General features: G+C 46.3%; 8 protein-coding genes across 18 annotated transcripts; 1 reads left to right on the forward strand and 7 right to left on the reverse strand.

Annotated features, from left to right (window-relative positions):
• Positions 1-6,664: 6,664 nt before the first annotated feature.
• Positions 6,665-7,330, reverse strand: LOC9662019 (cold and drought-regulated protein CORA). The gene has a single exon (XM_002962835.1). The coding sequence runs from the start codon at positions 7,328-7,330 to the stop codon at positions 6,665-6,667; it is 666 nt and encodes a 221-aa protein (XP_002962881.1).
• A 1,118-nt stretch (positions 7,331-8,448) lies between these two features.
• LOC112340996 (pentatricopeptide repeat-containing protein At2g34400-like) lies at positions 8,449-10,636 on the forward strand. The gene is made up of 3 exons (XM_024660345.1): positions 8,449-8,486; positions 9,973-10,069; positions 10,223-10,636. Exons 1-3 carry the CDS (start codon positions 8,449-8,451, stop codon positions 10,634-10,636), a joined length of 549 nt encoding a protein of 182 aa, XP_024516113.1.
• Positions 10,637-15,837: 5,201 nt separating this feature from the next.
• On the reverse strand, positions 15,838-16,564 carry LOC9660936 (ctenidin-1). Its single transcript, XM_002962836.1, has one exon. It carries the CDS (start codon positions 16,562-16,564, stop codon positions 15,929-15,931), a length of 636 nt encoding a protein of 211 aa, XP_002962882.1. The 3' UTR covers positions 15,838-15,928.
• Positions 16,565-16,601: 37 nt separating this feature from the next.
• LOC9662021 (probable serine/threonine-protein kinase SIS8) lies at positions 16,602-20,310 on the reverse strand. Of its 2 annotated transcripts, XM_024659613.1 has the most exons (14): positions 20,183-20,310; positions 19,591-20,116; positions 19,081-19,518; positions 18,927-19,030; positions 18,338-18,876; positions 18,240-18,280; positions 18,107-18,175; positions 17,954-18,054; positions 17,826-17,904; positions 17,676-17,774; positions 17,556-17,624; positions 17,443-17,492; positions 17,215-17,391; positions 16,602-17,162 (listed from the first exon to the last, which is right to left on the reverse strand). In XM_024659613.1, exons 2-14 carry the CDS (start codon positions 20,062-20,064, stop codon positions 16,922-16,924), a joined length of 2,481 nt encoding a protein of 826 aa, XP_024515381.1. In that variant the 5' UTR covers positions 20,065-20,116; positions 20,183-20,310; the 3' UTR covers positions 16,602-16,921. The 2 variants fall into 2 exon arrangements, with proteins under 2 accessions (XP_024515381.1, XP_002962883.2); XM_002962837.2 differs by having other exon boundaries at positions 19,591-20,310.
• A 1,154-nt stretch (positions 20,311-21,464) lies between these two features.
• On the reverse strand, positions 21,465-24,285 carry LOC112341004 (pentatricopeptide repeat-containing protein At4g02750-like). The gene is made up of 3 exons (XM_024660357.1): positions 24,207-24,285; positions 23,758-24,034; positions 21,465-23,469 (listed from the first exon to the last, which is right to left on the reverse strand). Exons 1-3 carry the CDS (start codon positions 24,283-24,285, stop codon positions 21,465-21,467), a joined length of 2,361 nt encoding a protein of 786 aa, XP_024516125.1.
• A 373-nt stretch (positions 24,286-24,658) lies between these two features.
• LOC9662023 (protease Do-like 7) lies at positions 24,659-29,387 on the reverse strand. The gene is made up of 24 exons (XM_002962839.2): positions 29,045-29,387; positions 28,922-28,992; positions 28,728-28,862; positions 28,598-28,656; positions 28,509-28,545; positions 28,327-28,452; positions 28,180-28,269; positions 28,058-28,123; positions 27,949-28,005; positions 27,830-27,895; positions 27,671-27,778; positions 27,542-27,622; positions 27,442-27,491; positions 27,226-27,391; positions 26,729-27,166; positions 26,493-26,675; positions 26,344-26,449; positions 26,122-26,289; positions 25,994-26,073; positions 25,717-25,944; positions 25,456-25,665; positions 25,248-25,405; positions 25,072-25,183; positions 24,659-25,013 (listed from the first exon to the last, which is right to left on the reverse strand). Exons 1-24 carry the CDS (start codon positions 29,265-29,267, stop codon positions 24,822-24,824), a joined length of 3,210 nt encoding a protein of 1,069 aa, XP_002962885.1. The 5' UTR covers positions 29,268-29,387; the 3' UTR covers positions 24,659-24,821.
• A 3,878-nt stretch (positions 29,388-33,265) lies between these two features.
• Positions 33,266-36,324, reverse strand: LOC9662024 (protein WVD2-like 4). Of its 2 annotated transcripts, none has more exons than XM_024688734.1 (10): positions 36,079-36,324; positions 35,436-35,724; positions 35,014-35,358; positions 34,909-34,970; positions 34,794-34,850; positions 34,655-34,742; positions 34,533-34,604; positions 34,370-34,480; positions 33,624-34,315; positions 33,266-33,559 (listed from the first exon to the last, which is right to left on the reverse strand). In XM_024688734.1, exons 2-9 carry the CDS (start codon positions 35,664-35,666, stop codon positions 33,668-33,670), a joined length of 1,614 nt encoding a protein of 537 aa, XP_024544502.1. In that variant the 5' UTR covers positions 35,667-35,724; positions 36,079-36,324; the 3' UTR covers positions 33,266-33,559; positions 33,624-33,667. The 2 variants fall into 2 exon arrangements, with proteins under 2 accessions (XP_024544502.1, XP_002962886.2); XM_002962840.2 differs by having other exon boundaries at positions 33,266-33,562.
• A 541-nt stretch (positions 36,325-36,865) lies between these two features.
• LOC112351220 (pentatricopeptide repeat-containing protein At1g11290, chloroplastic-like) lies at positions 36,866-39,488 on the reverse strand. 9 transcript variants are annotated; one of them, XM_024688717.1, is made up of 5 exons: positions 37,620-39,488; positions 37,498-37,565; positions 37,379-37,450; positions 37,135-37,302; positions 36,866-37,073 (listed from the first exon to the last, which is right to left on the reverse strand). In XM_024688717.1, exon 1 carries the CDS (start codon positions 39,478-39,480, stop codon positions 37,714-37,716), a length of 1,767 nt encoding a protein of 588 aa, XP_024544485.1. In that variant the 5' UTR covers positions 39,481-39,488; the 3' UTR covers positions 36,866-37,073; positions 37,135-37,302; positions 37,379-37,450; positions 37,498-37,565; positions 37,620-37,713. The 9 variants fall into 9 exon arrangements, with proteins under 9 accessions (XP_024544485.1, XP_024544492.1, XP_024544472.1 ...); XM_024688724.1 differs by having other exon boundaries at positions 36,866-37,224; positions 37,282-37,302; positions 37,379-37,565; XM_024688704.1 differs by having other exon boundaries at positions 36,883-37,302; positions 37,379-37,415.
• Between the last annotated feature and the right edge of the window lie 28,738 nt (positions 39,489-68,226).

Raw genomic sequence — 68,226 nt, forward strand, 5'->3', positions numbered from 1 at the left:
GCATGAGACTTTCGCAGCCATATTCAGCCATGGTTCAAGTTCAGTAGTCATTAGCTCTATTTGGCTGATTTCGGGGAAAGTTGGTGAAACAATGAAAGTACCAACTGTGCTCCCAAACCCAACCTCTGCAAAGGAGCTGTAGATAGCCATGTTAAGGTTGTAAGATGAGTGCACCCAATGGTTTTGAACGAACTAACACAAAAGAACCAAAAAATGATTAGGGCCATTCCATGCCATTTCCTATAACACTTTACTGACTGTCTGTTCTTGAGCTTGGATGATCGTGTCTTGAACACAGTCATTCAAGATAGTGTCAGAATCATGCATACATAATCCTTCACCACCACTAACTCCCCCTACGCCTTAGGAGCAGTAGATATCCCTAACAGCCTCCGTAGTAGATCTAGCTACAACACTATTAATAACCTCCTTAGTAGGTTCATCTACCTTGCCACAAGTAGCCTCAGTAGCCAAATGCATAGTTTCCCCACCACTACCAACATTAGACACAAGTACCCTACCACCAGTAGCCGCAACCTTAGGAACACTAGTACCAATAGCCTCAATAACATTAGCATCAAGATCGATTTGAGCATCCATTTTAACGTCCACTTCATTGTTATGCTTTTCATTGCCTCCTTATCACGATTAGTAGGAACTTCATTAGATACTTTTCCACTCAATTGGCCAAGCTCACAGTGATCAAGGTGGCTGCCTTTTCCTGGAGACCAGGACCATTGAGGCTAGCCTCGATGCTTCCTTTAAAATAAAAAGTAAAATAATATAACATCTAACTTGTAATGTAAAGCAAATCTATGGCATTTTAAGTTCAAGTCCTTTGTTGAAAGTTTTAACTAATCAAGCTTGATTTTTATCTACTTTCACAAGAAAAGTTTGTAAGTAAAAGATATGAAAAATAGATTGTAAACTACAAGAAATGCAAAGAAAAAAAAACAACTCACTAGGAGAGGTTGGTTCGCACGAGAACTAACCTCACCCTACCTCTTGAAAAAAAAGAAAAACATGACAAAAATATAGAGAGGTCAATTCATACAAGAACCAACATCTTCCACTCTCTCATTTTCACAAAAAATGCCCCATCAAGTTATTAAAATCAAGAAAAAACCTTGAAGATGTTGGTTTGCACAAGAACCAACATTTCTATCTCTCCCTGTTTTTTAAAATATAGAGATCTCACTCGCAAAAATATGAAATAAACCAAGAAAGCTCTTATCTAGGAAAAACAAAGGTGGGGAGACGTCGATTCATGCACAAATTGATCTTTCCCACCCCTTTATCAAGGAAAAAAAATCAAAACAACAAAGAAGAAATGGGTAGAAAACTAAAAAAAATGAAATAGAATGTTAGGAGATGTCAGTTTGCACAAGAACCAACATCTCCATCCCTCAAGAGAAAACAAAAGTCAAGAAAAGAAAAAACCTCTAATGGAAGAAAGAAGGTGAGGAGATGTTAATTTGCATGCAAACTGGCCTTCTCAAAGAAGCATACTTTGATTGAGGAGTGTCTTGAAGTGCATTACAAGGTTGAAATGCTTTTCTCTCGCCCTTCCCTGCTCAAACACACTTTTCTCTCGCAAGCTGTAAAACCCTAAAAATCAACGGTCGCGATCAATAATTGCGATCAATAGTCACAATTAATAATCATGATTTTCATTCTCTTTGATGGTGATTAATAGACACAATCATTCATTGCTTTAGATATTAAGATATGTGTAATTGATTGTGAGAGGAATAATACTATTCAAATGAATGGCATTATGAGCGGAAGGCACCAGTCAATCACAAAAGTTGTAACATTAATTGCTTGTTTTCCCTCTTATCTCCATACTCTCTTCCTTTCAAGAGAGTTTCATTCTTTTTTGAGAAGTGAGAGAGAGTCAAGTTCAAAGAGGTTGGTTTATGTGTAATTTGGATCAATTAGTCTGAAAGAATAGAATTTAGTGGGATCTTGATAGATGTACAAGTCAGAAGATTTTAGTTATAGAATCTCCAAAGCAAGGAGAGGAGAGCACAACTAACTATGCATGAAGTGAAGGATGAAATTATTATTCTCTCCAGTGATGAAAATGAAGAAGATGAACTTCTCGACATAGCTTCCCAGACAAGGAGGTGTGTTCTTTCTAGATTAATTTTTGAAGTGGTGAATTTCGATCATTACGGCTAGAATTGAAAGAGTTTGAGTACATCAGAGGTGAGGAGCTTCTGTCTTCCTATAATGGGAATATATTCTTTGAATTTCCACCAGTTAGTTCATCAAGTAGGAAGAGGGGCATAGAAATGTGTTTTGATCCACATAATTAATGCAAAGTAAAGATAACCCACTTCTCCCATTTCCCAGGATCCATATCCATAATTTATTGTGGTGGACAACTTGAGTGTGTAATTGAGAAATGCATTTTTTATCATGGCAAGAACATATGTTTCTTTAAAGGCTTAATGATCAATCCCCCTAGGCATGATGAGGTTGCTACAGAGTTTAAATGTCACAAATACAATCCAACACCTATGTGTTAAGTATGTTGCAATACAAGGTTGTATTATTTTCTTTTACGGGATGGATGTTTAGATAGAGTAGCAGTGTATGTTAAACACCACCAACACACAATAAAGGAAGGAATTCACCGTGATTCTTTTCACAATTTAAAAGCTGCTATTACTATAGAGGCTAGAAAGAAAAGTGCCATAACTCTAAAGTGTGTTCAACAGTCTGTACTAAAGGACTATGTGGTGGATGTTGCTATAATCAAATAGAAAAAAGAGTTCACAGAGAATAGCTTGAAGGACCTACTTTGAAATATAGCATGACAAATTTAAACAGGTATAAGATTAATACTTAACTCTACTTTATCACTAATAACACTCTTTTTTTTGGCAAAACAAAGAACTGAATATAGGAAGGGCAAAATGGAAAGCTTTAATCTAGATTGAATGCGATTTTGGAGCTAAAAAAAAAATGTCCCTATAAGTTTATTCATGGGAGCTTGTTCGTTGGCTAAATGACTTTGAACAGTCAACAACCTTTTATCTTTAAGATGTCAACCATTGATCCTACTTCTAGTGTGGACTTTGTACAGCAAATGGATATGGATGGAGATGGGGACTTAGATAATTTTTGGATCCATTTTGACCATATGGAACAAGTTTCAAGCTACTATTTCAGAGAGCCCATATTTATGATCACAAGTAGTTTTTCATTTTTTAAGGATTTCATATCGGTTTACATTATAACCATTCCTTTTATAGGTTGCAATGCAACTTGGCTATAGTTATAGTTAAATTTAAGGTCCAAGATTTCTAAACTCAAACCATATTATGGACATATATGTCCGAGATTGTTAAACAACAAACTGGGAAGAAACCCAACTTTCGTAGATTCATAACAAATGCTACTGATGCTAATTGGTTGGCTATGCAACAAGTGTTTGGAGGTGATAAAAGTCAACCATTACAAAGTAAAGAGAAGAGTTGTTAGTTTCATTGGGCAAAGAGTGTTAATAAACATTGCCGATGCATTAAGTTTAACTTCCATCAAATTCAAGTAACTTTGTCGGAAATGGATGGATGCACCAACTAAATAGGAGCACGAGGTAAATGCAAAGGAGATGCAAATATGGTGGCACAAAGGAGACAAAGTGCCAATTGAACACCTTTTATAAATGGAATGTTAACTTGCATAGTGGGAAGTTCAAATGTTTCAATAGGGCCATTTTATTCTCCATGTAATCTTTCTCTTATTTTCTTTTTTATTACATTCAAATGTTGCATTTTTTCTAGGATCAACCACTTGATGACATTGCACTTATAGTAATAATTAATCTCTCTGAGAGCAAACATTGGAGTTGGAGAGCTTCCGAAGTAGGGAAAGTAAAAGTGTCCCTCTATGAAGCTATGCTCTTTGACCTCACTAAATCTTTTGAGCAGTCATCAAAAACTTTAGCTGCATAGAAAGCAAGGTTTGCTGGTACAGGTTTGAACTTAGACAAGCTTTGAAAGCAGGTTGGTAGAAGGACAACACTAGCAATAGGGTCAATGTTTAAGGCGGTGGAGGAAGTTGTTGAAACTCCTATGGAATCAAATTATGAACAATTTAGGGACATAAGAACAGCCCGTATGAAACATTAATAGACATTTGATAGGCCCAACATCACTCCTTCCAACACTCACTGTCTAGAGTTTAACTACTATTCTATTCCACGACACCAGAGAAGAATTAAAGAACATAAAGTGGAGAAGGTGCTAGTTGTTACACAAGTAAATCCAGTATCAAGGGTTGAAAAGGTTATTGCTTGTGACCTAGTTTTTCATATCAACTGGGCAATTCAAAGAGTTAGTGCCAAGAGCAATACATGTTACTCTGGAATGACTGGGAGTCAAGGTCAATGTCTTGCATTTGTGCACTCAAGTTCAAATTCTCCAGTAGTGCCATGTTTCTAGGGTTGTTGAGATCTAGGGGTAAAGGGCTGCTAGTCAAGTTGGATTTACTATTATGGGACTGATGTTACTTATACAAATTGGATCCACAACTCAATTATTTCAAAGCTAGATTTTGTGCTAGAGGGTGGCAAGTTGAGCAAAGCTGCAAGCTTTTGCACATAGAGGGTTTAGGTTCCAATTCATGGTCACCCTATTGCAAAACACCGATTGAAAGTTTGGAGAGAGCAAGTTTCAAGTTGAAGACTTCCTCAACTGTTGTTGTTGATGCTACTATACCACTAATATCAACACTAGATTGGCATACACAATTAGCTAAAAATAGGAAGGCTATATAGTATAGGTTTTCCATTTTGAAAGGTGCACAAGAGAAGATCAAGCTAGTAAAGGAATTAAAGTGCACAATCACAAAGACAAACTATATTAGCATTGTGGCTAAAGAGTTTGTTGTTGTAACTAAGTCATCAAAGGGTATGAGCTACACTATCAGAATTTGTGAAAATCCATCATGTACCTGTCTAGATTTTACACCAAAGGAGAATAGGGGAAAGGTATATTTAGCCTGCAAGCACATCTATTATATTTTTATGTAGAAACTAACCCAAGATTCTAAGATTGACCATTACATCCACCAAACAAGTATTATAATTGCAGAGCTTGAGAAATGTTTCTAGATTGCTTTTAGTTTTCGTATCTATATTTATAATTATATTTTATTAGTCAAATTTACTTGGAAATATAGATTAAATCAAAATTTGAAAGATGAAAAAATGTTGGTTCAAAATGAACCAATGTTTTTCTTGTGTTTGAAAAGTCATGAGTTCAACTCGGGAGCTCATGAGCTCAAAACCTACCCAGGCTTAGATATTACAATGGTGATCTGGAAGTAGGTGCTAATAAAATGTCCACTAGATCATTTTTATTCATTCATTTATATTTTTTTTATATGGTCTCAGAGCCCACCCAAGAAGCGTGAGACCAAGGGATTTTTATTTTTATTTACAGTATTTTTATTATTCACATCCACATTTACTACAGGTGTTGAGGTAAAATCATTATGTTGCTTTAGACCCTCCTAGACTTCTTGTGCAAGCTATGATCTACGCCATTGAAAAAGGTGTGGCTGGTCTTAGCCTTAAAATAAGGAAAGGAATACAACTAGCAAAAGGATTCTCATACTAGAGTCTTTCTAATTGGCTTGGCAAAACTTTGAAACTTTCAGGTACCAAAGCTATTGTGATAAACATTGTAATATATCAAAAGTCTCAGATTGATGATTGGGTCATATGGCACAAAGTGGATTTTTTTATAGAAATGTATGAGTTGTTATAATTACCCCTTCTAGTTATGATCTAATATTACTAAAAAACTTTGGCCAAGTTTTGGGACTTGTGTTTCGGGAAGGATGCTGTCACTATATTCAGGATGGGAGGAGTCCAATGATGGCATAGAAGGTAAGCAGTCAACAGGATTTTATTTGGAATTTATCCTATTAAAGAACACATTCTAATGTAGATGAAAGCACTTGTTTAAATTTCAAATTGCTTCACTACCAATTAAATACTAAAAAAAATTATATTATATAACTTTTCTTCATTACATTGGGGTCTAAGAATTTATAATTTCAAGTGCAAACAGTTCCAGGGAATTTGTGTGACCTGTCCTTAGTGATGTTTGCCACTGCTGCTGCTGTGTGGAAGCTTTGGTTCCATGACTTTGTGATCTTGTGACTGGGGCTCTTCGTGGTGATGCCCATGCCGAAACGCTGCTGCAGTGACAACATCATGATCCAGGCAAGCTAATGCAAGCATGAAAAGGACAAAGAGGTGCCGAAGCAAGCTCACAAGTGCCATTCTTGAACTGCGAATTGCTGAGCCTAGGTTGTGTATTTTATAGAGAAACACCACATAAGAAACGTCAAAAGAGGGGTGCTCATGTTATCAACAAACATGCCCCACAACTTTTGACATTTAAAAACAAGACAATCACCGAGTGGATAAACATAATGCGTGGAGTGTTTTGATGCCTTGTGTACAAAGCTGGGGGAGCAAAACACACTGTGGGAGATTATATTCCATGGAGAAATGTCAAAAGGCAGAGTGGGGTTCTCTTAAGTAGATTCTCACAAAAGCAGCACTATTTTGTTGACAAAAACTGTCATTATTTCCAGCATTAAATAATATTGAATCTGAGACTAGATGAGAAGCACGCTGTCAAGCGTGCTTCTCATCAGCCTTAACAGCGTCAGTAGCAACAGCATGGCCACCGTGACCACCGTGGCCACCATGCCCACCATGACCACCTCCTTGAGTCTCAATCGATTCAACACTACCAGCGTGGCTGTGGCCACCGTGGTGCCATCCAGATCCATACCCCTCCAGCTCCGCATCAGAATGTCCGTGACCACCGCCATACCCACCATGGTAGCCACCACCATAACCACCGTGTCCATATCCATATCCTTCCGGCTCAACCGAGTCATGACCACCACGGTAGCCACCATGGTAACCACCACCGTAACCACCGTTTCCATATCCATATCCATGTGGCTCAACTGAGTCACCGTGGCCATGACCATTGCCGTTGCCACGGTGACCATACCCACCATGGTCCCCATATCCTTGTGGCTCAGCTGCATTAGCGTGGCCACCATAGCCACCACGACCACCAGAGCCACCGTGGTAGCCTTCTGTGTCAGCATGGCCGTGGTGACCGCCACCACCATAGCGGGATCCTTCTGGCTCGGCAGAGTGACCGTGACCACCACCATACCCCTGTGGGTCTAGCGATTCATTCTCTTTCTCTGGGACAACTCTAGCAGAGAATGCGAGGTGGGAGGCACAAAGCAATGCTGCGAGAACTAGAGAGACGCTCTTCATTGTATCTTCTTTCTAGTTTTGGAAGCTAGCCCGAGAAAGGAGTGAAGAGCTTCGGTTATATAGAATATCGAGCATTGACAATGTCAAACATTGAGAATTTCATAACTCTTAGTGGAGGGAGAATCTTTGAAAATGCGAGGGGGCCGAATTATACCATCCCAAGAAGATCACGTCTTTGTTTCTTCTCATGAAATTCTTGTTAAAATCTTAACTTTAAAATTCTTTTCTTTCGTCTTGTTCTTGGAATCCAAAGGAATGCTGTCTAGAAAGCCTTTTTGTGCCATTGTCCTGACTGCATTGTCAAAAAAAAATAAAAATGGGAAGATGCATCAAGCTAGTCCATGATTGTTCATGCAAAAGCAAATTTACAGCTTTCATAAATGTTTCATGTGACATAAATTTGACTCATTGCATAATAAACATTCAGAAAATGCCGATTTTCTATCAACTGTGTAAAAAACATAGACATTTTTATAGTGCAGTTCTGAAAAATTCACTTAAAAATTCATATTTCTGGAGATTTTGAGCTTCTCCCTACAACGTTTTCACAATAACATTGGCCACCATTGATCGTGCAGAGAGACTGTTTAATGTTGTGTCAGCTAATTGACCTCAGTTGTCAGATTGAGAGGTGCTCACAAGACACACTCAGTGGTGCAAGGAGTGGAAATCTGGGTTATGCATAGCACTGCTGGTGGAATTGAGATTTTGCAGCACCAGGTTGCACTCCTTGTTCATGTGAGAATGTTTTTCTTTTTTTCTCACAGCTAGAAAAACCATGGGCTCCTAACATTTGCAAAAATAACAGGGACATGATCACCAATAACTTCATGAGAACAAGAAACAACTACATTTCCCTGAGAATCAGTGTGCCTATGCCCTGCCCTGGTGGCGAGGACAAACAGACAAAGAGATTGCACATGCCACTTCAGAGATCTTTCACAATGGCAACAGCACCTAGCCAGGCTCCCAATCACAGGATGTTATATGCCTGATGTGGCAGCCTAGGAGAGGCATTTTGAGGGGATGGATCACAGCAAGAATGTAGTGGCATGGAATTGTATCATTCTGGGATGTGTGTACAGGGGTGAGGATGAATTGGACACCTCTTCTCTGCCATGGGGCCTGTTGCTCTAAATCACATAATGTTCTTAAGGTGTGCACTAGCCTTGTGAAGAACAATTAGCTACTAATGAAACAAATAAGGAGTGAATCCTAAACTAACCTCCCAACTTTTAAGGCATTATAACTTTAACCATAACAACCCAAAGGTCATAAGTAAAGTCTATTAAAATGTTATCCTATTTGTTATCAGGTATACATATAAGATGATAGAAGCCAACAAGCTTTTAATGATTAATTTTAACTACTTGGTAACTCAAACAACCACATATATACTTCTTAACATTTGATTTTATCCTAAACCAAAAGAGGTGCCTCTTCACCAACATATACATCTTTAGTACCCTTGGATGCCTAACACTTAGCACATTATAACACTTAACTAAAATTTGTTTAATGAGTTTATCAATACAAGGAATCACTACATATCCCTTCTTCATTAAGATTCCATCTTATATCTCAAATGATGCAAATTTGTTACCCTTCAAATCTTTAGAGATGTCCCTTAACAAATCCTTCACGTGAATATTAATGATAAAAGAGTTGAAATTAACAAACTCCTTAATCTCATCCAAGAAGTTGCTAGATAGTTTCACGAATGAGATAAAATTTATTATTCTAGATAATGCATCAAACACTTTATTGTCACCTCTATACTTGTACCAGATTTTAATAGATAATTCTTGTAGGAATTCTTGCCAACAAGCAAAATGGCCTCAAAGATTCTTTTGACGACTAAAATATTAAAGAAATTGATGGTTTGAATCCATATGGAAGTCTGATCCATAAAAATAATGTCACCATTCCTTCATAGCAATAATCATAACATACAACTCTTTATCTTGAACAAACCAATTTTGTTGTATGGTTAGACTTGTGGCTCATAAACATGGCCAACTTGAAGTATTATGCCCCAATAGTAATGTCACTTATATCTGTTTCAACCATAAGAAGCTTAATCACCAACTCTAAAGCATTAGTCAATGAAGTATCATTATTGCCTATCTTTGCCTATAGATTCCACTGTAGTCACATTAACATTTGCTAACCCCTTTAGAACAATATTTGCCTCAATATCCAACTTTGTAACATCAAAAACAAGTGCCTTCCACTTTGTCCTTCTTTTGCTAGTCCTTCTTCAATGAAGTTTCTTAACCTCATTGCCATTTTCATTCTTCAAGCCCCAATGCAACAATGGTTGTTTTTTCCTAAATATAAAGCATAGGTTGGCTGATCATTACATTAACTACCTTTTAAACCATTTTGTTGACTAAAGTTGACTAAGTTGACTGAAAAATCTGAGCCTTAATGATAACATTATTGGGAAAATCATTTTTGACCTTTTATAACACATTCATTGATCTTAAACCTTTGATGAAACATTGCACCTCATTATAAATACCTATAAAACTAAGATAAAGATCATAGAACTTGCCAATATATGCATCTAAAGACAAAATCCCTTATTTAATCTCTAGCAACTAGTTCATAAAATTAACCTTTTTAAACTTTGCTGGCAGATCTGCTGGCAGAGTTTTCACGGCCATCCAACAAAGACATAAACCAGCTCTTGTGGATTCCGAGACTGGTGAAGGAAAGCTGGCTTTGGATCTCTACGTACAAAAATGAAGGAAGAAGGCTGTCCAGTGAATCACGTCACTATACTCGCAGCACTCAAGGCCTGTGTAAGCTTACGAGAACAGCAAGGCACAGTGCTTGGAGAAAGGCCGGAGGATTCACTGAGACGCTGCAACCACCGGAAACAAACAGCAGATCTTCGTAGCAAGCGCTTTAGTTGACATGTACATGAGGTGTGGAAGCTTGGCCGACGGTCGCGGTGTCTTCGAGAAGATGGCAGCGAAACACGGTGTTGTGGAACTCTCTCATTCTGGGAAGCACGGAGAGTGGCCAGGCCGACGCAGATCTCGAGCTCTACGCTCGAATGAAACGGGAAGCTTAAATCCGGATGCTACAACTTACGTCGCGGTGCTCAAGGCTTGCGGAAGCTTGGAAGCTCTAGAGGCCGGCAGGAAAGTGGAGGCAAAGATTTCCAGCGCCGGGATCCACATGGTGGTCTGCAACAGCATGGTAGATTTCTATGGGAAGTGTGGAAGCATGGCGGACGCTCGCAGAGTTTTCGAGTGGATCAGAGGCAAGAGAAGAGGCATTGTTTCCTCTCATTGATGGATATAACCGGGTGCTAGCAACAGGCCTTTGAAGCGTTCGAGAGGCTTTGTAGCAAAACTCCACTCCGGCCTGGCGATGCTAGTGCTATGTAGCCATGCCAGATCGAGCCAAGGATTACTTCCGTGGAGCACGGGCTTGCTCAAGAGCTGATCGACTAGACGAGGCCATGGCTATGGTCCTTGCTCTTAGCTCGTCAAGGGAAGGCTTTCCAATCCATAAAAAAACCAGTGGTTGGTAGGTCAACCTGAAGAGCCTTAATTTGGAACTCAAGGACTGTAATGGAAAGCGTTTGCGCCTCGACTAAGAAATAATTGGAAGAGACGCTTAGCTACCACCAGAGGTATACGCAGGTATAAAGTGCAATTTGTAAAAAGGTGGAAACAACTGTGGCATTTTTCTCACAATACACTGTCCATGTGGCAGTTTTCTATTGGTTCAACATTAAATGTTAATTCCATGCCCCATGGATGCTAGCCCGATGGGTATGGGTGGACACATTCTCATCGAGGTTCTTTCTCTTGGGAAAAATATTTGATCTAAGCAAGAATCCTAGTAAGAAGTGCTTTCTTTTGGTGATCCTCTCTGTTTCATAAATTTTTTTCTGGCTTTCTCCAGGGCTTATGGATCGATCGAGCTACTGCGGCTGTTTGCCACATCTTTTCTTCGAGATCTTTGGCTGTGACTTGGGGAAGCACTGCGGAATACTGGGAATGGTCCTCAAAGCATGGCACCAGGTACTTAAGTGGCGCACCTCAAGATGGTTTGCTGGCTAGAGCTCTCTGGGAACAGGAAGTTGAGCCTAGCTCCAGGAACTTACACTGTCTCTTGGAAACTCAAGCTCGATTCCGACGCCTTTGGGTTAAGGAACCAGTGAGATTCAGCTTGGCAACTCTAGATGGAAGGGTGACGAACTCTTCGTGCTACCTGGACTCCGAGGGGCTCCAGTCTGCACATAACATGAATGACTCCATTCCGCACATAGCATGGTCATTGGTATGGGCATGAAGCCCCATCCGTGGCATAAGAAATGAATATTCGTGAAATATCCTATGCCTGTGTTTTTTCCACACTCATATTACACGTGGACCAATAGCAACCAGACACATATTGTGAGTGAAAAACACCACCCTTTTACGAATTGCACGCCATAAACAGGTGGCAAGGTGATAGATTTAAGTGTGCCTGTGTCCTGAGAGGAACTGGGCCAGTCATTCAAAAGCTGTACTCAATGCCAAACCGGACGAGGAAGTACCACAGGAATGCCGACTTCCCAGCGCCACCGTTGAGATGGCATAGAGATCATCGAAATCCTTGCGCAAGGTGAGAGCCAGCTTCATCGTCGTCTACTAGTCTGCGGACTTTATCTGGGAATTCACATCCGAAGGCCAGGTATCCATCCATGAGAAGAGGGAGTACCCCTTGAGTCAATGGAAAAAATGTGTTGTTCACCTCATCAACCAGAAGATTAGGAGTGGAAATCCTCTGGGCAGCAGGGTGCTAGCAGCATCCCCGGATCCTGCAAACACCAAGAGCGTGAAGCCAGTAGGGGTCGAGAACGAGTTCTTAGTCCACACTTGGGACAAGGACGACTTTGAGGAGCTGCTAGGCGTATGGAGACTTGAAAGCAAGGAAATGTGGGAAGAAGCTGATAGACTGCTTGAAGAAGCTGGCAACTCGAATAAGTGCAGGTGGTCGAACAAAGCCAGTGTTCTTCGGAATGAGGCAGATGGTTTGGATGCACGCATCAATGCAGCTGGCTTCTTTTACGATTGGTACAGTGGGATTCCTCGTCTGCTTCGTCAAGCAGCGGTTTGTGATCTGAGTGAACAAGCCTGGGAGAGGAAGATTCGGGCCAGTGTCATGTATTACTGTACGGACTTGCCGAAAGTTTATTGGGCCCTCCATTCCAGGGATGACATAGCATGCTTGCTCCTTCACTTCAAGCAGCCTCTTGCCGACAATGCCAGATTTTTGCTAGATTTTGCACCTTCGAAGGTAAAGGATTTGTTCACTGAAACACTTACATGCAGCAGGAAGACTTGATTATATATCTGGGGTCCACTGTGTGAGGATGTAGTACATCCGAGATCACCATACGGCTGAGACACGTGGTGACACGTGGTGGATCTGGAGAGTCACGATTCTCACCTGTGTATGTATGAGCGATAGAGTTTTTTCTCTTCTTCCTTAGTTTTCAACATGGTATCAGAGCTCAGGGATTAAATCCTGGGCTGAATGGAGGAGGAAGAGGAGGAAGACAATGAGCCCCCTGATCTGGAGCTGCTGTGAATTGCAAATATCAAGATGGAGGTTTTCTTGTTTATTTTGTCTTGTGCAGGCAACCCTAAAATGGAGGCGGTTCTTGATCGAGACTGGCCTGGATTTGAATTGAAAGGGTTGCGGCACTGCTTGCTACGGCTGGAGACGATCTGATGCCCCTGCTGCTACAAGGGAAGGCTTCCTTGGGTTGGAGATTTGCTGATGCTGCCAAGAGGCTTCTCTTCTTCTTGGGAATTGCTGTGCGCAAGGGCCTTGAGGCTGATGGAGAGATCACATTTGAGTGGGGGAGATGGAACAAAATGCTAATTCCTGACGGGTCCTGATACAAGCTGGGCTGTGTGCAAGCTTGGGTACCTTGGAACGTGCTGCTATTGTTGTTCAACACCACAAGATGCTGATTTCATGAGCTCAACTTTTCTCGGCTGAGTGGGGGGAGTGAGATAGGTTTCCCGGTGGTTTAGCATTAGTTTCTTTTTTCTGATCCAGCCTTCGCACACTGATCTCGGCTAAGTGGGGGTGTGAGGATGTAGTACATCCGAGATCACCATACGGCTGAGACATGTGGTGACACGTGGTGGATCTGGAGAGTCACGATTCTCACCTGTGTATGTATGAGCGAGAGTTTTTTCTCTTCTTCCTTAGTTTTCAACACACTGATCCTGAGCGGCTATTACCATGGTGAGGTTATAATGGCAATATCAACTTTATAGAGGAGATGAATTGTCAGTTTTAATTAGCTAAGGTATTACAATGGTGATCTATAAGTAGGTGCTGGTAAAGTGTCCATTATGTTATTTTTATTTACAGTATTTTTGTTATTCGCATTCACATTTGCTACAGGTGCTGAGGTAAAAACATTATATTGCTTCAGACCCTCCTAAACTCTGCTCTTGAGGCTTAGAATAAAGAAGGGAATATGGATTCTCATGCTGGAGTCTTTTTAATTGGCTTGGCAAACTTTTGAAACTTTCAGGTACCAGAGCTATCACGATAAGCATTGTAATGTATCAAAAGTCTCAGACTGATGATTGGGTCACATGTCACAAGAATTCTTCAAGTGAATTTTGTTTTATAGAAATGTATGAAAAATTATGAAATTTTTTGCAATATTCGGCTTAAAAAATGTAACATGTAATACAACTCTAAGTTCACTTTTATTTATTTTTATCTTGAACTGTGGTTGATAAGTTGGATGTTATTATGTTACTAAAAAACTTTAGCTAGGTTTTGGGACTTGTCTTTCATGAAGAATGTAATCACTACATTAGGGGTCCACAGCAATATTGGAATTATTTTCATGTTTTATCCTAATAACATAGTTAATAAAGTATATTATTCAAATTTATTTACAAAAACATTTTATTTAGCCAAAATATACTAACAAATGACATTGTCACAATTGAGGCTTATAATATCAAATGTATTCGTTATCATCATAGAAAATTTTAGAGATTGTTGTCTAATTAAGAAGTATGATTTACTACATAGTCTATATTACATCACATTCTGATGTAGATAAAAGCACTTGTTGAAATTTCAAATTGCTTCACTATGGCAACTAATATGTGCCATACTTTACTACCAATTAAAAGCTATTTTTTAAAAAACATTATATTATATCACTTTGAACATTCTCCTTCATGTTTCTACATGAGAATTTTACTAATGTTTATAGGAAGGTGCTAATGCTTAGCCAACAATGCTAGAAGGTGTGAAACCCAGGTGGGGATCTGAGAATTATAATTTCTTCAATTCGCAAAGGCCAAAACAGTTCCAGGGAATTTGTGACCTTGCCTTTAGTGATGTTTGTCACTGCTGCCGCTGTGTGGAAGCTTTGGTTCCATGACTCTGTGATCTTGTGACTGGGGCTCTTCGTGGTGATGCCCGTGCCGAAACGCTGCTGCAGTGACAGCATTATGATCCAGGCAAGCTAATGCGAGCACGAAAAGGACAAAGAGGTGCCGAAGCAAACTCGCAAGTGCCATTCTTGAACTGCGAATTGCTGAGCCTAGGTTGTGGATTATATAGAGAAACACCGTCTACAGTCACATAAGAAACGTCAAAAGAGGGGTGCTCGTGTTATCAACAAACATGCCCCAGAACTTTTGACATTTATCCACGGACGAAATTGTTTTATAAAAAATAAGACAATCACTAGCTTGTTTGCATGCAATAGTGGATAAACACAATGCGTGGAGTGTTTTGATACCTTGTGTGCAAAGCTGGGGGAGCAAAACACACTGTGGGAGATTATATTCCATGGAGAAACGTCAAAAGGCAGAGTGGGGTTCTCTTAAGTAGATTCTCACAAAAGCAGCACTCTTTTGTTGACAAAAACTTCCATCATTAAATAATAAAAATTATATTGAACATTATTTAAAAATATCTAGATGACTCAAGCGTGCTTCTCATCAGCCTTAACGACAGGATGGCCACCGTCACCACCGTAACCACCATGCCCACCTCCTTGGGTCTCAATCGATTCAATACTACCAGTGTGGCTGTGGCCACCGTGGTGCAATTATGGCCTGATCCACCATACGCCTGTGGGGTCTAGCGATTCATTCTCTTTCTCTGGGACAACTCTAGCAGAGAATGCGAGCTGGGAGGCACAAAGCAATGCTGCGAGAACTAGAGAGATGCTCTTCATTGTATCCTTCTTTCTAGTTTGGCTATTAGCCTGAAAGAGCTTGGGATATCGAGCATTAACAATGTCAGATTTCATAACTCTTAGTGGAGGGAGAATCGTTTGAAAATGCGGAGGGGCCGAATTATGGCATCCCAAGATCACGTCTTTGTTTCTTCTTGGTGCTAAAATCTCTACTTTAAAATACAATGTCTTTCGTCCTGTTCTTGGAATCCATAGGAATGATGTCTAGGAAGCCCTTTTCGCAAGCTCTGGGACTCTACAGAAGATGCACAAAAGAAAATTTAATTAGCTAATTTATAGTTGTCAACGGCCATATATTAACTTTAAAGATTATATGTTTTTTTCAATAGAAGCTCGATTTAAGCATGCTTTTCATCGACCTTAGCTTCAGTAGCAGCGTGGCCACCGTGACCGCCACCGCCACCACGACCGTGACCTTGAGTCTCAATCGACTCAGTGGTAGCGCTATGGCCGTGACCGCCACCATACCCACCGCCATATCCACCTTTACCACCGTATCCATATCCCTCCGGCTCAACCGAGTCAGCGTATCCGTGACCACCGCCATATCCACCATGACCATACCCACCATGGTAGCCTCCGCCATAGCCACCGTTGCCATAGCCACCGCCATAACCACCGTTGCCATAGCCACCGCCATAACCACCGTGTCCATATCCATATCCTTCCGGCTCAACTGCGTCTGCGTGACCACGACCACCGCCGTAGCCACCACCACGACCACCGCCGTAGCCACCACCATGACCGCCACCGTAGCCACCACGGTATCCTTCCAGCTCCGCCGAGTGACCATGCCCACCGCCGTAGCCACCGCGACCACCATAGCCACCACCACCGCCGTAGCCACCGTGACCACCACCATACCCCTGTGGGTCTAGCGATTCATTCTCCTCCTTCTCTGGGACAACTCTAGCAGAGAATGCGAGCTGGGAGGCACAAAGCAATGCAGCGAGAACTAGAGCGACGCTCTTCATTGTTGCTACTCAAAGCTTGTTTTGTGTGAGACTGGCGTGGAGGGCTGGGGGTTTATATAGAGTCTCAGGGATTGACACTTCAACGTTAAATTTTCAGTGGAGGGAGAATCATTCGAAAATGGCGGGACCGAATATGCCACATCAAAATACAACAAGATCACGGCATTGGAAAAACAAACATTTCACAAAGTCCTTATGATTATCAAACTATAAGAACTCTTATAATTGTTTTTAGAACCATCAGTGGCCATTGCAAATCGCTCCCTTGCTTATGGCACCTTGGTTCTTTATGCAAAAGACCAACCCTTTTTTATCAGTCTTTGTTTCGTTCGTTTTTTTTTTTTTCCTTCTTTCTCGTTATGGAACTTGAGCTCTTACCGCAAACTCAAGAGCGTTGATGTGAGTAACGTGGCTCCCAACGCTCTCCACATTGAATGCCACTCCTTTGAGCGGCACTGCGTGGAGCTGCTGCTGGTAGTGCATCTTCAGTTGATGGTTTGGCTTCAAGCTACTCGGCTGGTTTACTTGGAGAACGGGCCTCTGGAGAGCCTGCAAATCGTTCAATATCTTCTCGAACGATGGTCTCTGGCTGGGATCACTGCCCAAGAAAGAAGTTATAGAGTAGCATGAATCAAGCAATGAAAGCTTACTTCTGCCAGCACTCTTGGATGATGCTCGCGATGCTCGGGTCCACATCTGGTGGAATGGGGAGACGACGGTGCTGGAAACCCACGGCCCCGACCACTTGCATGGGGTTCATCCCGTGCCAAGGCTTTTGCGACGTCGCTAGCTCCCACAGTATCACGCCGAAGCTGAAGACGTCCGATCTGTTCCAAAACAATATGTGGAGTGAGAACACCCGGCAAGACCAACATTACTTTTCGTTAGATGGTTCGTTGCGCAGAACCTCCGGTGCCATCCACTCGGGCTGTAAAATCGAACACGGGAGATTGTTATATAATTTGCTATAGAAATAACTGCTACTCGTTACCGTTCCAGCGGTTGATTTAGATGACAAAAATGTGCTGTGCTTGATGCGAGACAGTCCAAAATCGCAAACCTGTCATAGCTCACCAGTAAAGACAAATAAATGGAGCTTTTTTCTAGTTACCTTGACCACCCAGTTCCTATCTACCAAAAGATTTGGAGACTTCAAATCACGGTGAACTATGACGGGTTTGCAGCTATGTAAATAATTCATTCCCTCCGCCTGGACACCCAGAAAGCTCAATAGTGGATAGAGTTCGAATGGAAAACTTACCACATCCAGAGCCATTTGTAGACGCCTTCTTCTGTCAAGTTGATTGTGCGGTCGATGAAGCAGCTTAAATAAACTCCCTCTGCATGCAGACCATTTTATAAGACGAAGCAGCTTGTTGCAATTCCTACCTGGGAAGGTATTCTGTCACGATGGCAAGGTTTGGGGGATGGGCTACGGCTCCCATGAAGAGAACAACATTGGGGTGCTTGAGTCCCCTCATTATTTGCACCTGTAAAATCATTAAGATCACTCACGACTCCACAAATCGCATGATCACTTACTTCACTTCTGAACTCCATCATCGCATCTCCCGAAAAATCCTGGTCAAGGAACTTTTTCACAGCGACTTCCTGGGAATAAGGGTACAAGATCAGTACGACTTATATAAGTCTTTTCAATACCAACAGAACTTACTGTGCCGGACCACTCCCCGTGATACACTTCGCCATAAGATCCTGAAGTACACGAACATAAAAAACTTTGGAAAACAAAAAACTAGCTCAGAAACATACCAATACCAACACGCTCCCCGATATTGATGTCCTCCCAGTTTATTTCCCATTCGGCTGCATCTTCCAAAAGCACCTGGCTGTAGACCCGCTTTCTCGGAGAATCATACCCATTCCTCGAAGTAGCAGGACTAGATTTTTGAATACGGTTGTTGTCAAGCGAAGATTTACACGCTCCTGTGTCTGTACAGCTGAGAACCTCAGTAACAACTATTGCAGTTGCTAAGCCGGAATTTACAGTCCCGTCGTCCTCAATAGTCCCCGTTGCCACCACGGCGACAATCTTACTTTCGGCTACGTTTTCTTGTTCCATTCCTCCTCCTGCATGGCCACTTTGGGACTGGGACGCATCGGTACATAATGTTAGTCGAGGAAAAGGCTCCTTCGAGCGGCCACCAGGCTCTTGTCTTTTCGATTCCACGACCAACTTTTCTTCTTTTTTGTTAGCTGTTGTTGCCTTTAGTGAACCACTATATGATGTAATTGTTGCATCTAGTGGAATAAGAGTGCCCGGCGCCCCCATCAGATCAATGATGAACTCCCTGTAAGCAGTTTTCAGGATTTACAAACAGGAAGATTTTCCAAAACCAACCTGCCGTCGTCAGCCTTTAAGATGTTCAAGACACCATCTTCGACCCCAGTATAGTGGTTTCCCTTGACCAAACGACATGGAAGATTCACACAATCCGCCAAAACCTGTAGAAAAGTCATGTATAACAAAACACGAACCGAAATCTTTTCGTCACCTTGAAAAGCAGAGCTCGATGCCGTGCGAGACCAACGCCGAGCATTCCCAACGGCCAGACAACGTTCTGCAAAGCGCTCCGCAACTCCCAGCCCCTGGTTTTCCAGGCCGTAAGAATGTCAATGTCGCTAACCACGACCCCACCCAAGGCCTCCACAACCAGCTCTGCAATCCTGTTTGCCAAGCCATTCCTGATGGGGTTTCTGTCCATAAGGCTGCAGTCCGAGGATATACACATTGCTCTCTGCTCCAGCTTCCCAAGCTCAAGGTCAATGACTCTGTTGACAAGGATCACTTCGAAGTTCACCGATTCCGAAACTTCCGTCTCCTGCAGCTCTTCGAGCGAGGGGATCTTTTCGAAGCAGAGTGGACTAAAGAGGCCGTATATGTCATAAAAGCCGTCTACGACCTTGTCATCATAGTTAAGCACGTTGTAAGCCTGGAAAAGAAAAGATAGAAGGAAAAAAAAATCAACCAAACCACATGCTTCGTCAACTTTACGAGTTCTTACCCAGTATCTTCCAGTTAGAACCTCAGCCTGTCGATTATCCGGTGAAGGGCTCAATCCCAGACTTATTCGCTTGGCAGCTTCGATCTCCACGATCTCTGGATCCATACTATCACTCTTGGAAGCACTGAGAGCCAGCGCTAACTGGACTTGATACTCCTCCTCCTCCACTTGGAGCTCATCTATTGTGAGCATGCTACTGGCAGCACCCAAATCCACCGGCGCTCGAGCAGCTCCTTCGCCTGTTTCACCTGGATTCCCATTCCCTGCCGGCGTCGGAGGCCTCGAATTCCTCCGGAGCCACCCCGAGAACCCCGAATGCTGCCTCTGCTGCTCAAACGGCGACGGCGACGTCGACGACGAGGAAGAGGTGGAAGCCGTGGCGGCGGTGGGAGTGGTGTCCGGAGACGTGCGCTCCTCGTCCAGGCGATCGTAGTGATCGTTCCCAATGTGGAGCTTCCGGAGGAGGTTTTTCATGGCCGCTGCTGCTGCAATTCAAACCCTAGAAACCCTCACAGCGCCCGCGCACCTGCGATTCCCCAGCGAAATGGATCAAAATCGAGCGCGCTCTCTCGCGAATCGGCGCGCCGCGTACCTGGAGATCCCAGATCCAGCGCCAAGACCAGCGGCATCGCATCCAGGCGCTCGCAAACCCTCACCCGCGAGTTCTAGGGTTCCATGCCGTTGCCCCTTCGCTTTCTGGCTTGCTCCAGGAAGGAGCTGGGGGCCGTACGCGAAAATGCGCAAATCCAATATGGCCCTGTACGGGGCTGCTGACTATTGTTGACTGGAAAGAGCTTTTTGGAAAAATTTTAGTCGCGAGTACACGTGGCGGCGGGTAAGAAAAAAATGAGCGCCAAAATGTTTTAACACTGGGAGGTAATATTTTTGAGTTGCGAAAGAAGAGGGGGGAAGAGCTTTCCATCGTTTCTTTCTTTCTTTCTTCCAAGAAACGCTCCACAGTCTCCAAGAATCCATCTTTCTCTCCAGGCGATGACTCGATTCGCGGCGCCCACTCCATCGCCATCGCCATCGCACAAGAAATCGTCAAGATCGTGCGCTGCCGCCGAGAATTCTCCAGCGGCGGGAAAATCTTCGCCCAGGAGGCGAGGGGGAAGAATGCCGCTCGAGATCTTGGATCACCAGGGCGGCGATCGGTTCGTTAGCGGCCTGGATTTCGATTTCGAGGGCCGGTTTGCCGCCGCGCAGACGAGGGAATCTTTCCACTCGCGGCGCATGTCCTTGGCGCCGCAGCAGCAGGAGAAAGATCCATCGATCGAGCGGCGCCGGCAGAGAAGGATGTCTCTCCAGGCCGGATCGATCCACAGGCTTGACAAGAACGGCGCAAAGAAGGCGTCCAAGATCCATCCTAGCGGCGCCATCGCCAAGAACAAGGGTTCCTCGCCTCCTCCAGTCCTCGTCGACCAGCTCTACATCGAGAAATCCGCTAGCGTTCTCTGGAGGGATGGCTTGCTCCAGCAGTGGGATAATCTCCTCGACAACACCTCTGGAGGATTCAAGAGCATCACCGTCGCCTACGAGGAGCACCGGAAGAGCCTGGAGCCAGATCCAAAGCAAGGCGACGATCAAGCACAGATTTCGTCGCCGTGTTCTTGCGAGGGCGAGACCTCCAGCAGCAAGGACATCCACATGGTGGAAATCTCGTCCGAGGAGTCCGATGTGCCGCGCCTGGACGAGATTTCTCCATTTCCAGAGAAAGAGCTCGAGCTGGATGATCAAGAACTCAAGCGCAAGGGCGAGGAGCGCACCGGATGGACGAGCTATGCATTCACGGCGGCAGCAGCGCTCGTAGCGGCCGGCATTGCGATCTTGGGATGCGTCATCCATGGCAAGGTTCGTGCTTGTGTTTCCTCTAGCTAGGCGGCAGTGCTTTCTCTCGATCTCCTCGCTACGTTTCTACCAATCCCACTGTGAAATATCCTTCCCGGATCTCTTGCCGTGCTTGCCAGCAGCACATAGACAGCGCCATTCTTTGGATCAAGCTCAAGAACACGCCGCGCGGCGTAAGAGCTAGCTTCCAGATCGTCGTGATCGCGGCAAGCTCCAAGAACACACACCCAATTCACCGCTTGCGCCTCGAATGGCATCGTTTCCGCGAGCTCCCTCGCGGATTCCAGGCGCCCAGCGCGCCCGAGAGCATCGATCATGCATGAGAAATGCTGGTGCGTCGGCGATCGATCGAAATCCAAGCTCATCGACACGAACAGGCACCGCGCGTCATACAGTCGGCTCCCAAGAATCGCCGGGACGAAGGAGACCTCGTCGGGGAAATCGACGGTCTTCATCGAATGGAAGAGCTGGAGGGCCTCATCGAGCCGTCCGTTTTGGCAGTAGCCAGCCAATAGCGCATTCCACGACATGGTACCACGCTCGGGGGAGGTATCCAAAAGATTCTTAGCATCAGCAAGATGCCCGGCTTGGGCATATGCCACAATCATCGCATTCCAGGACACAAGATTCCGGCATTGCATCTTATGGAATATCCACTCGGCCAGGTCGAGATGCCCGGCTCGAGCATATTCTCCCAGCAACGCTGTCCATGACACAACGTCTAGGAGGGCTGGGTTTTGGAGAATGTTCTCCATCGCTGCATGGAGATTCCCGCTGTGGGAATATGCTGGGAGCATTGCAGTCCATGAGATGGAATCGTGCTCTGGCATGCTGTGAAAGATTCTCTCGGATTCTTCAAAGAGGTAGCTGTTTGTATAGGTGGCGAGCAAGCAAGAGTAGGAGACTCTGTCTTTACAGGGAATCTTCTGGAAAAGATCTGTAGCATCTTTTACAAGACCAGACTGAGCATATGCCGCAAGGAGTGAATTCCAGCAGACTAGATCCCAACAGGGCATCTTGAGGAGGAGACTCTTGGCTTCATCAAGATGCCCAGACTGGCAATATGCCTTTATCATTAAAGTCACCGAGAGAATATCCCTGGCAGGCATCTTTTCAAACAACTCCCGGGCTTTTCTGAGTTTTTTCGCTTGTATGTATGATTCGAAAAGAGTTGTCCACGATACCAAGCTCCATTCGGGCATTTGGAAGAAGATTCTCTCGGTATTAGAGAGATCCCCAGTTCCGGCATATACTGATAGCATCAAGTTCCAAGTGATGATATTTCTCTCCGGCATTTGAAAGACGAGCATTTGAGCTTCGCTAAAAAGCTCTAAAACGCAGTAGCACTTAAGAAACGCGTTCCAAGTTACTAGATTATGCTCGGGCATTGATAGAAAGATACGCCTTGATTCCTCTAGATGCCCTGCTTGGGCATATGCAGTAAGCATGGATGTCCAAAGAACAAGATCTCTTTGCGGGATTTCGTCCAGAATTTTCTTAGCCTGTGCGAGAGATCCACTCTTCACGTACGCGACGAGCATAGTCGTCCACAGTATGAGATTCTTCCCTTGGATTTGATCAAAGAGCTGCTGGGCGCTGTTGATCTTGCCGCTCTTGCAGTAGCCGGAGAGAAGGTGGTAGTAGGAAAAAGAGGATGGGTTTTCCATGGAGTCGAGAACCTCCCTCGCGCGCTCGAGGCTCCCCAGCGTCGCGTACATCTCGATGAGCTTGTCGTGGAGGAATGCATCGTGTCCGAGCAGCGGTTTGATGCGCTGGTGGATTCGCAGCGCGGTGGCGATGGTGGAGCAGTCCTGGATTTGCTGGATGCAAAAGCTTCTCTCCATTGAAGACCTTTGGTAGCATTTGCGTAAGAGAGAAGAGAGAATCTTTCGAAACGTATTGTGCGCGAAACTTAGTCGCCCAAAACGGTAAAAAAGAAAAATGCCACCTTGGTTTCTGGATCGAGCAACCAACCAGATCAAGATAAGACGCCGCGCGAACACCGCCCAGGCTCTCTCGCGAATTACTGCGCTGCAATCACCTATCCATGCCTTTAAATGCATGCACAGATTTCCTGGGTTCTGGGAGCGCGGCGGTCTCGCTTCCATCGAGGAGAAATGGGAGCACCGAACGAATCCCCGAAAGGCCAAGCCAAGCCAAGAAAAAAAAAAAGAGAGAAAGAAACGAGGAGAGAGGAGAGGAGAGGATCAAAGTTCTTCAAAGAATCAAATCGTGCTCGTTGTAATGGAGCTTTCATGTTTAGAGCTTTGATAATAGAGTTACAGACAACACCAAAGACATGGAGGAATCAAACTGTACAAAGGGGAAGAACAGTAGCCACCGCCGCTGGGCTTTGGAGGCTGTGTTTCTTCGCGGATCGATCTTTCTCCATCAGGGATTGAAATCGTAGATGTAGTCGACGTGGTCCTGCTGCTGATGATCCGGATGATCACGCGGCGACGCGGTGAGCTTCTATGGAAGAAATCAAGCGTTAAAAACAAGTAAATCACTCCACCCCAAGTGAATCTCACCTCAGTTTTTCCACCGGCCACAGCACTCGCGGACGCTACCGCGTTGACACTCTTGTCATTCACCACTGAAACAAAACAAAAGAGATCTCTACATGAGCGATTTGCAAGACAAAGTAGCCATGAAACAACGAGCGTTCATGCAAAGCCATGCACTTCTTTCTCCATAGCTAAAAACTCATCTCAAAGCTTACACACGCGAAGAAACAGATAGTGTATGGAGCTAGAGCTAGAGCTTGCCTGTGGAGTCCTTGACAGGCCTGGCAGCCATAGCAGCGGCCACGAACAGCACAAAGAAGAAGAAAACGAGGCGAGACATGATACAATCGATCAAAAGCTTGCGAAATCTTTGCAGAGACTCGGAGAAACTCTTTGGAGCTGCGCTAGAGATCTAGAGCAATGAAACAAGTTTGCCGAGAAAGAAAAAGAGCTTCCAAAGACTAGCTTTCGAGCGAGCAAAGAGGCGAAAAGAGAGATGGAGGACGAAAGACGACGGCGGCGCCGGTGTATATATACGGCTCCAACAAAGAGACACGGCGTGGACGGATAGGATGCGATCAAGGAAGACAAGGCCTGCAAGTGCGACACGTGGACAGCATTGACCAGACAGAATGCTGACTAGGAAGAAGCCACAAATCCAAACTAGATAAAATAGAAACCATGGAAGAACTCTCTCCATTAATTTTGCGTTGTTTCCAAAGAGAGAGCATGTCCCCCGAAATCTTTTATTTCATTTCATCCAATCTTGGAAGTTTCAACTATAGAGACTGTGATCCTCTCAAGAATGCTTGATATACACAGTGAGTTCTCCCAGAGATATCCAATCTATAAACTATCTCTACGCAAAGATTTACGTTACGCTGCTATGGTACCTTCGGTCTCCTGTGGCATGCCTTTGATGGTTCTTCGCTTCCATATCGCCGACTTTGGATCGAACGCCAATTCCCATGTTGGCCAGTAGTGCAAATCCTGCTTGAGCGTCAAAACCCGTGGCTTGCCGTTCAAATGGACCACTTTGACGCGCACAAAGTCTCCATGGTTGAGTTCCTACAAAAAGAAAACAATATCAAGATCGCTACTATCGCACTAAACCCAAATGCCAAACCTTGACAACTTCGATAAACGTTTGCAAGTCCGGTGTCTTGTTCCCATTCACTTCCACGATCCATTGAAGAGCATAAAGGCCATATCTGTGAGCGGGACTTCCATGGCACCACCTGACAATCACGAATATCAACCAAATGAGGCACTGCTAAAAATGAAAGAGTTTTGCCAAGTTACCTGGCAACGTAAACTCCATGGCCCTCTTCCGGGAGAAAGCCCAGTGCTCTTACAGCCGGATGAGGATCTTGGACGACGCAGCCTGCCCAGTTCACCATTTGCATCGTGCCAAAACCATCGCGGACGTCCGTTCCAATCACAATCTCTACTTCGACACCCTGATGGTAGCGAGAGATTTAAGACAAAAGTAGCAGAGGTTTTGCGTTACCTGTCGAAAGACGGTCATGTGTAGTTCGTCAGTTTCGCCCTCTTCAGCACGTTGGCAGGCTTGCTCAACGTCTTGAAAGCAAGTTATAGGCATGTTGTTGATTGCCAGTAACATATCGCTTTGCTCGAGTGCAGACTCCGCCTTAGAGCCCGCTAAACAGCCTTTGACCCGCAACACTTGACGTCTTATTGGATCTTTTTTAGCTAGAGCCTGCAATTCTTGTGTCAGTAAACACAAAACTGAAAAGAAGTGTTCGCTTACCTGAACCCATTTATCGCTAAGACCAAAGCTCCTTGCTTTTGACAACAAGGTCGGATAGAGCTCAACTTCCAGAACGCGAACCAGGGGCATACGTCTCTCAATACCGTTGATATGTAAAGGTGGTCCTCGGTGTCCATCGACAATCCCGTCGCGTATTTCACTGATGTACGATATTGGAATGCCTCGAACGAACTGGTGATCTTCCGGAGAGCTGTCGCCGTATTTAACCTGCTTATTGATGGATTATAAACATGAGCCATAAACCCTTTGTTCTTACTTGAGTTGAGAAGCTAGCCCAAAGAGCTTGTACTCTCCCTTCGTCGTCGGCAAGAACTCCCGAAAACGTATGGCCAAAATCTGAGGGATCAAACTTAACGTGAGAAGATTGTGAAGACTACAACATACCAGTATCAATCTCAACAACTTCCATGTTCATTGCTCGATATCGTGGACAATCTGCTGCCCCCACATTCAGCGAAGCGGCAGGGTTGGTCACTACTGACTTGCGTGACGTAGCCTGCATGCTCCTGCTCAGACCAACTAGGTGAACGGCATCACCTCTTTTCAGTGGTTCTGCAGATAAACGTGTCTAAGATGCTTAGGTAACGGCAAAAGAAAGCTACAAACCCGGGTGTAAGACAGCAGCTCGGACGGCGGCTGCTCCAGCTTCTCCTAGAGCCGACGGATTATAAGCAACAACCGCAAAGTCGTGTATTGGATGTAAAAACACCACCTAAGTAGCGGAGTCAGCAGATTGAAAGCTATTTCAAGATTACCTCAGCAGGAATCTCGATTGGAATTGCGGCAAAAGAAAGCATTATATCGGCAACTGAAATTGCGACAGTGTTTCTGTCCACGGCTATAAGGCCCAAGTCGGAGGAGTGATGTATAATGATCCCTGTACCAAAGAAGTGCTGGGCATGCACGCCATCGAGTAGTGAAGACGGTGGAATATGAACCTGCATCACTAAAAGCGTCTCAACAACGCCAAAACGAAAATCCGCTTTCTTACCTCCATCATAACGAGAGTCGGCTCTAAAACCTGCTCAACACCTGAAGCACCACCTGTTACTTCTGGAGTTTGAGAATCAACAACTTCCGCAAGAATGTCAGGCTGATTATCTTCCGGAACAGCTAGAAGCTCGTTCACTCGTCTTCTCTTAGTTTCTCCTTGGTTCAAAGACCCGTCGCTCAGCTGGTTGCCTTCGTCACTTTGGAAGCCATCTTCGGCGCTCATTGAAACCGCAACTCCTCCTCTACATTCGATAGCAGAACCGTCTTGTAAAGCACCTGACATCTTGCATGGTCCCTGCTTCTCGTCACTATGAAAAGTTGAAACAGGTTTACTGGATATGGCCGGACGAGGATTCCAAAGTCCGGTAGAATCATCACGAACATAGATTTGCGGAGGTGCATACCATTCGTGCCTTTCAATGGTCACCAGCACAGACTAGAGAAAACAAAATCCTTTAAGACGAGCAGGACGTCAAATATATGTAAAAGGCTCACCTTGCCTCTATGCCGATCGCTGTACACATAGAATTCTAGTGGGACACGCGCACCAGGGGCAAGCTTACCAAAACCGACAATAAGATCTTCCAAGGTTGAAATGCTTTCTCCAGCAAGCTTTTTGATTATCCCAAACTTTGGAACCCCTGCTCGCGACAGCATGTACCTTCAAGAGAAAAAAGCTTAGCGATACAACTCTCACGTAATCGTGCTTACCCCGGATCTGCGACATATACAAGTCCACAGTTAAAGCGAAAATTCCGAGCCTGTAAGTCCACGTGCATTATTGGCACAACAGTTCAACAAGCCAACGAACCTGTTGATAAGACAGAGGATGGATAATGGCTCCACTCATTTCTAAAAAGTAATTAGGCGTGATTGAATGTAAGTCTTGCACCTGCTTCCAACTTCAGCATTTGACAGTTAAAGGAATATTTACACATACCTTCAACGTGACTTGAACATCTTTTCCACCTCTCTCGAGTTCGAGCTCCACGTCTTTGTCAACGTTGTCGTCAAGGAGTATTTCAAGTTTTAAAAACTGTGTTACTACCTGTCCCATTCTAAGTGTTAGCGAGTTTTCATTACTTCACAAAACCCTTACTTCTTTGTTCACGCGAACAAGCACATCTCCAGGCTCCAGGTGCTTATGAGAAGGACCACCCGGCACCTGATTTCAAAAACGTCGGACGATATACTTACATGGTATGTTTAAGAACTTACCACAGAATCTACGACGAGCATGCCGGTTTCACTCGGAGGAGAAGCAGATCGAACAGTCTAAGGTGAAGCGAACTTGTTAATCAAGATCAAACAAAGAAGAAAAACTTACTTGCTCAGTGTCATGCCGCAAGCCCAGACGTCTGGTTTCATCAAATCCTTTGTGCAGCAATGTCATCTTAAGAGAAAAACACATAGTTAATTATGTGACCTTTTCTCAATGAAGTCATTCACCTGCAAAGTCCCCCGAGGTATATCCACTGGTTGCCACCCATCACCAAATCCATCTTTGCTTTCCTGAAGAACACGGAGTGCTCTTACCACCTGACAGAATGTAGACAGTAAGACTTAACCAGGAAACAGAAACTCGTTTAGTCTTACACGATCCAGAGGAAGAAAATACGCCGAAGCCCCTGCTACTTTGCTACCAGCATTTATAGCGACGGCCCTTCCTTTGCAATCTACAACAGGAGATCCACTAGATCCTCCTTTAGTTCCTGACGCTGCCTGGCAAAATTCACGTTATAAAAACCTCAGTCAGTTGATTGTCGATCACCAATTACCTGCATATAGAATGTGTTGAAATCGTTGTATCCATCCCTTTAGAACATAGAATTATGAACAACAAAGTTCTCAGACTGAAGATTCTTACTTTTTATACGGTGGAGCATCTCGATCAAGCCTGGCAATGGTACCCGCAAGTATGGAGAGCTGAAAGAAAGAAAATGCCAGTTAGTACCAAGCTAAGGTTTCTAGTATTTGTTTTGTTTTCGCGAAAGTACCTTTTCTCCGCTATCATTCCCCACAACACGAATTTCTAGACCCACAGCCGCGGCCTCTGGAGCGAGAGGAATCTCCTCGTAGTTCATAAACTCGACGCTCTTTGGATCGAATCGAAAGAACCCAAAGTCGTGTACCTGGATCCAATCCAAAAACAACGTAAACCACGCTTTCCAAAAGAGAGGAACCAACTTACAGGATCGCGATACAAAGGATACACCGGAATTTCTTCCCTGTTGAGAAAGATCGCCTCCGCAACCACGGGACCTATAGCCGGAATCCCTCAAACAAGCTCCCTACATTGAAAATTGGAGATTACCAGGCTTCACGACATGGCGATTGGTGAGAATTATGCTCCGGGCCTTGTCCACCACGAATCCCGTCGCATAGCCGGAGCTCGCAGTCTCCGTATCGAATGCCCTGCAAGCGGTCGTCCTGAGCACCACGACGCCGCGGACGACGCGAGCGAGCGATTTCTGCCAATCCTCGGCAGTGGCTCCGCTGCTGCCAGCGCCTTCCAGAGGCAAGCCATCGAGCTCCATGCCACCAGAGAGGAGAAAAGGCGCCGCGATCAAGCGCCAGGGATCACCACATTCGCCACAAACCCTAAGACGCCGAGCTTTGCCAAAATCTCGCGAGGAGAAGCCAACACCATAGCCACGTTAAATTATTAACCTATATGAATCTGAGCCGTCGGATCGAGTCTATGTTCGATCGAAAACTTCCGTAGCATATGCCATTCGTACAAATGAATTTAAAATTGATTAAGTACGTAATGGATACATAACTGTTTATCATTGTGTAGGTACTTACACCTAAGATATATTTGAATATTTTAGGATATTTTACTATCTAATTGTTGTTATTCATTTAAATTAATTTTGTATTTATGATTTTAAAAATTCTTATAATTTCTAAACTTTCCTAAACACTTCTAAGTATATTCTAGCTTAATATTACTTTCTAGACTAATACTAATCTTGTATAAACATCTTTATAATTATTGATCAGCTTGGTCATAGTTTTATTTTCGTTCAACCCTCCATTCCGGGCATATAACTGAAGGTACCAGGTGGGCTGTTTAATGTGCTCGATCTTTCGGCCTTCTAGTTGACACCTCTCGTCAACTCTCTTCTTTCATGGGCGCTCCATTCAGATGATGCTTTGCCCCTGGAGAGGAGCAAAGGATTGCAAGGAGATGCTTGATCGAGTCACCCGGGGAGTCGTCGTTCTCAATTGCAGTGCTTGCAGGGCATTTGATAAGCCGGATATCCACACTGCAACGGCATTTGGTGGACAATAATTCGCACCAATCGCCATGTCGTTAAAGGTTGTTAGATCTGCTTCTCCTCTGACTGAAACAGGCATGCTAGTCGTAGAAGCTCTATAACATTGTATATAACATATGAAATACCAATGTTGTACAAGGCCAGGTGCCAGGTGGTCTTTCGCATACGCATCTAGAACCAGGAGATGTGCTTGTTCGAGTGAACAAACAAGTAAGGGTCGTGCTGAAATCATAGAAATTTAGCCAGTTTTTTGTGAACGCAAACACATTTCTTACAAGTTGAGATATATCCCGACGACAAAGTTGAAAGATATGGAGCTCGAGTTAGAGAGAAGTGGAAAACATGTCCATTTCACATTTTTATATACACTACGTATAAAAAATATTAAAGCTGGAAAGATGGAAACAGGTGCAAGACTTGCACTCAATCACGCCTAATCACTTCGTGGAAATAAGCGGAGCCATTATTCATCCTCTGTCTTATCCCTGTAATATAAACTACATCGTTGTGGAGAAACAGGCTTGGTTTTCACTTCAAGTGCAGGCTTGTTTATGTTGTGGAACATAGTTACATTATTAGTACCATCAATTAATACTTATCGTTTATTTTGGAAGCTACATGCTATCGCGAGCAGGAGTTCCAAGGTTTGGCATAATAAAAAAGCTGGCCGGAGAGCGGAAGACCTTATTCGACACAGATCCCATACACAGCAGATGCTTCCGAAGGTGTAATTTTTTTCTCTTGACCAGTCCGTGCTGGTAACAATTGAAAGGCACGAAGGGTATGCACCCCCTCAAATCTATACTCGTGACACTTCTACCAGCCTCTGGAATCCTCGTCCAGCGCTACCTCAGAAACCTGAAATTTCAAGCTTGCATGCTGAATCGGGAGCTGCGAGTAAAGTAGCTGGTCCTGCTGTTTCAATGGGTGGCAATGCAACTGTTCTTCTAGAACTAAGCTAGACGTCTAAAGCAGTTCGGTTATATGAAAGGTGAATATATTTGCTGGTTTAGGTGGGTAAGATTCAGTAGTAAGGCATCTCCACTGGAGTTGTGGCGAAGTAGAGAATTATATCAGCAACTGCAATCCTGACGGTGTTTCTGTCCACGGCTACGAGGTCCAAGTCCGAGGACCTCGTGATGTATAACGATCCCCGTACCAACAAAGTGATGGTCATGCTCGCCATCAACTCGTGCAGACTGCGCAATATTCACTCAGTCATTCATATTCTGTTTACATGGTCTCGCGGCGCCCCAGACCGAATATGAACCTGCAATGTTTACGGAAAAGCTATATTTGTGGAAAATGAAGGTGAGTTTCCTTACGTAGTCCCAGGTTTGTATTCTGTGGAGTAGTCCACAGAAGCATTAAATAGAGGCGATGAGGTTCATCTTGTTGGCCTGAGCAGGAGCATGTGGACCATATCTCGTAAGTCAATCGTAATCAACCCTGCTGCTTTGCTACCGATGAGCATGGAGGTTATTGAGATTGACAATGGTATAACCCCTGTCTCATTGATTTACGATTTTCCTTATATGCTGAAATTCTATGAGACCTTGATAAAATTTCGGGAGTTCTTGCCGATGGTAAAGGGAGTGGTAAAGCTCTCTGGGCCACATTCTTCACTCAAGTAAGTACATTTATTATAAAACAGCGTTTCAAGTAATCTCTGTGGTTTGAACCATGTAAAGTACTGGGACTTCCAAGAACAAGAGTTTGCGAAAGGAATACCAATTTCATACATTTGTGAGATATGAGATGGAATTGTCGGAGGACACAAGGGAATTGAAAGACATCTGCCTTCCGTTCGCATTCTCGAAGCTGAGCCTTTACCCGACTTTGTTGTCCGAGGCAAGGAATTTTGGTTTGAGTGACAAATGTCTTCATATACTTTTGCTCTTGTATTTCCATCTCCCTAATGACGTGCTAATCGCAGGCTCTTGCTGAAAAGAATCCATTAAGACGCCAAGTCTTGCAAATGAGGCGCTGTTTTGCAGACTCCAAGTCGTCCAAGTCTGCACTGGCGCAAAATGATAATCAACAAAGTGCCTATAACTTGCTTTCAAGATATTGAGCAGGCCTGCCAACTTGCTGAACAAAACGAGAGTCATTATCTGGCTATGAGATCATCAGGGTGGCGAACAAAAGATAGTCACTAAGAGGGACTCCCGTGATCGTTTTGGGACGGCGGTTGAGGATGTTTTCCACGTCCTATATAACTGTGGGGCATATGACCACCTCCGCCAGCGTCTTCCAACCATTCCCTGGCGAGATAGGGCCTCTCCAACATTGACACTGAACTTGCGAGGTATCTCTTGCGAGACTAGAGGACCACTCTTGGAAGCTACAGCAGTACCAGTTCAAGGAGTGCTAAAGAGCGAATGGGTAGGCAGGCAAGTACAATGTCCTCCACCTCAGTGGTCTCATGCCTCCAGCTGGGCGCTGCAAGACCCTCCAAAAATAATCCAAAGTTTTTGTCCAGCCATAAGAGCATTGGGGTTTGAATGAACAAGTGTCATAGCACCTGATCAAAAGCTTTGACAAAATCGACATAGCCAATGTGTCTGAACTGTAACCACTATAATAACACTTAGAGAGTGAGAAGTTGGTCTACACAAGAATAATGGTGGCAAAAGACTGTTTAGCCATTTGCATTAAGATGGTGACTTTTTACCCAATTCGAGAGCCATTTTTTTTGCAAAAATACTGGCTAGGGTCTGATAATTTGCCACATTAGTCAAATCACCAACTTATACATCCACAAATAGTGTTTTCAAAGAATATGCTCTTAAAAGGTTGAGAGGCTTTATGATTTAGCTTTGGAAACCCTGGCCAAGGTGGTTTTGTAGATGAATATTTTACAGTGTAACCTAATTGACATTGCGCATGGTAGCTTCAGCTGAAAAGCTTTGCAGTCCAATGTATCCAAGAATCAGATAAACCCAGAAGCTTGAGTTCTTTAAGCGGGTCCTTCAATGATTGCCAGCCACTTATATGGCCGCAGCTTCTAAAACCAAGCGACCTCCAAGTGGCAGCTGTAATTGTACCATGGCTCTAAATGTTTTATAATCCAAAAGAAACGAGTGTGGATGAGGGGATATGCTAAAAAAAGATGTCCCGCTAAATTAGAGTTTTGTATTACAAGCAAAACAAGTGGTGGTAAATGCATATTTCCTTTCTTTTCTTTGAAGGATTTCAATTTAAAGTTTATATTAAAGATAAGAAAAAATAACATTAAAACACTATATAGATTAAGGTACAATCTAGCATAAACCTGGATACTTATAGTATATGTCTAAACCAAAAGGACTGATAAAAATTTAAAATAACTTTCGCGCCATTAGCTAAGAGAGGATTTACCAAAAGAACTAGAACCAAAATCACTACTACAAACACCACCCACATTTGCAAATCTTTTTTTGGAGTTATTTCCCCGACTCCATACCTGAAAGAAAGAAAAATTTAGAAAGAAAAACACGACGCACCATGGAAACTCCGAGCTCTTGTCTAATCGTCTTTCGGATAGATCAAAGTAGAACTAGTAGCTGCTGGAAACATTTCAAAACCACCTGGTAAGCTAAACGAGCCAATGGAAAACTGACAGCTTACCAGGAATCGATAGATACTCCACAAACTTCCATTCCATCTTTCGGTCACGAGATCACGGCAACGTCCGCTGGTGTCAGCATCTCCTTCCCGACGAGCTTCCCGGATGCTGTCCTAGTTTTGAAGCTCCCACTGCCTTTGCCACGCGCCTCCCTCCTGGAGTTCTTGGATCCCGGCTTCTCAATCGCAGCCTTGGACTTCGGTGCCTCACCATCGCTCTTCTCCTGTGCCGCCGCGGTAGCAGGCTCCACTACACTATCTAAAGTCGCATTAACAACACTATCCTGGTGATCGGCGCCTGTAGGAGCGTCAGCTGTCTCCGGAGCGCTTTCCAGACCGAAGTCCTTTCCGGTATCACTATCTGCGTCCCCCCCGGATTCGGTCCCAGCTGATGCGTTCCTCTCTACCACCCCGTTTCCCTTGGTTTCCTCCAGCACCCCGATGCCTTCGACTGTCCCATTGCCGAGGACCTCGTTGGATGGCTTCTCCTTGCTCTTCACCTTCTCGCTAGAGATCTTCCCCGAGAACGACTTCCTGATCGCCTTCTTCGACGGGACCACGTTCTCCTTGACTTGTTGCCCGTTGTCTAGCTTCTTGGCGTCCTCGTTGTCGGTGTGCTTGCCGTTCTCGGACTCCGCACCGCTGATACTCTTTCGCCTGCCCAGCTTTGGAGATCTTGCGCGCGTCGTTGGGATCTGCATCCATTTCCAAAAATGTTGGTAAGCGCACCAACTATCAGCCATTCCAACCTTTCTCAGCTCAGCCTTAGGAGGAGGAGCCTCCTGGTAAAAGCTCGGCATTGGAGTTGCCTTGAAAGTGAGGCTCTTGCGAAGCTGTTTGATTTCAGCTTCCATCTCCTCCTAATGATCGATTGTTAGAACGCAGAAGGCAAAGAAAGGCTTTTTCACGCACCTGTGTTTTGGCTTGAATCTGACACTTCTCCGCTTCTTTGGCGTTTAGCTTTTCCTCCAGCTTTGAATAGAACTGCAAGCACAAAACTACATAAGGATTGGAAGACTTGTAACATCACGTACCTCTTTTCGCTTTTCTGCACGTTCATCACATTTGAAGCTGAAAGTGGAGGCAGCGGCATTTTTCCTGTCTTTTATACCAAATCCAGGCCTGCGGATTGATGCAAACACTCAACACAAAGCAGAAAGACATAAGGCTTACGATGTGCAAGATCCAACTTCGCTGTTTGCATCACTCACTTCCTCTTTCTGAGGGGGCCTGCAGCCATAAGTTCCCGTTAGAAAAGATAGGAAAAAACGTAACTAGAAAACTGTACTTTAAGGCTTCCACACTTAATGGTCTTACAGACGAAGGTTTTGTGGTCACCTTGCTAAGAACCTGCAACTTAAACTCAGTAAAGAAGAAACACGCAGCTTAATACCTGAGACTTTCGGATTGGCTGGGACGGTATTACGGGAGTTGGCTTAGCAGGTTGTTTAGCAGGAGCTTCAGTAGAAGTTGGCAACAGTCTGCTGCCACCGAGTGAAGCTCTTTTATCAGTTGCCAGAGCAAATGGTTGTGGAACTGTAACCGACGCCGTCGTTCGAGAGCTCTTTGGAGCTGGATCAGCAGCCGACTCCTTTCTAGCTTTTGAAGGAGCCACAGGATTGCTTTTGGGCCTTGCCGTCGTCGCATTAGCAGCAGCCACCGAAGTCTTAAAGCTCGACGAAGACTTCTTTGCCGGGGCTGTGCCCTTCGGATTCTTGGCATTTTCAGATCTTCTCTCCTGCAAATGCAAACAAAAAACCATCTGTTTCCTCCTCTGGCTCCAAAACAATAAACTATCAAGTGGGTCGTACCAACCTTCACAGGCTTCACATGGCAAGCGTTATCCTTTCCAAGGTTTGATTCCTCCGAAACCCCCATACCATCGTGAGTTCCATTACTGTTCTCCTGACCGCCCGAAACTTCGACTCCTGATCCCTGGAACTCCTCGTCACCATTCTCCTCCTCCAAGTCCATGTCGTCCACATTGCTGCTCCTTGGAGCGTCCACCACTTCCTTAGGTTCATCACCTGTGCCTGACCCCTCCATGACGCTGCCGGTTTTCCGATCACCCAAGTCTCGAACTCGCGATTGCCCTGATCATTCCCTGCAATCCACAAGAGCCACTGTTAAAGAGGAAAAGAACCGTGGAATCCCCGACTACACCCTCGATAACCCAAGAACCCCACCGCCGCTGGCAGACAATCGAAAAGCCCATCGCTTCAAGATCACGATGCAATGTAGCATGCACAACGCATCCGAATGCAAATTTCATGGAAGCCCCTTGACGCTCATGCAAGAAAAGAATGAAAGAATCTCGGCGGTATTGCCGCGGAGCGCCACATTGCCGAGCGCCAAGGACCACGACCCCAGGAAGGCACACACAGATCTCTCAAGGGCAAGCAAGGAGCCATGGATTCCATAGCTAGAACCGCAGCGAAATATCCTCGCCAGAGCTCACCTCTCCATCGCGGCGCCGATTCCCTCGCCACAATGCACCTCGATCCCTGCTGAAAAACCTGGGGGAGAGATCTCGTGACCGCCGGACAGCGCGCTCAACCGCTTGCCGTGCCGGCACCGAAGAACTGGCAGCGCGCACGGGAGATCGAGGAGGGAAGATCGATAGGCGCGAGAAGACGAGCGCGTGATTCTCCAGTGGCACAATCACTCCACAAAAACCCAGCCTGCCCCGTTTTCTAAACGGACCCCCACAGAATATCCACGAAACATTCCGTCCATCCCCAACGGGCCGCCGAATATTCTCCGCAGCCCTAATCCGGCGAATATCCCCCTGGCTGCGTCGTCGTTAGCTTGACGGTCGTCTTCGTGTCGGGTGGCCGGCGGGGCCGCCGCCGGCCTTGGCACATCCGCGCCAATTGTTGTGGGCCGCGACTGGCATTTGTCGGTGGCACACCATACGGTACGTTTGTGTGGACCAGTCGCACCGAGATTCCCCGCAAAGATACCGGTCGCTGACTGCCAGGTGTCGGTGGGGAGCTGTACTCCAAACAACATTCCCTTCCTCTTTGGGGGCGAGGCGAAGGCTTTAAAATTTTTTACAGGTAGATAGCAGCGCTTTGATGGGCATTTTAAATTCTTAAAGGCCATCACGTTTTGGGAAAATGCGATAGCTTAACCATTCCCGCCAAAAAGAAAAGGTATATGCATTCGAACGTGGAAAGATGATCTTGGCCACCACCTTGATATTATACACTTTAGATCTCAATCCCGCCAAACACGTTAAGGAATTTTAGAGCTTAATCTCAACCTTGTTAGACGCTTGATCATTCCAAAACAATCGCTATCGTCCAAAGTTTTTAGCTCACAAATAAATTGATCTCTCCTCCACCTTGATGGGTTCCATCTTCGCCACACGCTTTGCGCAGCACGAGATTGCAAATCGCTTGTGAGGACTGAAATGGACGCCTCGCCCGACTCGCAACATCATCCTAGGGTCTTCAAAGTCGTCCATGGAGAAGGAATTTGGATAGAAAACAAGGAAATAAAAACCATATACCAGAATAATTTAAGTTCCCGCTGCTTGGTTTCGCGAGACAAAATCGACTGCTTGATTGATGGATCCATCCATTGGCTGCCTTTTGCCTAGCTATGGACACAGCAAACAAATAAATACAAACACAAAAGAATCATTCAAGGCTTTTACACTGTTGTCTGCTGGCCAGCTCTGGAATGAATCCAAAGAAGAAAATGTTAGATCGCTCCAGGAGTCCATAGCCGAAGCTGTCCAAAGCGAACGATACCTTTTCTATGTTCTTCGGAGGTTATGCTTGCCTCGTCCTGCCATGCCAAAGAGACGAGAAAGTTCGCGAAAACTACGAATTCGTTCCACATTAGCCGAAGCTGTCCAAAGCGAACGAACCTTTTCTATGCTGCATGGAAGACTTTAGATATCTTCTTTGTCTAGAAAGCGGTGATTCTTGCCTTGTCCTGCTATGCCAAATAGACGAGAAAGTTAGCAAGAGCCACATATTCGTTCCATACCTTGACAACGATTTCGCTGTAGCGTTCCAGTGCGATGTCCTGATCAATCGTCCATCCTACTCTTCTCTGTGGGTCTCGAATTGGAGTAGGCCTGTCAAAGTCGAAGTTTTGGGGAATTCTTCAAGTCCCATTCGCTCGCGTGTTGGAGAATGTTGGCCATGAGCACGTACGCAGCTGAGTTGCAAGGATCGAGCTCCAGTATGCTTCCGTAAGCGGCCCGACCAACGTCGACGTTTTTCCACTTGTGACAGGCGCCGAGAACACTCATCCACAAGCTTGGTGTGGGCGAGGCACCGGACATCCCCCTCAGTACTGCCACTGCTTCGTCGAGAAGGTTAGCTCGGCCTAGAAGGTCCACCAAGCAGCTATAGTGCTCGATCCCTGGAGTGATACTGCGCTGCGTCATAGCTCTAAACACCTCCTTCCCGTTCTCCACAAGTCCGGCGTGTGCACACGCTGTGAGAACCGTAAGATAGGTGACCGAGTCCGGAGCTAAACTCGTCCGGCACAGAGCTTCGAATGCTTCCAGCACTTCTTTCATCTCCCCTTGTTGGCTATAGCCTGCTAGCAGCGCGTTCCAAGTTACCAAGTCGATGCTTGCCATGGACTCGAAAACTTGCCGCGCTCGATTCATACTTCCAGACTTCCCGTACAAATCCACCAGAGAAGTTGCGACTCCCGGCTGGCCCTCTACTCCAGCAGTGCATATCTTGGCATGAATTCTCCTCCCAGCTCCGGAAAAACCTTGGCTTGCGCAAGCCTTGAGCACGGCCACAAAAGTTGCTGGATTCGGAGCGCAGCCATCACCCTCCATTTTCTCAAAGAGCTCTAGCGCCATCTCTGCTTCTCCACCTTGTGCATAGCCCAGAATCATCGCCGACCACGAAACCACGTCTCGGAAAGACCTCTTCATCCTCTGGAAAATGCTCCAAGCCTCTCCCAGGCTTCCACACTTGCAGTACATATCCACGAGAGAGCTCGCGATCGAAGCATGGAGCTCGAATCCAGAGCCTCGAATCTGACAGTGCAAAGCTCGCCCGATCTCCAAGCTCTTGAGCTTCACCACCTTTCCATCCACAAGCTCGCCTTCGTCGACCACCGCTAGAGCCGCGCAAGCTTTGATCACTGCGAGGTAAGTCACTCGGTTTGGAGCGCAAGGCATCCTCCGGAAAGTTTCTAGCGCCAACTTTGCATCGCCAGCCTCGGCAAATCCCAAGATCATCGCACTCCACGAGACGACGTTGCGTTCTTCCATTCTTCCAAACAAATCCCGGGCATCCACCGAGCTCCCACACTTCCAGTACAGATCCACCAGCGTGCTGGCCACGAACAAGTCCGATTCCAATCCGTGCTGGCAGATCTCCAAGTGAAGAGCTCGAGCGGTTTCGAGTGCCTGTTCTCGAGAGTTCTCGCAAGTCGCGGCACAAGCCTTGAGAGCCGCCAAGTAAGTGACGCGATTTGGAGCGATGGAATCGTCGCTGTCTTGCTTCATTCTCTGGAAGAGTCCTAGTGCCAAATCCCCTTCCCCATTCTCGGCGTAGCCCAGGATCATCGCACTCCAAGACACCACAGAGCGATCTTCCATGGCATCGAAAACCTCGCGAGCCTCGTCGATGCTGCGGCATTTCGCATACATAGTGACCAGGGCGCTCGCAATGTCGGCGTCGATGCCATCGTCGCCATCGAAGCCCGGCGATGCCCGGCGATTCTTGACGATGTAATCGTGGATTCGCTTACCGGACTGGAGATCCCCGACGCGGCCGCACGCCTTGAGCGCTGCCGCGATGATGGATTTCGCCGGGGAGGAGCCCTCGCTTTGAATCCGGTCGAAGGCGTGGATTGAATCCCTCGCGCTGCGCATTCCATTAAACAGAAGTTAGGGCTCTTTCCAAGAATTGACCGTTTAAACTTGAGATTTTTCATGTAGTGGATGCATGATCAGTTAAAAATTTCTAGTAGATTAGTTTTTCCCAAAGACACATATTTATTATTACTACCAACTGACTAAGAACTGCTAAAAATAAATTATTTAGTATAACATTTTATTAAGAGTTTGATTGTTGTAATTTCTAATTTAAGGTTCATGTAGGAATTAACACTAAATTAACAAGTTGGTTCATGTTCCATTTGATATTTAGTGCTTCTTTACATGATTATCAAAATAAAATTATTTTTTACATTAAAATTAATTAATATTTTTTAAATAAAATGTAAAATTTACTGCAAAAGGGCATTAAAATGATGTGTAAGATATTATTAAATACATCAATGATATAACAAATATAAAAATTAACATTCTAGAAAAGTTCATCATTGTAATATTTAAAATAAATAAATATGAGCATAACAATGTGATGTAATATATAAGGAAAGCTAGATTATGAAGTGATTTATGTTTTATCCAGTATCTTTTTGCTATGTTGGTGTATAGTAAAATTTAAAAAGTAAATTAATATTTCTTTACACCCAAATAAAACTAGTTAAAATAAAATATAAATTTAGCTTTAAATGAAGTTACAAAAATATGGATTTTCTAAAAATATTAACCTAAATATTAATATTATTTTTGATATAAAAAGTTTTGGATAAAAACATTTCCCTTATAATTATTTACATTAACAAATTTTTAACTATTTAATATCAAAAGTTAAAATTATATAGAAATTTAAATTAGTTAAATTTTACTTTACCTTTGAAGCTCTCAAGAGGTATTTTGTCAATTTAAATAATTTATAAATAATATACAATAAAGTACTAAAATTTATATTTATATTATAATATAAAAATCACTAAAATTAATTTATAATATTAATTTTATATTGTGTAAAATATAAATATTATATTATATTGTTTATATATTACTCAAAACAAATGATCAAATAACTTTTGTTAGCTCTAAAGCAAAAGTAAAAATTAAAAATCAAAACTAGCAAGTATATTTAATATTTCAAAGCTAAATAATTAAAATTTATCTACTATCATTGATATAATGTATTTAAAGATATAAAGAAAAATTAATTTATTGTATATAGTTATATCTTATTGACCAACTAACATATTACACACACACACACACACAGATATATATATATATATATATATATATATATATATATATATATATATATTGGTCAATAGTTGGTCAATAATAGATAACTATATATAATAAATTACTTTTATATATGTTATTTGACCAACTATATATAGTTATACCAATAGTTGACCAACTTATATATGTTATTGACCAACTATATATAGTTATATATTATTGACTAATCATGAGAAAAAACTTAATAGTGTGAAAAAGTAATATATTTTTTATTTTATGGTGATATATAATAATGAGAAAAACTATTATATTTTAAGTTTATAATGATATAGACCTTGATGTTTTTTATTTTATTTTATAGACTCATATAAATTAAGCAGCTTATTTAAAATATTCACATTATTTCATTTTTTTTATCTCTTGACCATATAATTTTTTTATGAATCTAAATTATCAATATACAAATTATAAGTGTATAAATTATGGAGAAATATACATTTTTAGGTTCAGATTAAAACCAATCTAATAACTATCAAAATCACACTACATTAATTTTAGTATACAACATTGTAGCCATGTATTTGGACATCACATCAAAAAGATGTCCTATCAAAAAGATGGAAGATAGTTAATGGTTTGGTTGATGGGTGAGGATTTGAATGAATAATAGAAGGAAGCACCAATGGATATATAGATGGTACAACTTGTTGTTGATATATATATAAGTGCTTAACTATTTAGCTATTTCACATATGTAATTTTTAGAGGATTGGCTTATTGAATGTGATGCCAAACTTCATAAATTTGCAATTAAACTTTCTATAACATTTAGTACAATCCCTTTCACTAAATAAAAATCCTCTTAAACAAACTATATATTGTAAAATTAGGAAAACAAATCAATAGCAAATTGTCCATTTATATTTTGCAAGTGGATGATGATTGAATTTGTAATATCATTGTTGTCCCATTTGTATGCCTATGACATACCACTTTTTGCTCCCCCTGGCTTCGAAACATAAGTATTCAATAGACTCTACTCAAATTAGTGAAAGAATGCTTATGAAGTACTAATCTCAAGTCCTAGCATTAGCATTTTGTAACATTTGCAAAAATAAACTCAACTTTATTGGTAGTATTAGATTATAATTATATATTTTTTTAATGAAACTTTATACATTTGTGACATATGTATACTAAAGAGACATCAAATAATTATCCCAATCTAAATGCTAAAAGTTTATGTACTTCATAATCATCCTTTTGAAAATTTGAATGAACCATTCTACCAAACCTATATGGATGATAAACACTTGTGAAAGTGTTGCATATCCTAATAGAAACATTAAAACATAAAATACCTCAATTATAAATATAAAATTATTATTTGAGAGAATCCACTTTGGACAATAATATTAGAACACCATTTGATTAAGGAAGAAGTATCTAATAGTAATTGCAAATGCACTAACAAGAGTACCAACTTCCACCTAATGAGTCAAATAGTCAAAAGTGATAATGATATTCTCATCATCAATAGTTGACTATGGGAAAAGCCCAATTAGATCAAATATCACCAACTCAAATGAATAAAAAATTGCAATCAACTTCAACTATCCTTTTGTAACTTGATAGAGAGTATTATGAGTTTAGCACTAAATCCAACTATGTACATACTAGATAACATTAAATTATATCTCCAATTAATAGAAAGATATGTATAACTTCTTAGTCACATAACGATATCTTATATGTTTGTCTAAAACAGAAGCGTTAGAATAAGCTTGGAATAAAGATTAAAGACACCACCAACCATAAATGATTATTATGATTAATCCTTACAAAAGAAAGAAGGTCATCCTTAAGGTGATATTAAAAATGTAAATGCCAAAACAACAAATTATTAGTATGTAATACAAAATTCTCATACCCATAACAAAGCCTTGAGATTTATGATTTAACTTTTTGAGTCTCATGAACCTCATCAAACATTAATAATAGCTATAGAACTCTCTAGGTAATGAATAACCTCAAATTCATATATCTAAACTTTCAAAACTCCCTAAGTAGAATGACCAACTAAATTCTTCAACAACACTCACAATAGTGCAATATGATTAAAAAAATGATTAATAAAACAATCAAGATATTGCGTAAGAAGCACTACATATCATTTATACACTTCAGAATAGGGAACTTCAAAATAATCACAAGTTTTTCAGAATCAACTTACAAACCTTTCTAACATCTCCTCTCCTTTTTTATAGCGCACCTTATCCCATGATCACATGCACTACACTCACCCCCCCTTTAGAGATCTTTATCCCATGATCACATGCGTTACACTCACCCCCCTTTATCCTCTAAGGTTCCAAAGATCCACGATGACAGTATATTCAAATCTCATCCCAACACTCACCCCCCTTTATCCCCCAAGGTTCCAAGGATCCACAGTGACAGTATATTCAAATCTCATCCCATGATCACATGTATTACACTCACCCCCCTTTTAGAGATGTTAATGTCTTTATTGATTATTGACTAACAACCCCTATTGAGCCAAGGGGAACCACCACCTCCATTTCCGCACTGAATCTATCAGTCATTCTATTGTGTAGACCAACTATTCCATGTGAGGCAATTAGTCATCCACCTGTACTGCAGTCCCACAGTGGATACTTTCGTCCGTGAATATTCCACACAAGAGGAAGGATGTACGTATGGATGCCCAATACGTACAATTTCAAATTTAGGGGTAAGAATATACCTTTCTCAAGGGCATATTATATTTTTAAGTAGCCACTAATCAATGGGAATCAAACCTGTGCCATTTGCTCCGATACCAATTGTAACGCACCTTATCTCTCTCCCCTTAAGCCAACTGAAAAAGGGGCAATTGCTTGATAATAGAGCCCTTAGTGGCTATTTTATCCCCATTTATCCCCTAAGGTTCCAAAGATTCACGGTGACAGTATATTCAAATCTCATCCCATAATCACATGCGTTACATTTTTCCACCATTATGCAATATGTGGGTGGCCATTTCCTTTCCCATTCACGGCCATCTCCTCTTACTTGTGGCCACTCCTCTCCCACTCATAGCCTTTCCTCTCCCACTTCGAGGCCATCTCCTCTCCCTCTTCCACCATCACGCAGCATGTGGACAGCCATCTCTTTTCCTTCTTCCATCATCTCACTGTACTTAAGTGGCCATCTCCTCTCCCTCTTTCACCATCTTCTTTTACCATCACAGCCATCTTCTTTCCACTTGCGTGGTTATATCTCTCCCTTTTTGGGCCATCACTATTGATCTTTTCTTTTGCTAGGATGTTTGTTTTGCTTTGACTTTGGGCTGCTTGAGGTTTGTATGAGAGATGATTTGACCTTTTTCTTTCTTCTTTTCGTGTATATGCTCTTTGTTTGATCTTTCCATTGCAAGCATCTTAGAAAAAAAAAAATTGAAGTCTTTAGACCTTTGGAAAGTTTTAAATCTTTAGAAAGTCTCTACATTTTTAGATTTGTGAGGAGTTCCAAGATCTAGATTGAGATTCTTAGGGGTCTTTAAAATTCTTAGATCTACAAGAAACTCTAAGATCTTATTTCATTTTTAATTTTTTTTAATGTTTTTAAGCACCTATGATCAGTTGAGCTTGAAGCGCCTATAATTGGATAATATTGAAGTGCCTTAGTTTAGTATGAGGTCTTTGTCCTCAAAGTAGAAGTTAAAAGCAAACATTAGTTTTAGATGTGTTTACCTCAAACTCAATGATATATTTATTTTTTTGTTTGGTTTTGTTTATCTCAGACTCCATCTTGGGTCCATTTCGAGTCTATCTTGGACTCTATTTTGGATCTATCTCAAACTCTTTCTCGGATTCTATCTCAGATCTATCTTAGACTCCATCTCAAGTCTATCTTGGACTCCATCTCGGGTCCATTTTGAACTCCATCTTGGTCTATCTTGAACTCCATCTTAGACTCTTTCTTAAACTCCATTTTGACATTTCCACGTGTCATGTGTTGGTCCTCTTGTGTTCCTTTTCTAAGCCACTATCATGTGGCACCCTTTCAACTCCACTTTGGGGCTTAGGGATTTGTGTCTCACAACTCCACCACCCATAAACAAAATTTTAAACCATTTCATGGATTACTATTTTCCTTAGCACCAAGCTAATATTCATCAATAGTTTGACATTGAAAGCTCACTATGCATTTCCTATCCTCTAAGGAGCATAGTCTGTCTGATTTAGAATTTTATTACATCATAAGTGATGGTTCTCTCCCTTCATTTATTTAGTTTTAACTAAACTCGTTAAAAATACCTTTTCTATCTCAATCGTACTACCCATCCTGGAGTAATCTTAGCCTCCATCAATATAGCCATCACACTTTGGAATTAATATTATCTTAGACTTTGCTAATCTAATAACCTATAAGGTTTTAGCTTCATGGTTGTTTTTGAGATGCTAGCTTACTGAAATACAACTTTTTGTATTCATGTCCTACTCACAAAGACCATCTTTGCAAGTGTTACTTCAATACTTGATTATTCTTTGTTTCATGTGGGTTACTTAAGACTATCTATTTATATGATAAGAATACTGATTCATCCTCTAAATATACCCCAACTCCTTGAGTTGTTCTAGCATTTATTCAAGGTAGCCTTGTGTGAGACACAAATCCCTGTGCCCTTCCTCCTTGTACACGGGAACAACCCTGCGGATCGCGATCTTGGGCGCCATTGCGCTCACAGCAAGTCCGAGTCCGAGTTTGAGTCCGAGTCCGAGTTCGGGTCTGAGTCCGAGTTCGAGTCTGAAAGTGGAGCCAAAAGGGTGCTATGTGGTAGTGGCCGAAGCAAAAGCCAAACGAGCGTAACACGTTTGGACTAAAAGGCTCTAACTTGAAAGGTCGAGAGTGGGAGTGGAACTCCCAATGGAGTGCTCAAGGAACAAGCATGAAGCGAGCAATGAGCAAGGCTCCAAAAAGGGACCCAAAAGGACCAACATATAACATGTGGAAGTGTTCGAGATGGAGTCCGAGATGGACCCGGGTTGGAGTTTGAGATGGAGTCCGAGGTGGACCTGAGATGGAGTCTGAGATGGACCCGAGTTGGAGTCTGAGGTGGAGTCCGAGATGGAGTCCGAGGTGGACCCGAGATGGAGTCCGAGATGGACCCGAAATGGAGTCTGAGGTAGAGTCCGAGATGGAGTCTGAGGTGGACCCGAGATGAAGTCTGAAATGGAGTCCGAGAAGGACCTGAGATGGAGTCTGAGATGGAGTCCGAGATGGACCCGAGATGGAATCCGAGATGGAGTCCAAGAAGGACCCGAGATGGAGTCTGAGGTCGAGACTGAGACCGGGACTGAGACCGAGACCGGGACCGAGCCCGAGCCTGAGGCCAAGACCGAGCCCGAGTCCGAGTCTGAGTTCGAGTCTGAGAGGGTGAAAGCCCAAAGTGTTCGTCTCCCAGACCCTAGGTTTGGAGGATCGAGGTTGAGGCCGAGCCCGAGCCCGAGCCCGAGCCCGAGTCCGAGTCCGAGTTTGAGTCTAAGAGGGTGAAAGCCCAAAGCGTTTGTCTCCCAGACCCTAGGTTTGGTAAGCTTCAAAAGTATAGTAAGGGGGAGGACTGCAGTGGAGCCAGTTTGGCCAGGAAAGGCCAGTTTGGCCCAGGAAGGCCAGACCCAGTGTTAGGTGATGAATTGACCACTAGGAAATCCAAGACTAAAGTGAATACGTGTAAGCTCTTGAGTTTGGACTTCCTAAGAGGTCACCCAGCCCAGTACTATTCAAACCCAAGGACGCTTAACCCCAAGTATCCCAAGACCCTTAACCGATTGAAAAAAGGGGTGCACTCTTGTTCATGGGCCCTTTCCCTCTATATTTGAACCCCATGGATCATCTCTCAAGTTATTCTCTTTGGCTGCTTACAATACGGACCGACAAACAGGGTAGCTTGGTGAAGTGTTCAAGAGCCGACTCTAGTTCCCCCGGGAGATCGACTGGCCGATGCTCCCAGTCCAAGTGTGAGTGGTACTACCTACTTGGATACCTAGTGTGGCTCAACGAAACCTCACTCTAAGCCCATGGCTAGAGCACCTAAAGGCAGAAGGTGGGGAGAGTACCCATGGGGCTTGCGTATGGCCACGGTGTTCCGATATGTCGTCCCGAAGTCCCAAATGGGGGAAAGGAGGATGAGCAATCCTCTAGTGTAGTGACTACAGATACGGTCACATGGTGAGGAAGTCCTAGAGGACAATGGGACTTAGTGGCTAGGCCTGCAGGCCTTGATCTAGTGGCAATGTTGGTGAACATGGCCATGGACAAAAAAGGGACTTGGCAAGAACTGACAAAGGGATGTTGGGGAAGGCTATTCCCCATGTTTGTGGGCATCCTAAGGATGTTAAGGAGTGGATCTTGGATGACCACTCGTGGATGGATGGCCCAGTCTTGGAGAGACAGGATTGTGATGCAAGTGGTATTGGACCACTATGTAAGCAACTAAATTTTTCCATTCTACTTTAGTCACTTAACCACACCTCCGACCACTTGGAGGAGTCTCATTCACAACCCCCATAAGTCCCATTCAGGACTTGGGGCTTGCTAGCCCTGAGAATGGCATCCATGCCACTCAACCTTTGCACTTGGTCCAAGTGCTCCACGTGTCCGATCCCATGACTGACACCCAAAGGTACCACTGACATCTCGGCCCGTTACGCTAAGGCCATGCCCATTCCCCTTTGCTGCGCAAATGGTCCAATACCACTTGCATCACCATCCCGTCTCTCCAAGACTGGGCCATCTGTCTACGAGGGGTCATCCTAAATCCACTCCTTAGCATCCTTAGGATGCCCACAGACCTGGGGAATCGCCTTCCCCAAAGTCCCTTTGTCAGTTCCTACCAAGTCCCCTGGCCGTGTTTGCCAACGCTGCCACTGGATCGAGGCCCACAGGCCCGACCACTAAGTCCCACGGTCCTCTGGGACTTCCTCACCACACGACTGTGTCCTTGGTCACTACCCCAGAGGACTGCTCCTCTTCCTTTCCACAGTCTGGGCCTTTGGGACGACATTTCGGAACACCGTGGCCTTACGCGAGCCACCTGGGTACTCTCCCCATCTATCGCCTTTAGGTGCTCTAGCCATGGGCTTAGAGCGAGGTTCCGTTGAGCCACGCCTGGTATCCAAGTAGGTAGTGCCACCCACACTTGGACTGGGAGCATCGGCCAGTCGATCTCCCGGGGGAATTAGAGCCGGCTCTTGAACACTTCACCAAGCTACCCTGCTTGTCGGTCCATGTTCACTCTAGTCTTGGACTTCCTAGTGGGCAGCTCATCACCCAACACTGGGTCCGGCCTTCCTGGGCCAAACTGGCCTTTCCTGGCCAAACTGGCTCCACTACAGTCCTCCCCCTTACTATACTTTTGGAGCTCACCAAACCCCCAGGGTCTGGGAGACGAACGCTTTGGGCTTTCACCCTCTCAGGCTCCGGACTCGGACTTGGACTCGGACTCGGACTCGGATTCGGATTCGGACTCGGACTCGGGCTCGGGCTCGGTCTCGGCCTCGGCCTCGGTCTCGGTCTCGGTCCCGATCTCGGTCTCGGTCTCGGTCTCGGTCTCGGTCTCGGTCCCGGTCTCGGTCTCGACTTCGGACTCCATCTCGGACTCCATCTCGGACTCCATCTCGGACTCCATCTCGGGTCCATCTCGGGTCCATCTCGGACTCCATCTCGGGTCCATCTCGGACTCCATCTTAGACTCCATCTCGGACTCCATCTCGGGTCCATCTCGGACTCCATCTCGGACTCCATCTCGGACTCCATCTCGGGTCCATCTCGGGTCCATCTCGGACTCCATCTCGGATTCCATTTCGGGTCCATCTCGGGTCCATCTCGGACTCCACTTCGGACTCCAACTCGGGTCCACCTCAGACTCCACTTCAGACTCCATCTCGGACACTCCCACGTGTCATGTGTTGGTCCTTTTGGGTCCCTTTTTGGAGCCTCGCCTTTTGCTTGCTTCGTGCTCGTTCCTCGAGCACTTCGTTGGGAGTTCCACTCCCGCTCTTGACTTTTCAAGTCGGAGCTTTTGGTCCAAACGTGTTACGCTCGTTTGGCTCTCGCTTCGGCCACTACCATGTGGCGCCCTTCCGGCTCCACTTTGGGCCTAGGGATTTTGTGTCTCACACACTAGTGCGGCAAAGGTGAATGGGCATGGTCTTAGCGTAACAAGCTGATATGTCAGTGGTACCTTTGGGTGTCAGTCTTGGGACTGGACATGTGGAGCACTTGGACCAAGTGCAAGGGTTGAATGGCATGGATGCCATTCTCGGGACTAGCAAGTCCCAAGTCCTGAATTGGATTTAAGGATGTTGTGAATGAGATGTAAGCGACTAAATTTTCCATTCTACTTTAGTCACTTAACCACACCTCCGACCAATTGGAGGAGTCTCACTCACAACCTCCATAAGTCTTATTTCAAACTTGGGCTTGCTAGCCCCGAGAATGGCATCCCCGCCACCCAACCTTTGCACTTGGTCCAAGTGCTCCACGTGACCGATCCCATGACTGACACTCCAAGGTACCACCAACATATCAGCCCGTTACGCTAAGGCCATGCCCATTCACCTTGGTCACACCGGTGGTCTGACACCAGCTCCATCACAGTCCCGTCCCTCAAAAACTGGGCCATCTGTTCATGAGTGATCATCCCAGATCCACTCCTTAGCATCCTTAGGATGCCGACAGACATGGGGAATAGCCTTCCCCCAATGTCCCTTTTCTGGTCCCCACCAAGTCCCTTTACTGTCCATGGCCGTGTTCACCAACACTACCATTGGATCGAGGCCCACAAGCCCGACCACTAAGTCCCACGGTCCTCTGGGACTTCCTCACCACACGACTGTGTCCTTGGTCACTACCCCAGAGGACCGCTCCTCTTCCTTTCCACAGTCTGGGCCTTTGGGACAACATTTCAGAACACCGTGGCCTTACGTGAGCCATCTGGGTACTCTCCCCATCTTTCGCCTTTAGGTGCTCTAGCCATGGGCTTAGAGTGAGGTTCCGTTGAGCCACGCCTGGTATCTAAGTAGGTAGTGCCACCCACACTTGGACTGGGAGCATCGGCCAGTCGATCTCTCAGGGGAACTAGAGCCGGCTCTTAAACACTTCACCAAGCTACCCCGCTTGTCGGTTCGTATTCACTCTAGTCTTGGACTTCCCAGTGGTCAGTTCATCACCCAACACTGGGTCTGGCCTTCCTGGGCCAAATTGGCCTTCCTGGGACAAACTAGCCTTTCCTGGCCATACTGGCTCCACTGCAGTCCTCCCCCTACTATACTTTTGGAGCTCACCAAACCCCCCAGGGTCTGGGAGACGAACGCTTTGGGCTTTCACCCTCTCAGACTCGAACTCGGACTCGGACTCAGACTCGGACTCGGACTTGGACTCGGACTCGGGCTCGGTCTCAGCCTTGGCCTCGGTCTTGGTCTCGATCCCAGAGTTTCGGTCCCGGTCTCGGTCTTGGTCTCAGTCCCGGTCTCGGTCTCGACCTCGGCCTCCATCTCGGGCCCTTCTCGGACTCCATCTCGGACTCCATCTCGGGCTCCGTCTCGATCCATCTCGGACTCCGTCTCGGACTCCATCTCGAACTCCGTCTCGGTCCATCTCGGACTCCATCTCGGGTCCATCTCGGACTCCGTCTTGGTCCACCTCGGACTCCACTTCGGGTCCATCTCAGACTCCATATCGGACTCCATCTCGGACTCCACTTCGGACTCTATATCGGACTCCACTTCGGGTCCATCTCGAACTCCAACTAGGGTCTGTCTCGGACTCCATCTCAGACACTTCCACGTGTCATGTGTTGGTCCCTTTTGGGTCCCTTTTTGGAGCCTTGCTTATTGCTCGCTTCGTGCTCGCTCCTTGAGCACTTTGTTGGGAGTTCCACTCCCGCTCTCGACCTTCCAAGTCAGAGCTTTTAGTCCAAACGTGTTACACTTGTTTGGGCTTTCGCTTCGGCCACTACCACGTAGCACCCTTTCCGGCTCCACTTTGGGGCCTAGGGATTTTGTGTCTCACAACTCCACCACCCATAGACGAAGTTCGATGTCCTCATTGAACGGTAAACCATTTTATAAAGTAACACCCGCATGTGTTACGATTTCCATCCTTGGCACCTAGCCAATATTTGTCAATGGTTTGACATTGAAGGCTCACCATGCCTTCTCCATATTCGTCAATGGTTTGACACCAAAGGCTCACCATGCCTTGCCCATCCTCTAAGGAGGATAGTCTCTCCAACTTAGAGACTCACTTGACCACCTGAGGTGGGTTGCTCCTTTTTATTGGTTTAGTCCTCGCTAAACCCGTTAGAGACACCCTCTCTAGCTCAATTCCACTACTCATTCTTGAGTAGTCACAGATTCCATTGATTTACCTTTGCACTTTGGAACGTTTACTTTTGACTTCTTGAAGTCAATTTCCTAGGTGTCTCCGACATCTTGCCTTGCACATTTGTGCAACTCCACTTCCCCTCTTAGGAAGTTCTCTACTCGAGGGCACCCTCATCCTCTTTTCTATTTTTGTGCCACCATTGGCATTACGTTCCATTTATCATTATTTGTGCTAAGGCTGTCCACGGCCTTATCTTTTGGCTCCTTAGTTGCTTCCTCACTTGGAGCCTTTCCTTTGCCAAATTGGAGCACTTGGGAATCCATCCTTGGAAGTCCACTTCTTTTTCCGCAATCCGTTAGCACCAAACACATTAGTGTTCTTTGGCTAACTTTGCCACTTGGATTCTTTCCAATGGATTCCACGGCCCTATTTTGGGCACTCGTCTTTTGCTCCTATCCTTGGATTGTTGCACCAAGCAACATAGGATCGCTACCTCCATTTTTGAGGTTTCCTTTCGGTTCCATAGCAAACACTTTGCTTTGCCAAGTCCAGAGGGTGTTCACCCCTAGTACGTCTCTTTAACATTTTCTGTCGTGGGCTCTATCCACGGCCCAACTTTTTGAGACCCTCCCTTGGATCTTTTATAGAGATTACTTTCCTTGGACTGACTATGCCATAGCATTGACATAGCTCATTTCCCTTAGGTGTTCTTCCCACTTGGTCACCTCAACCAAGGCACACCTTTATCAATAGTTCAAATCAACACTTTGAACTAGGAATCATATTCCTTAACCCAAACAAAGACTTTGTCCTTGTTTAGCCACAAGATCACCTAGTGATCTTATTTTGACCCCTTAATAGGTCTATCAATAGAGATTAGGTCTTCCAGACCCTTCTAAGTTGTTGACTATGACCCCGGGGGCATCCCCCACACTTGGCGGTGCACCCAAGCCAGCCCTTCCGGCCAAGGATCCATAGCAACTGAGACTGGGTGTCCCCATCTCATTCACCACGTCCTTGGTGCCCTTTGCACCAAAGTGTTCAAGTTAGATATGCCGAGCTTTCACTCTAAGCAATCTAGCCGTGCATCACGACTCCGAGGCATCCCTCACTTGGCGGTGTGCCCAAACCAGTCTCCACACTGAGAGTCCATGACCACCGAAAAATGAGTGTCCTCATATTCCAAACCATCACCACGCCCTAGTGAGTTGGGACTCGAACTCAAGCACTAGAGGGTCGGGACTCGAACCCAACCTCCGTATATGCATCTATGGACGGCATCACCCAGGATGCCTGGCGTGACTCCCCACGCCGGTGCACCAACTTATACTCAAAGCGCGCTATAGATCACAGCTTAGGAACCTAGTTCCTCCACATTGCCAAGTCCTCTCACTTGACAAGTCTGTGATCATGCATGGACTCCTCCATGCTTGGCCCCATGGCCCACCCTTTTTGAAGTTATCACCTTCAACTAGGGTATTTGTTCCCCTGACTTGCCAATCTCGCTTTGGCAAGTCCTCCGACCACTGTAACATGGTTCCTGCACAAGCGTGAAAGCCCTTGATCATTGACTTTCGTTCAAAGCCCTCACTTTGAACACTCGGGAACTACTTCCCTAACCTTGATAGCCTTGCCTCATGGCAAGTTTCAAGACCACGCTTCTGCTGCGCCACTCTGATTTCGCGCGTTCTTTGAACCATTTACACTTGGCCTTTCTAGGTACTAAGCTACCTAGAATCATCTTTGGGAACCTTGAAGGAACTCTGTCCCTTAACTTGTTAAGGCCTCCCTTTTTGCAAGCTTTCCAATTACCATATAGTCTAATATGGACAATTCCATATTTTAGACTCTCCATGGCATCACGGTTGCTAGCGGCAACACCCTCGAGCCCCCACTTGATTCTCCACTCCCAACTGGCATAACCAACCTTGGTTATGCCCTTCGATTCCTATGGTTTGGTTCTACCCCCATACTTCTTGCTTTTGGCTTCACACCTTTCCTTCGGTCATTCTCCTCCAGACTAGGAGGATAGCTTTGCACTTTCTATCATGCCTTAGCAAGTATTCTTAGGGATGAACCTACCCGATAGCCTAGGGAGTGGTTCCTCAACCCAGGTATGCTCACCCTATAATCCCACACACCGAGATTATGTTGTTGCTTATAGCCTTTACATGCCCATCGCTAGCCTTGCCAAAAATTCCATTTTTGGCTTTGTCCAATTCGAGTAGACAGCCTTCTCCTGTCTCTGCCACCTTAGACATTTGGATAGCACCTTCTATCCATCATTCACTAGGGACTTAGTCCCTTGGGCCTTATCTATTGCCCTCGCAATATCAAACACCACCTCCTGGTGTTCTAGAGTGTTTAGGTGTCCCAATGATGGCTTCCTTGACAATGAGTATTTCCTTTCATGACATTGACTTACTATATCGCAACATAAGCAACTTATCCCCCGTAAGAGTATATCCAATTTCCTTATGCCATTAAGAAGGTGTAAGCCACAAATTTTTCCTTTCCAATTTGCCAGCTTACCTCGTCTATCCGTCCAACACTGCCTTGGCTTTTGCTAAGTCCCCTCGCCAAGGTTCTTGCCTATGGTACCAGCTCCTACTTGGTTTCAGCTACTCACTACACGAGCAACGGGGTGTTAGCCATCCTTCCACGGATTCCCAAATCACTCCCAATCCCCCTCCCCGGGTTAGACTGGACTTAAGGTTCGGCTACACTCCCCGCAAGCACAAGCAGCCAAGCACACCAAGCTTCCAGGTTCCTAACATCCTTTGGTACCACAAGACTTGATCATGGGACCCTCTAAATCCCAAGTCTTGAGTGCAACACTTGCTTCGGGATGCCGGGGCGAAACACCGTGGCCTAGCGGCCCGGTATGGGTACCTCTCGCCCCCCACTTCCATCCCGAAGGAAGGCCCAAGCCCCTAGGAAGGGCGAGGACCAATGAGCCGCATGGTACTCAAGTGGGGCACCACTCCACATGAGCCGGGAGCACCGCCATCGGTTTCCCTTTCGGGAGTGGGAGTTGCTCTTGAGCACTTCCTTGGATGGCCCCTCCGGCACCAGCCAAGTCCATGCTCACTCCCACCCAAGGCCCCTCGGTCCCAGTCTCAACCTCAAGTCGGTTTGGAAGCCCAACTGGAGAGTCCCTTCAAAACTGGTTCCTGGACCTCACTATCCCTACTATACTTTTGGAACCCCCTGCAGCCCCCCCCCCTTGGGAGACGCACGCTTTGGGCTTTCACCCCTTGACCCGTATTAGTATTTGGACTTAGTCTCTGGCTCGATCTCGGACCCGATTTCGGATCCGACTTCGGATTCGGGTTCGGACTCGATCACGGACTCGATCTTGGACCCGATCTCGGACCCGACTTCGGACTCGACCTCGGACTCGGTCTCGGACCCGATTTCGGATCCGGACTCCGTCTCGAACTCGGTCTCGAACTCGGATTCGAACTCGGTCCCCGAGTCGGTCTCGGACTCGATTCCGGACTCTATCTCGAACTCGGTCCTAGAGTCGGTCTTGGACTCGATCCTCAACTTGGTCCCATCCGATAAACTCTTTGTCATTTCGGTCAAGCTTTTGGGGATCCTTTAGCCTACGACATCTCGGAGAGTCGGTTCTTTACAACTCCACCACCCATAGAAGAAGTTCGATGCCCACATCGAACGTCTCGTTTTATCCTACGACTGGTTGTCCATGTCTCCGGGGGCATCCCCCCACTTAGCAGTGTGCCTAAGTTAGCCTCCCCGGCCAAGAGCCCATGACAACGGAATATAGGTGTCCCTATACTCCTCACTTCACCACGCCCTAGTATAGGGTCGGGACTTGAACCCAGCCTTGCTTTACTAGGGGGTTGGGACTCGAACCCAACCTCCGTAGAATACGTCTACGGATTCGACATCCCCGCGGGGAGTCGGGCGTAGTGCCCTACGCCTGGTCGACCTATCCAACCCATGCTAATTAGCTTACCTTTGGCGCGCCTTCGGGTCCCAACATATGCCACTTGCTCAACTTTGCAAATTGATATTTTTAATTGAATTTTGCATAAGTACATAGAGTTCTGCCTTGCAGAAATTCCTCCACTAGATCTCGCGCATTCGCTAGGTTTTCCTCCGGTTCCCATGTTGCTTCGCAGTGTGGAAATCCTTTCCACTTCACATGGAACTCTCTCACCTCGCGTCCTTGTCGCTTGCTCTTGTGCGCATTGAGGATGGCTTCGACTTCGTATTCCTCTTCCCCTTGGATAACCTCAGGTAAAGGTCTCACTTGGTCCTTGCGAAGCGGATCCTCAAAGTACGGCTTGAGTAAGTTCACGTGGAACACTGGGTGCATCTTCCCCATCTCTCGAGGAAGTCGGAGTCGGTAAGCCACTTTACCGATTCGTGCCTCAATCTCGTAAGGCCCCGCGAACTTGCTTAAGGAACTCAAGATCAATTCATTTACAGGAATACATGCATCTTTACCTTTGGGTCAACTTTCGGCTGATCCCACTTGGTAGTCTGAAGTTCTTGGTGTTCAGCCACACCTTCTCCCCAGCTTGGAACTCTACATCCCGACGCTTCTGGTTCGCGTATTTGGTTTGCCTTTGTTGAGCCCGTTCCAAGGAATCCCTCACTAGATTCCAAATGCTGAGTCTTTCTGCCATGAATGCCTCCACTGCGGGCAACTCTCCATGATACTTGGCCACGCCGAGTTCCACAGGACCTTCAATAGCTCGCCCATTGATGACTTCCCATGGACTCACCCCGATACTCGAATGTGGTGAGTTGTTATAACACATTTCCGCAAGTCCCAAATGACTTACCCAATCGGTCTGGTCTCCCGAGACATAGCATCGCAAATAATCCTCCAGCTGCCTATTCACCCTTTCCGTTTGGCCGTCTGTCAAGAAGTGTTAGGGCCAACAACTTGACTCAATACCCCATACCTGTCTGTGGGTGATAGGCTGTGCTGAATTTCAACTTGGTGCGATACTGTTCCAGGAGAGTCCTCCAGAACCTACTGGTGAAGATCTTATCTCGATCTGAGATGATCTCTTCCGGTCTTCCCCGCACTCGAACCACTTGTTCGAAGAACAGCTTTGCCACACCTTCCGCATCCACCTCTGTTGTGGTGGGTATGAAGTGTGCCATTTTCGAAAATCGGTCCACCACCACGAATATCGCATCAAACCCCTCGCTTGGGGGGAGTCCCGTGATGAAGTCCATCGTAAGACATTTCCACGGACGAGGATGCTTTGCAACAAGCCCCCACTAGCCTTGGTCACGGTTTTTACCTGCTGACATGTTGGACATGTCTTTACATAGTCTTGGACGTCCTTAGCCATATCTGGCCAATGGTACTTCCTTTTGAGTAAGCCCATCGTCTTGGGCACTCCACCGTGTCCCGCAAGAGGTCCGTCATGACACTCTTCTAAGGCCACCTTCCTTAGTTCCCCTTCTGGAACATACACCCTCGTTTGCTTGTAATAAATGAGTCCGTTGCGTTCTGCATAGCCCGTTTTCTCTTCCGTTGGCAGCTCACCTCTCTGGTGAGCTTCCCGCGCCTCTAGATTCCTCAGCAACACTTCCTGTGCTAGACCATCGTTCTCATATGCTGTCCGCACATCGTCCCAGAAGGTTGCTGTTGCACTGGATATTGCCAACTTCAAGCTCGCTTTTCGACTTAGCACATCCGCCACGATGTTGCTCTTCCCAGGCTTGTACAGAATTTCGCAATCAAACTCGGCCAAGGCATTGGCCCATCGACCTTGTTTCCCTCTTAGGTCGGGCTGTGACAAGAAGTGTTTCGTTGCCACATTATCCGTGTAAACCTTGAAGTGTCTCCCAAGGTAGTGTCGCCACTCCTTGAGTGCCTTGACCACCGCAAACAATTCCTTCTCGTGGGCAGGCCACTTCCGTTGAGCCTTGTCCAGCTTCTTCGAGAAGAACGCTACCGGATGGTTGTCTTGCTTCAGAACTGCGCCCAACGCAAAGTCCGAAGCATCCGTTTCTACCTCAAAGTCCTTACCAAAGTCTGGCAATGCCAATACGGGAGCCTTCCTCAACTTCCCTTTGAGGTGGACGAATGCCGCCTCGCATTCTGCTGTCCACACCATCTTCCCTTTTCCTGTTTGGTCCGTTAAGGGCAGGGCTACTCTCAAATAGTGTCTGATAAACTTTCGATAGTAGTTGCATAGCCCCAGGAATGCCCTCAACTCATGTACATTCGATGGTCGCTCCCAATCCTGGATCGCTTGGACCTTCTCCGGGTCCATCTTGAGCCCGTCCTGGCCCACCACATGCCCGAGAAACTTTACCTCTTGTTGAGCAAAGTCACATTTGCTCTCTTTAGCATACAGTTTGTGTTCCCTTAGTTTCTCAAACACCTTCGCCAAGTGTTCGGCATGCTCCTCTAGTGTCTCGCTATAGATCAGGATGTCGTCAATATAGACGACCACGAAGTGATCCAGATAGGGTACAAAGATGTGGTTCATCAACGCCGAAAACGTTGCCGGCGCATTGCATAGCCCAAAGGGCATCACCAGAAACTCAAAGCTCCCATACCTCGTTCGACAGGTTGTCTTCTCGACATCTGCCTCAGCTACCCTGATCTGGTAGTATCCTGACCTTAGGTCAATCCTCGAGAAGTATTTTGCCTTTCCCAAAATATCAAACAGGTCCTCGATCCTTGGCAAAGGGTACTTGTTCTTTTTGGTATACTTGTTGAGCAACCGGTAGTCTATGCACATGCGCATAGATCCATCTTTCTTTTTCACAAATAGCACCGGCGCCCCATACGGCGACTTGCTCAACCTAACATACCCTTTGTCCACCAACTCCTCTAGTTGGCTCTTGAGCTCCTTGAGTTCTTTTTCGTTCAATCGATAAGGTGGACGAACCACCGCCTCAGCACCCTCGACTAGCTCAATCTTATGTTCTATCGGTCGTGCGGGGGGCAACCCTGCCGGTAGCTCCTCCGGCATCATATCCTGGACTTGGTCCAGCACCTGCTGGATCACTAAAGGTACTTCTTCCGTTCTTGTCTTTTTGTCACTCTTCACCGAGAGTAAGCACAAAAAGGCTGCCTTAGTTCCTTTAGTGAGTTGTCCTCTCGTGGACACCAGGTTTAAGCATGACTCTTTGGCCTTGCTTTGCCCTACCTTTAGATCCTGGGCCTCCACCCTAGATCTTCTTCCTTGGGCATTCGCCAATACCACAAGGTTCCTACCTTGTCCATGCAGGGCTACCATGAACCGATTAAACCAATCCATTCCGAAGATCACGTCAAATCCCGCCATGTCCAAGACGGTGAAATCCATGTCCACTTTCCATGTCCCCACTTCGACTCTCTCTTGTCGAAGTACCTCATCGGTGCTTTGGCTACCTTGAACAAACTCTATAGTCCTTGGTTCGCCTAGCCGCTGCACCGTTAGTCCGGCTTGCCGGACTATGTCTGCAGCCACAAAATTATCTGAAGCACCCGTGTCAATAAGGATCTTAACAAAGCTACCTCCGAGCTTCCCTCGGAGGGCTAGTAGATGTCGCGAACGACTCTCTACCAAAGTTGCTCGTGTAATGAGTAACTTTGAGTTAGGAACTGGATCACATACCTCATTTTGGACTTCACCCGACTTGATGGCCATATTGGCTCTGGCCTTCTTCGGGTAGGGACATTCCCTCGAAAAGTGTCCCGCTTCACCGCAGTTGTAGCATACGTTGTTTCCCACGCTGCTATATGACTTGACCTTCTTATCCGTGGGTTTGTCTCTTTTCGCTTGACTCCCCCACGTACTTGCTCGCTGGCCAACGGATTTGCCTTTCCGGAATCCCGAGGACTCATTCTTAGAGAAACTCTTCTTGAATTTCCCCCTGCTATATGTTCCCCTCGGTTTGGCCCCTTTGTGAAACATGGATCCCGACCCCGTCGTGTTCCCCTTTTGCAGGTTATCGTTGAAGTGCACCTTGATGGCCGCATCCAACGCTTCCTTATAGTTGGTCGGGTTCCAGCGCATCACCTCACCGCGAGCCCAGGTTTGCAAACCTGATATAAAGGCATGGAACGCATCCATATCCCCCATGTCCGTGACAAGTATCCTCTTTGCCATGAACCCATTCACATATTCCTGGATGGTTCCAGTCTGCTTCAGCCTACTCAGCTCATCTCTCAGATGCAGAGTGGCATTCGGAGGAACATATGTCGCGCGGATCCTCGCCTTCATAATGTCCCAGGTGGCCACCGGTCCTTCGTTGGCCTCCGTTGTTCTCCACCAAGACTTGGCATTATCTGCCAAGTATGGTTTTGCACATGGGACCTTCTCCGAGCTCGGTAACAGTAACGCTCGGAAGTAGTCCTCCATATCGTAAAACCAATCCTCCACAACCTTATAGTCGTTCACTCCCTTGAACGCCGGTGGGGGCTTTGGTTTGTACTTGGGAACTGCCTGAGGGACTGATTCTACTTCAGTCTGTTCGACCTTGTCTGGTTTTGCCTCAGTCCCTGCCGAAGGGTCCGCACCTTCTGCGCTGCCTTCATCCGCAGTCTTTCGCTTTTTCTTCCGCTTCTCGTCACGCTTTAACTTGCGTACGAGAGTCTCCAGCAGGGCATTGGTCTGTGCCAATTGTCCTTCTAGCACGTCCAATCGAGCCTTGGACGACCGAACCTCGCCACCGGACTCCTGTTTGGAAGTTTCCTCACTAGAGTCCTCCTCATGCAAGGATTCCTCATCCATAGCCTCTTGTTCAACTGGAGGCTCCAGCTCCGGCGGAGGTTCCGTCTCCGCCTGGGTTCGCTTACGCCCTGCCCTTGCCATCTCCCAGCAATCCGCCTCTATCCTTCGCTAGAACTGAGATAAAGGCTCTGATACCAAATGTAAACGCCTGAGTTTGGACTTCCCGGGAGGTCACCCAGTGATACCAAATGTAAACGCCTGAGTTTGGACTTCCCGGGAGGTCACCCAGCCCAGTACTATTTAAACCCAAGGACGCTTAACTCCAACTATCCCAAGACCCTTAACCGATTGGAAAAGGGGGTGCACTCTTGTTCATGGGCCCTTTCCCTCTATATTTGAACCCCATGGACCGTCTCTCGAGTCGTTCCCTTTGGTTGCTTACAATCCACCACGCTTCCCTGCAAGTTCACACCCTCGTGAACGGAAGCTGAGAGCCGCTCTCTTGACACCCTACCCCTCGGGTCGAGCCCAGCGGGAGCAAACTGGACCAGCTAGATGTCAATCAACTTGTGGTGTGATTCCCTTAGCCAACCAACAGAGTCGGACCCGAGACCGCTCCGATACCAAATTGTAAGCCACAAATTTTTCTTTTCCAATTTGCCAGCTTACCTCGTCTATCCGTCCAACACTGCCTTGGCTTTTGCTAAGTCCCCTCGCCAAGGTTCTCGCCTATGGTACCAGCTCCTACTTGGTTTCAGCTACTCACTGCACGAGCAACGGGGTGTTAGCCATCCTTCCACGGATTCCCAAATCACTCCCAATCCCCTTCCCCGGGTTAGACTGGACTTAAGGTTCGGCTACACTCCCCGCAAGCACAAGCAGCCAAGCACACCAAGCTTCCAAGTTCCTAACATCCCTTGGTACCACAAGACTTGATCATGGGACCCTCTAAATCCCAAGTCTTGAGTGCAACACTTGCTTCGGGATGCCGGGGCGAAACACCGTGGCCTAGCGGCCCGGTATGGGTACCTCTCGCCCCCCACTTCCATCCCGAAGGAAGGCCCAAGCCCCTAGGAAGGGCGAGGACCAATGAGCCGCATGGTACTCAAGTGGGGCACCACTCCACATGAGCCGGGAGCACCGCCATCGGTTTCCCTTTCGGGAGTGGGAGCTGCTCTTGAGCACTTCCTTGGATGGCCCCTCCGGCACCAGCCAAGTCCATGCTCACTCCCACCCAAGGCCCCTCGGTCCCAGTCTCAACCTCAAGTCGGTTTGGAAGCCCAACTGGAGAGTCCCTTCAAAACTGGTTCCTGGACCTCACTATCCCTACTATACTTTTGGAACCCCCTGCAGCCCCCCCCCCTTAGGAGACGCACGCTTTGGGCTTTCACCCCTTGACCCGTATTAGTATTTGGACTTAGTCTCTGGCTCGATCTCGGACCCGATTTCGGATCCGACTTCGGATTCGGGTTCGGACTCGATCACGGACTCGATCTCGGACCCGATCTCGGACCCGACTTCGGACTCGACCTCGGACTCGGTCTCGGACCCGATTTTGGATCCGGACTCCGTCTCGAACTCGGTCTCGAACTCGGACTCGAACTCGGTCTCGAACTCGGACTCGAACTCGGTCTCGAACTCGGACTCGAACTCGGTCCCCGAGTCGGTCTCGGACTCGATTCCGGACTCTATCTCGAACTCGGTCCTAGAGTCGGTCTTGGACTCGATCCTCGACTTGGTCCCATCCGATAAACTCTTTGTCATTTCGGTCAAGCTTTTGGGGATCCTTTAGCCTACGACATCTCGGGGAGTCGGTTCTTTACAGAAGGCTTGGGTAGCTACCTTCTACCCGTTTAACCAATTATTTTGCACCTCTTGCTTAGTTGTCAAGTCCTACAACTCATTGCTGGTGCTTCCACACCTCCATCATTATCTAGATCACCACACTCCAACTGCATGCTCTGCAGCTTAGGCTATGCCATTCCCATTTCCATTGGGATTCCTTTGGCAAGGGGTTCTCCTGAACCCAGCAACATAGCCTCAAGGTATCACACCTTGACACATTTGGTGTCTCCACACCATCGGCTCCACGAGCCTACCTCTATGACACTTTTTCTTTGTGTCTAAGTCTTTGCCAAGACCAATACCACACTTTCTCATACCAACCATCCGTTAGCACTGCACCATAGAGGTCACACACAAATTTGTTTCAAAGTTGTTTTCTTTTTGGGAACACCCTTCCCACGACTTTAGCATGGCACATTTTACCATCAATGAGATACCCTCTGTTCTCATCCTTGGATCCTATGATCCCCGCCTTCCTTTGTGGGGTACCACACACTTCAGTCCAAATGCTTCCATCAGTCCTTTAGGACCATTCCTTGAATCTACTTGAGTCATCCAGCAGTTTTGGACTTGGTTAATCCACAGACCCGTAAGGTCCTACTTGTCAGGCACTAGCTCACTGGAATACACTTCTTGCATTCATGTCCTCACTCACAAGAACTATTTTCATAAGTGTTACTCTGACATTTGATTTTGTTCTCTGGGGCAACCTTTGCCCCTTAGGACTACTTGTCCATGTGATGAGAATACCAACTCATCTCTAAGTACACCCCCCAACTCCTTGGGTTGTTCCAGCATTTATTAAAGGTAGCCTTGGCTACCATTTCAAGGACTTGAGCCCTCTTCCGTATTTGACTTCCCACAGTCATTACTTTTGGTCTCACATTCATGAGCACCAACCTCAACTATATGAGGATAATCTTGTGACTCCTTTATTGCTTTGGAGTCTTTATCTTTCCCGTGATCCCAACTATAGTTGTTTATCACAACTACATTAGCCCGTTTGTTGCTTCAAACACTCATTTGGATCACATCCTCAGCTCTCTAAGGAAACCTTATACTGTTCCCAAGATCCCAAAGTCATTCCATTATTGGCCCCTTTTCTATCCACCACATTGTGCCGAAGTTCACGCATGAACTTGAGTGGAGAGCCATGTCCTTTCGACATGCTACTCCTCAAGGATAAGCCCACTCTTAGGACTTTCCGATGCCAACATCAATGGTGATATACTTGAGCACCTGTCCAATAAAAGTTAGACTAAGGAACAGCTCCGATACCATGTTGTAAGCGACTAAATTTTCCATTCTACTTTAGTCACTTAACCACACCTCCGACCAATTGGAGGAGTCTCACTCACAACTTCCATAAGTCCTATTTCAAACTTGGGCTTGCTAGCCCCGAGAATGGCATCCCCGCCACCCAGCCTTTGCACTTGGTCCAAGTGCTCCACGTGACCGATCCCATGACCGACACTCCAAGGTACCACCAACATATCAGCCCGTTACGCTAAGGCCATGCCCATTCACCTTGGTCACACCGATGGTCTGACACCACCTCCATCACAGTCCCGTCCCTCAAAAACTGGGCCATCCGTCCATGAGTGATCATCCCAGATCCACTCCTTAGCATCCTTAGGATGCCGACAGACATGGGGAATAGCCTTCCCCCAATGTCCCTTTTCTGGTCCCCACCAAGTCCCTTTACTGTCCATGGCCGTGTTCACCAACACTACCACTGGATCGAGGCCCACAGGCTCGACCACTAAGTCCCACGGTCCTCTGGGACTTCCTCACCACACGACTGTGTCCTTGGTCACTACCCCAGAGGACTGCTTCTCTTCCTTTCCACAGTCTGGGCCTTTGGGACAACATTTCGGAACACCGTGGCTTTATGCGAGCCACCTGGGTACTCTCCCCACCTTTCGCCTTTAGGTGCTCTAGCCATGGGCTTAGAGCGAGGTTCTGTTGAGCCACGCCTGGTATCCAAGTAGGTAGTGCCACCCACACTTGGACTGGGAGCATCAGCCAGTCGATCTCCCGGGGGAACTAGAGCCGGCTCTTGAATACTTCACCAAACTACCCTGCTTGTCGGTCCGTATTCACTCTAGTCTTGGACTTCCCAGTGGTCAGTTCATCACCCAACACTGGTTCTAGCCTTCCTGGGCCAAACTAGCCTTCCTGGGCCAAATTGGCCTTTCCTGGCCAAACTGGCTCCACTGCAGTCCTCCCCCTACTATACTTTTGGACCTCACCAAACCCCCCAGGGTCTGGGAGACGAACGCTTTGGGCTTTCACCCTCTCAGACTCGAACTCGGACTCGGACTTGGACTCAGACTCGGGCTCGGGCTCGGTCTCAGCCTTGGCCTCGGTCTTGGTCTCGGTCCCGGTCTCGGTCCCGGTCTCGGTCTCGGTCTCGACCTCGGACTCCATCTCGGGCCCTTCTCGGACTCCATCTTGGACTCCATCTCGGACTCCGTCTCGGACTCCATCTCGGACTCCGTCTCGGACTCCATCTCGGACTCCGTCTCGGTCCATCTCGGACTCCATCTCGGACTCCGTCTCGGTCCACCTCGGACTCCATCTCGGACTCCATCTCGGGTCCATCTCGGACTCCGTCTCGGTCCACCTCGGACTCCATCTCGGACTCCATCTCGGGTCCATCTTGGACTCCATCTTGGGTCCATCTCGGACTCTGTCTCGGTCCACCTCGGACTCCACTTCGGGTCCATCTCGGACTCCATATCGGACTCCATATCGGACTCCATCTCGGACTCCAATTCGGACTCCACATCGGACTCCACTTCGGACTCCACATCGGACTCCACTTCGGGTCCATCTCGGACTCCAACTAGGGTCTGTCTCGGACTCCATCTCGGACACTTCCACGTGTCATGTGTTGGTCCCTTTTGGGTCCCTTTTTGGAGCCTTGCTTATTGCTCGCTTCGTGCTCGCTCCTTGAGCACTTTGTTGGGAGTTCCACTCCCGCTCTCGACCTTCCAAGTCAGAGCTTTTAGTCCAAATGTGTTACACTTGTTTGGGCTTTCGCTTCAGCCACTACCACGTGGCACCCTTTCCGGCTCCACTTTGGGGCCTAGGGATTTTGTGTCTCACATGAGACTCCTCCAAGTGGTCAGAGGTGTGCTTAAGTGAGTAAAGTAGAATAGAAAATTTAGTCTCTTACACCTTGGTTACCATTTTAAGGACCTATGTCCTCATCCATATTTGACCTCTTATGGTTACTAACTTTAGTCGTAAATTCTTAAGCACATCCTCGACTACATGAGGATAAACTTATGACTCCTTTATCGTTTAAAAGTTTCCATCCTTCCCATGATCTCAACTGTAATTGTTTACTATAACCACATTATTGTAAGGAACCGACTCCCTGAGATGTCGTAGGCTAAAGGATCCCCGAAAGCATGACCGAAATGACAAAGAGTTTATTGGATGGGATCGAGTCGAAGATCGAGTCTAAGACCGACTTTGAGACCGAGTTTGAGATAGAGTCCGGGATCAAGTCCGAGACCGAATCCGAGACCGAGTTCGAGACCGAGTTCGAGACAGAGTCCGAGATCCAAATCGGGTCCAAGACCGAGTCCGAGGTCGAGTTCGAAGTCGAGTCCGAGATCGGGTCTGAGATCGAGTCCGAAATCGAGTCCGAGACCGAGTCCAAAGTCGGGTCCGAGATCGAGCTGAGATCGATTTTGAGACTAAGTCCACATACTAATACAACTCAAGGGGTGAAAGCCCAAAGCGTGTGTCTCCCAGGGGGGGGGGGGCTCCAAGGGGTTCCAAAAGTATAGTAGGGATAGTGAGGTCTAGGAACCAGTCTTGAAGGAACTCTCCAGTGGGGCTTCCAAACCGACTTGAGGTTGAGACTAGGGCCGAGGGGCCTTGGGTGGGAGTGAGCATGGGCTTGAGTGGTGCCGGAGGGGCCACCCAGGGAAGTGCTCAAGAGCAGCTCCCACTCCCAAAAGGGAAACCGACTGTAGTGCTCCCGGCTCATGTGGATGTGAGACACAAAATCCCTAGGCCCCAAAGTGGAGCCGGAAAGGGTGCCACGTGGTAGTGGCCGAAGCGAAAGCCCAAACGAGTGTAACACGTTTGGACTAAAAGCTCTAACTTGGAAGGTCGAGAGCGGGAGTGGAACTCCCAACAAAGTGCTCAAGGAGCGAGCACAAAGCGAGCAATAAGCAAGGCTCCAAAAAGGGACCCAAAAAGGACGAACGCATGACACGTGAAAGTGTTTGAGATGGAGTCCGAGGTGGACCAGGACGGAGTCCAAGGTGGATTCCGAGATGGAGTCCGAAGGGGAGTCCGAGATGGAATCCGAGATGGAGTCTGAAGGGGAGTCCGAGATGGAATCCGAGATGGACCAAGACGGAGTCCGAGATGGAGTCCGAGATGGAGTCCGAGGTGGAGTCCGAGGTGGAGTCTGAGATGGAGTCCGAGGTGGAGTCCGAGGTGGAGTCCGAGATGGAGTCTGAGATGGACCGAGACGGAGTCTGAGATGGACTGAGATGGAGTCCGAGATGGAGTCCAAAGTGGAGTCCGAGATGGAGTCCGAGATGGAGTCCGAGGTGGAGTCCAAGATGGACCGAGACGGAGTCCGAGATGGAGTCCGAGATGGACCGAGACGGAGTCCGAGATGGAGTCCGAGATGGACACGGGATGGAGTCCGAGATGGAGTCCGAGAAGGACCCGAGATGGAGTCCGAGGTCGAGACCGAGACCGGGACCAAGACCGAGACCGAGACCGAGACCGGGACAGAGACCGGGACCGAGACCGAGACTGAGGCCAAGGCTGAGACCGAGCCCGAGCCTGAGTCCGAGTCCGAGTCCGAGTCCGAGTCCGAGTCCGAGTCCGAGTCCGAGTCCGAGTCCGAGTCCGAGTTCAAGTCTGAGAGGGTGAAAGCCCAAAGCGTTCGTCTCCCAGACCCTAGGGGGTTTGGTGAGCTCCAAAAGTATAGTAAGGGGGAAGACTGCAGTGGAGCCAGTTTGGCCAGGAAAGGCCAGTTTGGCCCAGGAAGGCCAGACCCAGTGTTGGGTGATGAACTGACCACTGGGAAGTCCAAAACTAGAGTGAATACGGACCAACAAGCGGGGTAGCTTAGTGAAGTTTTCAAGAGCCGGCTCTAGTTCCCCCGGGAGATCGACTGGCCGATGCTCCCAATCCAAGTGTGGGTGGCACTACCTACTTGGATACCAGGCGTGGCTCAACGAAACCTCGCTCTAAGCCCATGGCTAGAGCACCTAAAGGCGAAAGGTGGGGAGAGTACCCAGGTGGCTCGCATAAGGCCACGGTGTTCTGAAATGTTGTCCCAAAGGCCCAAACTGTGGAAAGGAAGAGGAGCAGTCCTCTGGGGTAGTGACCAAAGACACAGTCATGTGGTGAGGAAGTCCCAAAGGACCGTGGGACTTAGTGGTCGGGCCCGTGGGCCTCGATTCAGTGGTAGTGTTGGTGAACACGGCCATGGACAGTAAAGGGACTTGGTGGGGACCAGAAAAGGGACATTGGGGGAAGGCTATTCCCCATGTCTGTCGGCATCCTAAGGATGCTAAGGAGTGGATCTGGGATGATCACTCATGGACGGATGGCCCAGTCTTGGAGAGACGGGATTGCAATGCAGGTGGTGTGAGACCACCGATGTGACCAAGGTGAATGAGCGTGGCCTAGCGTAACAGGCTCATATATCGGTGGTACCTTTGGGTGTCGGTCTTGGGACCGGACACGTGGAGCACCTGGACCAGGTGCAAGTGTTGAGTGGCATGGATGCCATTCTTGGGGCTAGCAAGTCCCAAGTCCTGAATTGGACTGATGGAGGTTGTGAATGAGACTCCTCCAAGTGGTTGGAGGTGTGGTTAAGTGACTAAAGTAGAATGGAAAATTTAGTCGCTTACAGTGGAGTGGTGCCCCACTTGAGTACCTTGTGGCTCATTGGTCCTCGCCCTTCCTAGGGGCTTGGGCCTTCCCTTCGGGATGGAAGTGGGGGGGTAGAGGTACCCATATCGGGCCGTTAGGCCACGGTGTTTCGCCCCGACGTCCCGAAGCAAGTGCTACACACAAGGCTTGGGATTTAGAGGGTCCCATGATCAAGTCTTGTGGTACCAAGGGCTGTTAGGAATCTGGAGGCTTGGTGTGCTTGGCTGCTTGTGCTTGTGGGGAGTGTAGCCGAACCTTAAGTCCAGTCTAACCCGAGGAGGGGGATTGGGAGAGATTTTGGAATCCGTAGATGGATGGCTAACACTCCGTTGCTCGTGCAGTGAGTAATTGAAAACCAAGTAGGACCAAGTAGAAGCTGGTACCATAGGCGAGAAGCTTGGCGAGGGAACTTAGCACAAGCCAAGGCAGAGTTGGTCGGATAGACGAGGTAAGTTGGCAAATTGGAAAGGAAAAATTTGTGGCTTACAATTTGGTATCAGAGCCTTTTCCTCAGTTCTAGCAAAGGATAGAGGCGGATTGCTGGGAGATGGCAAGGGCGGGGTGTAAGCGAACCCAGGCGGAGATGGAACCTCCGCCAGAGCTAGAGCCTCCGGTCGAACAAGAGGCTATGGATGAGGAATTGTTGCATGAGGAGGACTCCAGTGAGGAAACTTCCAAACAGGAGTCCGGTGGCGAGGTTCGGTCGTCCAAGGCTCGATTGGACGTTCTAGAAGGA

This window comes from Selaginella moellendorffii, unplaced genomic scaffold (genome assembly GCF_000143415.4).
Source record: "Selaginella moellendorffii unplaced genomic scaffold, v1.0 SELMOscaffold_2, whole genome shotgun sequence".
Taxonomy (NCBI): Eukaryota; Viridiplantae; Streptophyta; class Lycopodiopsida; order Selaginellales; family Selaginellaceae; genus Selaginella; species Selaginella moellendorffii.

Bases quoted from the DNA above. Each gene is read 5' to 3' on its own strand.
- LOC9660936 (XM_002962836.1), bottom strand. From the start codon at position 16,564: ATGAAGAGCGTCGCTCTAGTTCTCGCTGCATTGCTTTGTGCCTCCCAG.
- LOC9662021 (XM_024659613.1), bottom strand. From the start codon at position 20,064: ATGAAAAACCTCCTCCGGAAGCTCCACATTGGGAACGATCACTACGAT. The intron at 17,775-17,825 runs GTAAGTTTTCCA...CTGGGTGTCCAG, and splicing joins TACAAATGGCTCTGGATGTG to GCGGAGGGAATGAATTATTT. The intron at 17,493-17,555 runs GTAACGAGTAGC...TCGATTTTACAG, and splicing joins CTAAATCAACCGCTGGAACG to CCCGAGTGGATGGCACCGGA.
- LOC112341004 (XM_024660357.1), bottom strand. From the start codon at position 24,285: ATGTCTCGCCTCGTTTTCTTCTTCTTTGTGCTGTTCGTGGCCGCTGCT. The intron at 24,035-24,206 runs GCAAGCTCTAGC...GTTTTGTTTCAG, and splicing joins GCCTGTCAAGGACTCCACAG to TGGTGAATGACAAGAGTGTC. The intron at 23,470-23,757 runs GTACAGTTTGAT...AGGTGATTGCAG, and splicing joins GGCTACTGTTCTTCCCCTTT to CGCAGTAATTCGCGAGAGAG.
- LOC112340996 (XM_024660345.1), top strand. From the start codon at position 8,449: ATGGGGCCTGTTGCTCTAAATCACATAATGTTCTTAAG. The intron at 8,487-9,972 runs GTGTGCACTAGC...CTTTGCTGGCAG, and splicing joins AATCACATAATGTTCTTAAG to ATCTGCTGGCAGAGTTTTCA. The intron at 10,070-10,222 runs GTACAAAAATGA...GGAAACAAACAG, and splicing joins AGCTGGCTTTGGATCTCTAC to CAGATCTTCGTAGCAAGCGC.
- LOC9662023 (XM_002962839.2), bottom strand. From the start codon at position 29,267: ATGGAGCTCGATGGCTTGCCTCTGGAAGGCGCTGGCAGCAGCGGAGCC. The intron at 28,993-29,044 runs GTAATCTCCAAT...TTCCGGCTATAG, and splicing joins TCGCCATGTCGTGAAGCCTG to GTCCCGTGGTTGCGGAGGCG. The intron at 26,290-26,343 runs GTTTGTAGCTTT...GTTTATCTGCAG, and splicing joins AGCTGCTGTCTTACACCCGG to AACCACTGAAAAGAGGTGAT.
- LOC9662019 (XM_002962835.1), bottom strand. From the start codon at position 7,330: ATGAAGAGCGTCTCTCTAGTTCTCGCAGCATTGCTTTGTGCCTCCCAC.
- LOC9662024 (XM_024688734.1), bottom strand. From the start codon at position 35,666: ATGGAGGGGTCAGGCACAGGTGATGAACCTAAGGAAGTGGTGGACGCT. The intron at 34,971-35,013 runs GTATTAAGCTGC...TTTAAGTTGCAG, and splicing joins AGCCAATCCGAAAGTCTCAG to GTTCTTAGCAAGGTGACCAC. The intron at 34,851-34,908 runs GTACAGTTTTCT...TTATGGCTGCAG, and splicing joins TTAAGTGTGGAAGCCTTAAA to GCCCCCTCAGAAAGAGGAAG.
- LOC112351220 (XM_024688717.1), bottom strand. From the start codon at position 39,480: ATGCGCAGCGCGAGGGATTCAATCCACGCCTTCGACCGGATTCAAAGC.